Here is a 60,948-nt window from a genome sequence, read left to right as displayed (position 1 = left end):
TGGCCATTTTAATTACTAATTTGTAAGGAGTACTCATATTCTGATATACAGGGGTTTGGTTTTCTTTGTATCATTTGGTCAGCTATATTGGTTCATTCTTGCCGGATACAAAATGTTAGAGCCAGAAACGGTTGTGGAAATCACTGGGTACAGTGGCTTCCTGATGGATGTACCTCAGAATTTTGCAGGGTTCTTAGGAATACTGATTCCCTACTAAATCTTAATTTGGTGGCTGAGGACTGGGAATCTGCATTCTAATAAGCATCCTTGTGTTCAGATTCAGGTGGCGGGAAGGACCATAATTGGAAGTTACCGTTTGGGTAATAGACTATGCTAACTTTTTAGACTTGATGTTAGATTTTCATCATGTTCAGTCTTTTGCTTTTAAAACTAATTGAATCTTGAGATGACTTATTTCAGGAGGCAAATATTACAATCCCAATTATGTTCTGCAACAGGAAATAAGCTCTAAATGAATCTTAACATTTTACTTGACACATCACTCTGTTTAAGTGTATTAAAGATGTCATTGAAAGGTGCAGGGGAGGAAAATGAACTTGATTTGGCAGGTAGGTGTTCATGGTACTATTATCCACAACTGTCTGTGCTGATTGACAGCACACACATTACCTCCTCACACGCATTGTACTCAGTTGCATCAGATTTAAGTGTATGGCATTTTTACTGAATATTTGAAACTGTTTTAGTTAATAGTATTAATTGTGCATAGACCAACTTTCAGCCACTGCTTCAAAGTACTTAATAGACAATAAACCAGAAGGTTCTGTGGATCTCTGCTTAGAGTAAACTTAGGTCTACAATACCATTTGCTTAAGTATTATACATTTTGAGCAGGGCAAGTGTTTATAGTTCAGAGAAGGAAACTTCCCTGTATTAGATAGGGAAGTTGAGGGGCAGAAAGGTGAAACGCTCAAGGTCCCTTGACCGCAAGAAGCAGAGTCAGAATTGGGGCTCAGACCTCCTGGGTCCTTGTTCTCTGCTCTTTCTATTATACCACACTGCCCTTTTTGCATAGTTTCTATCTAATGAGAAACAGTCTAGCGGCTGGTAGAGATGCTATAATCCATATTTATATTGCAAAGAGCATCGAAGCAAGGAATTCTACTCAGCATTTTCTTTTGGAAAACCAAACATGCTTTATTTCATTTTTTTCACAATTTATTTAAACATCTCACATATACAAAATAGGTACAATTTAATCTTTCTGCTTGTCCGAGAAACAAGGCTTCTTTTTGGTACCATGGGAGAGGATGAAAATGAGACTGGCAAAGAACAAATGCTGAATTTAAAGAAGAGGACGAGGTTGGGCAAGCAATCTGCATACTTTTATTTGGGAAGAAGATGTAAAATACTGATGCTAAATCAAATGAAGAAAGAACACACACCGCAACCCATTACAGAGGAGTCTTTCTTCTCAGAGTCCTCTAGCACCATCAACAGTCTTCAAGTATCTGAAATACTGGTAGCACCTTTGTATTTGGAACAAAACAAAACAAGTACCTCAGCTCATCTCCGTCTAGGTCAGCACCTAATGGTGTGGATCACACTCATAGGAAAGTGTTTTGAGGTAGTTTTAAACCTTTGGAAGTCTGGGTTTTAAACTTCCCTCTGTGGAAGATATTCAAAAGCCACAAGTGGTGCAAATTGTTCATGGTTTTTATTTTATTTTTCAATTTTTATTTTGGTTTTCTTACAAAGGTTGACATTTTCCACAACAGGTGTAAGAGTGTTGAAAAAAGTTCCAAATCTTTGGGGGGAAGGGAGGGAATGAATGAAATCGTATTGCACTATGCTCTGATCAATCCTTCTCCTTCTCTTTTGCCCACAATTTAAGCAAATAGATGTGCAGGGGAAATGAAATGGAAGGACTCAGCTCTCAGTTAAAAAAGAAGAAAAAGAAATGGCAAAGAGAGAAAGTTTTTTTCGGACTTCTTTTGTTTTCTTTTTAATTTAGGTTGAGTTCATTTATTTGAAACAGACTGGGCCAACGTCCACCCTGATTTCTTGGTCAGCACCACCGATGTCCAAAGGTGCAATATCAAGGATAGGCAGGCGGGATGGCTTATTTGTTTTGTATTCGATGATTGTCTTTTTCCATTCATTTGTCTTTTTCTGTTTAAAAGAGGAAAAAAAGTACATATATGAAAAGCAGCACTATTTCTACATCTAGTATCGTCAGAACCTTAGATATTTAAGAACCACTTTTGGGCTTGTTCATTCCGAAGAAGTTTTCCCAAGGTCAACATGTTCTCTTTGTAACAGAAATATCAGGGGTGTCTTTAGGGAGAGCAGTTTCTTACCAGTCTAATTTTTTAAAAGAAAATTTCAATACGTATTCCACGTGGCTTACTGCTACATTATCGTTTTTGGGGTGTGCGTGTGTGGGTAAGGGAGAACCAGGTGGGTATTGCAGGCTGCTGCAAGTAAATTTTAATTTTTCTGCAATGTCTAGCATATTGTAGAGAAAAATCGCATGCACGCCATACTAATACGTAAAATAAAATACATATAGCCATAAGTGATAGCTTGGGACCTTTTAACCTCAAGTAATTTTAAATTGTGGGCAGACATCATCATTTAACAAACTCATGTTTAAAGAAAAACAGCTAGTGCATGGACACTGTATATATTTTAGCATTGCAGAGAATTTCAGAAGGCAAGGTCTGATAAGAACACTCAGAATTTAATTTAAATAAATACAGTTATGAAAATAGATTTAGTAAGTTAGGTCTCTTATTCATCCGTTTATGGTCTTATTCATTCATTACGGTCTAAGTTAAAACTCCATCTCCCCACCTCCAAAATACACTCCCCAAATAAGCATATCCCCACATTTCACTATTACTTACAGAGCAGCCGTCTACAAGAACAGTGTAAGTGAACCTGCTGTTGCCCTCGGCAACAAGTTCAACATCGTTGGAGCCTTGCAGAATGACAGCCTTTTTCAGGTTGCCAGTCTCTTCATCCATGTATGCAATGCTGTTCTTGCAGTGGTAGGTGATGTTTTGAGAGGCATGGTTGGCCAGCAGGCGCATGAAGGCAAGTTGAGTAGCCATTTCCTTGGTGGTGACTCCTTCAACATTATATTCAAACTACAGAAAATAAGATAGAAATTCTAGTTAAGTGGAGATGGCCTCAGGTACTAAGAGTCAAAAAAAAAAATGTCTGGTATAGGGAGGAATAATGGACTCAGAGCTGACCTTGGGAAAAAGGTACTTTTCCAGGAAACTCAATTCACTGGTCTTTGAAATATTAGTTACTTAGAAGGGACATAGGAACTACCAGGCTGAGGCAAGATCATCTCAAAAAGGTACCTGTTCTAGATAAGGTATTTTTAATGGGTATGTATCTTCTTTAGAATAAGAGAACAAGGAGACAGAGATTCAGACCTCTTTCTTTTTCTGTAATCCCCACCAGGAGGCATGAAATAAAGTTGGTGAAAAGATTTGATTAAAAATTCAGAAAAGCACATGTTCTGAAAATATACATTCATGGGTACAGGGATGCATATGCTGGCTAGTACTTCCTCACACTAAATGTCATTAGTCAGTTTCTCCAGGGATTATCAGTTGAGCCAAATTTGCAGAATAACTTTGAATTGTGTGGGTACGTTCAATCAATCCATCTTTAATGTACAATCCCAGGTTAGAACTGGAACCCAAGAAAAGAGCAGGTTCTTTTAACAATCCCATTTGGGTAAAGGACTAAAATGCAGATCATTAAAGAGCAAACAATCTTAATAATATTATTTAGTAGGAGAAGGAATGTTTGTAGGATTCCTCACCTGGGTACCACCATTGATAGTTTCTCCTAACCACACGTGCTTCTTGACCTTGGAATTTCTGTACCAGTTCTTGGCTAGGATGTTTTCAGGTTGAGCCCGGATACAGGTTTCACCAGTAGAGAAATCACAGTATACTTTGATAGCATCCATAGTGCATCCTTGGTTAGGGTCAATCCAGTAGTAACCTTTAAAAAAGACAAGACCCAGCTCATAAAACTTATTGAGTGGACTATAGGTTCTAATAATTACTAGACCAAGATTTTGATTCTTATAAGTAACATTGTCTACCCTACATTTAATAGGAAGAGGATGGCTACTTTCCAGATTAGACAGTTCCTTCTCCCCTCTCCTCCGTGAAACATCAAATCAGAGTATATGAAAAATACACATTAAGAGAAGCCTGAAACTGGATGCTGGTGAAGAAGAAAATGCTTCTAATTAGGCATGATTCTATATAATGCAATTTTTACCCAAAACCTTTTCATTCTACATGTCAGTGGGAACTGACTTTGCAAAGCCCAGCTTGTGAGAAGGGCCATTCTGGCTTGGATATCTTGACCTACCACTGCTCCACTCGGGGTGGCTAAGTCTCAAGTCACGGCATGTGCGAGCTGGGTTCTTCCTAGAGCCTTCAGGAGTAAGAAGGGTCTCAATCTGGTTGTTGAGAGATTTCAGAGTAGCATCAACTTCATAATCCTTGGGTCTGAGAGAAGGTGGTGAGCGAGGCTGGTCAGCCCTGTAGAAGTCCCCTTCGTAACCAAAATCATAACCACCACCACTTGGGCCAGGAGGTCCAGGAGGGCCAGGGGGACCAGGGGGGCCCTGCAAAGGTGAACATGAGAAAAAGGAGGTTTTGTATTTGGTCACAGTGAGAGACCTCAGTGACAGCAGATTTTCAGTCGAGCATCACACACAAGCATGTTCTAATAAGTAAAAAAGAACTAAGTCCATGTAAATAAACAACTTGATCTCAGACATACTTGCAGGGATGGGCCTAAACAACGTATCACATACAGATAATTTGTACACGTTTTAGAACTAACATGTGGCAGTGGGGGACAACTTTAATGTGTTGTCGTAACCATCTTGGTTTAGTCTGAAGAAGATATTCCTTAGGTCTGTGATGCTCTTTATTATTTCCCAAAACGATACTTACAGCAGGACCTTGGCTACCCTGAGAGCCACGAACGCCGGCAGGTCCGACTGAACCAGGATGTCCAGTGCGACCGTCTTTGCCCATAGGGCCAGAAGGACCAGCAGGGCCCTAGGGAAGAAGGACGCTGGGTCTGAGTGAGTCAGTAAAAACCCCACAAGGAAGCAGAGGCCTGGGCTCAGTGCCTGGCATAAACTCCATTTCAGAGATAAATGTCTCTTAGACTGACTTACCCTAGGACCAGCAGGACCCACAGAGCCAGGAGCACCTTGATCGCCATGTTGGCCCTTTAAAGAGAGAACAGGAAAAATCACACTTTCAGAACATGTGTCGACAAATAGGTTTTTTTAAATTGAATGGAAAACTTTAGTTTCAATGGACTCTGGATTGAGAAAATTGAAAATGTAAAATGGGGCTCTTTTCTCCCATTATGTCTATTATATTCAATTATATTTTTTTCTACAAGCTATTTCAGCAGTGCAATATTAGTCATTCCTCTAATTATATTTATTTTAAGTGGGGTTGAAGGACATTGTTGCCAAGAGATTTTAATATATGTATATTTCAATTTCCCTTAACCCTCACCTTTTTGTGTTGGGATGAAATGGCATTAATCTCTGCGAGATGGAGTGAGCCAGAGAATGGGAAATGAATATGATGTAGGACATTTCAGAACAACGGCAGCGAAAATTTGAGGAAAATCTTTTAAGATCCGTATACATGCATGATGTCCACATTTTACTTACAGCAAGACCAGGAAGACCTTGCAGTCCATTGTGTCCCTTTAAGCCAGGAAGACCTCTAGGCCCCTTGTCACCAGGCTCTCCTTTATCACCTCGAATACCTTGTGGGCCCTGTATAGAAAAAAGAAGGGCGGATAGGACATTTACTTCTTTAGAAAATGAGACTCCCGTGCCCACAAATACTGCTTAATCTGTTTACAAAGCAACTCAGGATGTGCAAAGGTTTAAAAGCCATGGGGGTGTTATCTATTCCCTTAATCTGCTTTAGTTGAGCTTCCTGTGAAGTGGCTAGATTTTTGTGAATATTTAAAACAAGCAGAAAGGATTTGAAATAGAAGAGACTTAGAAGCTATTTGTAGCAATTCTCAACATGGACTACATTTTTAAAAAAATATGAAGTCTAGCCTGTATATTATTTATTTCCTTCACAGACAGTCTGGACTGAGGCTCCTTAAATGTTAATTTGTAAAGAAATCATCACCATGTACATACAGTAGGACCTCTTGGACCAACAGCACCAACGGGACCAACAACACCAGCAGGACCCTGTGAGTTGAAAAAGAAAAACATAACTGATCAGCCAAGCCCAAAACTCTCCTCCCCAAGCCCCCACAGTTCCCAAGTGTGGGGAGGTCACAAGGGAAGCCTACAAAGATGGCAGCACAAAGGGACTGGTATTTACAAACTTACAGGTTCACCACGGTTTCCATGTTTTCCAGTGGGACCCACGGGGCCATGAGGACCAGGTGCGCCCACAGCGCCAACTGGACCAATGTTGCCAGGGTAACCGCGTTCTCCCTACCAAAGGCAAAGTGAAGTTTAGCATCAAACTGTCCTGTGTTTTAGTCACTTTTCAACTGGAGAAAGACAGAGAGGTATACTGACCTTGTGTCCAGGTTGACCGTCGCGGCCTGGGGGACCATCATTCCCAGGGTTGCCCTGTGAAGACACCACACCAATGAAGGCACTTAGTGAGGCTCTTTAACCCACCAGCCCCTATAGTTCAGCTCCTCCGTCTTCATCACTCCCAGTGCTCACTAGTGAACCCACTTTCAGACTGTTAAAAGACAGGAGCAAGAACTTGCCAACCTAGTTTCTTTTAGAGGTGTTTTGGATATTTTGGCCAACTTTGAAGCATGCTCTTCAAAGACCCATCCATCCCCCAGTCCAAGTAATTTTTCGTATTTTCAATACCAGGAGTGGTCAGTACATGCTGATTTAATGGAGAAACAGACCATCTTGTTCCAAAACTTGGAACAAGAGGAACTCAGCTCAGGATATGATGTTGCACATAATGAAACACAGATAGGTTTTCTAGCTATGTTTATGTAGTTAGTATGTAGTCTGGTATGACAAACCAAGCGTCATACTCACATCGCGACCAGCTTCACCAGGAGCACCATTGACTCCAGGTGCGCCCACAGCACCAGAGGGACCACGAGCCCCAGGTGGACCAGCGATGCCGAGAGGTCCAGGTTCACCCTAGAGGCAGAGAACACAAAACAACATTCTTCTTATTGGATTGAGAGCAAACCTCATCCTTCCTAAACAACCCTGGCGAGGAGATTCCAGTTTGCAAGGAGAAGGTACAGTGAGACTGAATGGGTCACAAAATGGTAAGAAGTGTCATCAGTGTTATCCTTGCCCTCATCCTACACACTCAGATGGTCAGCTTTACTGAATTTTGGAATGCTGTTCTGTACAGGTGAGCCTAGTTACGTCCGATATCCCAAATGAAATGAATTCATAAAGTTGCGAGAGTTTATGGAGGTGAGCTGAGCCCTAGCTGCTGTCATGTATAGGATTTAATGGAATGATTCAGAACTTCCAGAGCTTCATTCTTCCAACAGGATAAATGATGCCAGCATTTCACACTGCAGAGGAGTAAATGCAATTAGAGCTTATATAGTTCTTAAGCATGTAAAAAGAACAAAAATCATTCTGCATAATATTAAGCTGTATCTTTATAGCGTGTGTCTAAGTAAGGTGGTATTAAAGCTTCTTAGATAAGTGACATGTGATCTGTATAAAGAAAATGCCATGAATAAAAAATCTTAAGTGGAGTTATTCAGTGATCAATCTGTCACATCTGAAGTGGCAGCTTTTAAAATCTTTTATTATGTTAATGAGAATAAGAATGGTGTCAAACACTTACCACAGATCCAGAAACACCTGGTAGACCACGTTCACCTCTAGAGCCTGGGAGACCCAGAATACCAGGAGCACCAAGAAGACCTTGAGGACCAGGGGTTCCAGGGGGTCCCTGAACAAGAGGAAAAATACCATTACTAATAAGCCCCTCAGTGACAATACGGGTTGGCTTGAGGATTGTGAGAATGCGCTATCCTCGGTTTAGAAAAAAGCTAGTGACCTTCCATAAGTAGGATGTATCCTTGGATATCTTTTCTCTAGTGATGAGTTTCATGTTGGCAAGTATATTTCTTTGTACCCAGTTCCTCCCTGACACCAATAGAATGACATTAAAGAATATGTGGTTGTGATTAATGAAGCCATCTGGGGTAGTGAAATAGAGTTTTTATGGAATCTATGCCAAGATGCAGATTTTGACCTCGGCCTCTAACTGAACCAGGTCTAAGAAAGACACATTTCAGAGTAACAACGATACTGAACAATGCATGTTTAAGGAATTGGTAGCTTGCTGAGATTTGATAAATTTACAATAGGATGACCATGGCAATGGGATTCTGTTCAGTTCCCAGTACCAGTAAGGTGCCATTTTGATAAAAGAGTGAGTTCCCTCATTTATTGTCATCCCCATCTCATGCCTTCTGAGCAACTGCTGAAGCTATGACACCTCAGTATCTGTTGGACAGATTTCCTGGCTCAAATTGAGCTCTACTTGAAAGCCTGCAACACTCATCAACAAATATATGCCACTTGAAGATCTGTGTAAGGCTTTATTTTAATTCAACACAAGGTATTAAGAAAGAGAAGCTTGAAATCACTTACAGCAGTTCCAGGCTCTCCAGAGGGACCCTTCTCACCAGCAAAGCCAGGGGGACCAGATGCACCTGTTTCCCCTGTTCGGCCAACTGGACCTTGGTCACCCCGAGGCCCACGAAGTCCTTCTTTACCAGCAGCACCAGGGGGACCAGGAGGGCCAGTGATACCCTGTGAGCAAATGGCAAGGTTATTTATCCTCAGTTAATCATCACAGACCTGGGAGAGAGCAGCTGAGGTTCCAGATATTAAGATGCAAACAGTGTGAAGCAACAGGATGATACCCTGACCATTTGGGGGACATGTTTAGGGTTTGTAATAGTCTTTCTTATGGAGAGAAGCAGCTCCCATCCTTTCTCCGAAGGTTATGGCAAAATGAATAACTGAAGCAGAGGCTATGGCAAATGTTGGTGAGGAAAAGCAATGCTGTGCTACCAGGATCCTGGCATATTGGAATCAGAACTATGTAGAGTTCGAAGAGTTAGTCGTCAATGAATGGGACTTTGGGTTTTGGAGGACTCTGCTCATTTCTTTTTGAAGAAAGACAATACTGGAATTTTGTTCATAATTGAGGAATCACATATGCTCTCAACTAGGTTTAATTAAATGCCTACAGGGAATGAAGATTTTTCTGTTATGAACCTGTAAAAGGATTCCAAGAAATCAACATCTTTGTGATTTTTTTCCCTGAAACCTTAACCGGAAGACTTAATCCTTGGTAATTAATTAAATTCTCTTGAGTCCTGACAGGAGAGTCTGAATCAGAATTAAATTAGAGGCCAAACCACCTTTAAATTCTGGAACAATTATACCTTAACAACGGAGGCAGAATGTTGGCCATAAAGGGTAATTAGATATAGAAATATCTGATATGTGACTAAAACTGTTCTGTTTTTTTTTATTTTTAACGAAGAGACCGTGCCCCTAAAAAGGGACTTGTGTTCACATGAATAAAAGCCTCTTAAGCCGATATTATAAAATATAATTTGTGATGATTTTGCCTTAATGGTTCAGGAAAACTGATTTCAGACCAGGAAAGTAATAGCAAAATATTAGTAGCATGTTTCTAGAGAGTTTCTTACCAATTTCCTATTAGAGGCAAGGTTGTTTGGCTAAATGACACATTTTGAAGTGATTTACTTACAGAGGGTCCAGGAGGACCAGTCCGTCCAGCAGCACCAGGGAAACCAGTAGCACCCTAAGAACCAAGCACATTAAAATTCCACAATCAATGGCAGCTCTAGGGATGTAAGATGGAAACTTCTCCTCTGACAATTCCTCAATACACATGACCACAGATAGACCAAGGAGTAGGTGGTGGCACCCTCCTATAGGGTATTATTTAACAAGAACCCCCCAAAAAATTAAAAAAAAAAGAAAAAAGGGGGTGCCTGGGTGGCTCAGTCGGTTAAGCGTCCGACTTCAGCTCAGGTCACGATCTCGCGGTCTGTGAGTTCGAGCCCCGCGTCGGGCTCTGGGCTGATGGCTCAGAGCCTGGAGCCCGTTTCCGATTCTGTGTCTCCCTCTCTCTCTGCCCCTCCCCCGTTCATGCTCTGTCTCTCTCTGTCTCAAAAATAAATAAAAACGGTAAAAAAAAAATTAAAAAAAAAAAACAAGAACCCCAAAGACCTTCCATCTCTACACAGCTTTCCGACCAGCGTGCCCCAATTGCAACATCCATATTTTGCATTAAGGCTCTGATGGTCCTTTTTGAAATGCTGGTATGTAACCTGATGGTTTTAAGAACAAGAAGACACCATGCCATTATTACACACTGATGTGCATACGTTAATAAATGTCTTAACCACTTGGCTGGGTGCAAAAGAAGTGGACACTGGATAAGTAATTTTGTTTACACAGGAAGGTACAACAAAAGACCATGAGTATTAATTGCTGTCCAGCAAGAGCAGGAAGGAGTCAGTGCAGTTCATTCCTTGGGAGGTCTGGGTCTTTAAGGAGTCTGCATAACAGCACTGGGTGCCAAGAGAAAGGGCATGGTCAGGCAGGAGAAGGGGAGCATCGTCAAAAGGATAAAGAGAAATATTTTTACCCATTTCACAATTCAACAACCTGGCATTAACTTTGGTTATTGCCTCAGGTGAGGGGTAGCAACATACACTACACTGAGCTCCAGTTGGGATTAAGTTAATATCCCTTGGCCTGACTATCACTTCAACACCAGAATATCTTCAGATAAAGTTAACTTGAATTTCAAGAGTCTCCTTATTATAGTCCAAAATTAACCAAAAATCTCCAAAGTTTCAAGGTTTTCATAGATTCTAAAGAAAGAAATGTCCTCCATTATAAATACTCACAGGAGGGCCACCATCACCACGACTGCCAGCAGGACCAGGGGGACCATTTGGACCCTAAATGGAAATTGACAAAAAAAGATGGGGTCAAATCACAAACGAGTTCTTCTACATGTTGCTTTTTTATTCAAAGGTATCATTCCTATATCTATTAGAAGCAAATCCCGAAATCAAAAATGATAATCTGTGTCATAAGATAAATGTCCTTTTTTCAGTGTTACCACCCTCATGGGGTTACCAAAGAAGTAAGATGAGACAATATTTATGAAATTTCTATAAATTATAAAGCAGTATGCAAATGCTAACTCTTACATTCCTGGTGTAGTTACAGTAGGCACTTGATTGATATAGGTAGAATGATAAGATTTCAAGGGTAACTACACAGGCTGTGTTGACCGCCAATGAATTCAACTTACGGATGGGCCAGCAGATCCAACAGGGCCCGTGGGACCAACGGGGCCATTTTCACCCTTGGGCCCTTTGGTTCCTCTCTCTCCTTTAGCACCAGGTTGACCAGCAGCACCCTGTTAGAAAGAATAGTTGGGAGTTCAGGCATTCCAGCTCACTCTACTTGCCAGTTTGGGATGTTTTGGGGTTAACTGTCATTATGTGATACTCACAGCAGGACCAGCAAATCCGTTGGGGCCAGCGGGACCAACCTCACCACGTTCACCCTAGGTGGGAGAAGGGATTGAAGAATATCGTAGCAGTATTAGATTCGTTCATGTCTAAAGGCTATGAGTGTCCAAAATGACCCAGGTTTCTACTTACAGGGCTACCACGAGGACCAGCAGGACCAGCGGGACCGGCAGGACCGGCTTCACCCTTTAATGGAACCAAAGATGAGCTCGTTAATGTGCTCAAAGAGGAGGTGGGGGGGAGGGAACAGCGGTAGACAGTGGGCTCTTGTCAGGGTTTGCAGTCACATCAGAAGAGAAAACTAATGCTCATCTCAGACAGTAAAATAAAATGGATTCTTACTGTGCTTACTGTTGTATTCATTTTGGGGGCTGAAGTGGTATTGGTCATACACTTGCAAAAACACTATAAATCAGTGCCCACAATACTAGGAGGAGGACATTTTAATTTTTAGATGGACACTGAGCTGATCTATTTGCTGCAATCTGTGCAATACAATAAATAAGGTCTATTTTAAGTAGACTGTTCGATGTGAAATGGGCACACTATGTATTTTATTGATTTTTTACAATTGAAGGCTTTGAGAAGGCTCAGTGCATTAGGATATTGTTAATGGGCAACAGGGAAAGTCTTTAAAACAAATGATAGGGATTAAAGTATAGATCAGATAGCTAGCACATCTATACGAAGGGAAAGAGAACTTTAAACACACAGCATTTGTTTCCTGCTGCCCCATCACAACAGATAGGTTTTTAAATAAGTAGGCTTTATACCAAGTCATAAAAATGAATTGCTGGGGCTCCCTGGGGCTGGGGCAGGCAGGAAATTTTAGATACTGCTGTTGGCTCAGAGAGTTGCAACTCCGTGAAAATGTGTGCTTACCCGGTCACCAGTGGCTCCAGCAGGACCAGGGGCACCTACAGCACCAGGAGCACCCTAATACCAAAAGGAAATGAGTCTTATTAATAACACCCCCAGTTTCAAAAGTGACCCTTGCCATTCCCCCTTGCTGTGCTTATACAGTGACTGAACACTTTCACCGCACACTCTGGATGGACATCGAGAAGGCTTTTGATGCATTTCAGTTCTAATTATCAAAACTATTAGAAGCGGCCCTCAGGAGGAAAGTATCCCAGTGACAAAGGTTATAGAAATGTGTCAGTCAAGGGCAGGTTAGGAATTGGGGAGATCTGAACTCTCTGCTCTTGTCAAATTCCCTAGAGAGCAGCAAATGAGTAGCCTTGTTTGAGACCACTAGGACTGTGTGACTCAGAGAAAGGACAATTATCAATGTGCCAGAGTGAGTTATCAGCTCTGAGGGAGGTGAGAAGAAGGACCGAGGTAGCTGACGGCCTGGAAGAACCATGTTGCCAATGCTCTGGTAGGGTTATTATACCTTTACGGGATTATCTTTGGCATCACCAGGGCAGTAACAGGTAATCGTTGGGACTGCTCTTCAGGTGATAAATTCTTAGGACATACATTTGAATAAATGGGACCTTGTTAGAGGTTTTGGCTTTTTAAAATGTAAGAGTTATCGTTTTGTTTTGTTTTGTTTTTCTAAAGCCCTATAATAATTTGAACAGTCGCTTGAAATTCTATTTAACCTAGAGCTTTTGGTTTATAGTTTGTACTTCGTATAGTTAACACTAAGGAAGTTAAGAAATTCAGGTTTTGATTTTCAAAGGGATAAGTTCTGTTGAATCTTTCTTTTGGGACATGTAAAATGATATTACTATTCAGAGATCCAGGAAGGAAAGGAATACTCTTTCACTAAACCTGGATCCTTTTGTCAGTTCTATTTTGGAAAACTGCCGACCTCAAATCGAGTGAAATGTAAAAATAAAATAAAACAAAATACCAATCTAAGTACAAACAAACAAACAAACAAACAAAATTCTACTCACACGGGCACCATCTCTGCCTGGGTTACCAATTTCACCTCTGAGACCAGTTTCACCCTGAAAGTATAAAGCAAGAGTAGCTTTTCGTTTTCCAACCAAATTTTTGAAGCAAAATTAACCTGAAGTGTTTATACCTTCAGTCGCTTACATTTTTAGTAATGTCTTGATTCCCTACTATTCTATAGAATGTTGAATGAGGAAAAAAAAATTAAGGAAAAAATAATTCAAGGCCCTCTCCAGATTATTGTTAAATATTCTTTTCTAATTTCCATACACCCTCCTGAAGCATAATCAAGCAAGGTACAAATTCATGTGGACAGAATTATAAGGCAACATCACAATGGGCTTCAGTGTCTGATCACTCTTATGGCATAACTAATGCAGCAGCACGGTTGACAGCTGTTCAATATAGCTGCTTCCCATTAATTAGGGCAGGATGAGGCATTATTGTTAGTGGCATTAAAATGAGCCTCATGTATTACTCAACACCATCTGTTTGCGTGAAATTCCATGGTAGCAAGGAATTTTGCCAGATTAGTGAGTTTAGAAATGCGTAGGTGCTAGGTGGCAGAGGGAAATGCGTATTGATAGATATCAAAATGCTACCAGACCACCTACCAAGAATTGTAAAAAACTGGGCAACCCTGTGCAGCCTTCTCTGCTAGAGTTCATCAACAACATGTCTCAGGGTCCAACACTGAGAGGGTACCTTTTCTCCCTTGCCTCCAGGTATGCCGGCAGCACCCCTCTCTCCTGGGAGTCCACTGGGACCAGATGGACCAGCAGTGCCTGGAGCACCAAGCACACCAGGTTCACCCTTGAATCAAACACATGTGAAATCAATTATTTCAGTGGCAAAAGAAGAAAATGAAGACTCGAACTCTTGAAGGATTCCAATTTAAACATTTAATAGATAGCATTCTTGCCAGTTTAGAGACACAAAGGAGGGCTGTTGAAAGGAGGGAGAATCTAACAGAGGGAGATGCTATTAATGACACCGTGGCTAAAGAGAAGAGAAGTGGGAGTGGGTGGCTGTGATTTTTCTATAACCCGCTCCTAGTCCTCTTCAGGCAGGCAGGCATAGAGAAGAAGAGGGCAGGACAATAGGATGCAGAGAGTGAAAAATGTTTGCCCACAAACATTTTTCAAGGATAAGTCTCTTAGCCCACACAGGAAATAGGGAAAGAAACCTCATCAACTGCGGAGATGTTTACATTTTAATCTCCTTAAGAGCAGGAACTATAGCTTCCACTTTATATAAAAACCCTACAATTCCACATACTTAAAACCTATCGACTAACTTCTAAGATAAAAGTCTTTGGAAGTACTACCTCACCAAACCATATTTTCTTTCTTGTTTCCTCTCTCCCTCTTTCCTTTTTATTTTTTCCAATATCCTTCCACATACCAAAATAGCTTTTTGCAGCTAATCCTTACATTTTTTTCCCCTTAAAGGTAGAAATCAGGAGTAATATGAGTTGCCTTTCTTTATTGTGGTTCATCTGTTTTTCAGAAGTGTGTAATTCTATCTATTTTAAAATCTAAACCACAGATTCTGTTTTGAAATACAAGTTGCCAGGCTTATGTTTTGGGGATGAATATATTGGCCACTTAATTTTTACCTCTTCTGTTATTAAAATTTAGACTACCTTTTGAAATTTTACTCTCTGAAGTAGCATGGTAAGAAGGTGAAACTTTGTTCTCTAAAAATACTGTCCAAAATTATATGATGTTTCTAGATTAAAATCAAAGTATGGGGTGCCTGGGTGGCTCAGTCAGGTAAGTGTCTGACTCTTGATTTCGGCTCAGGTCATGATCTCATGGTTCGTGAGATAAAGCCCCACGTCAGGCTCTGCACTGACAGCAAGGAGCCTGCTTAGGATTCTCTCTCTCCAGTTTGCATGCGCACTCTCTCTCTCAAAATAAAACTAAAAAAAAAAAAAAAAAAAAAAAAACCCAAACAACCCAAAGTATAAACAGTTTGGTGAGACAAGAGTAAACCCATACTAATTCATTTACGTATGTAGAACACTGGGATTTCCCTTCTTTTGGAATAATTCAGGTCCGCTAGAATCAGATTGTCATTTACTGTGATGGAAATCAACACAGAATTGGAAATAAAAACTCTGAAAAACAATTCATTTACTATTGTGAATGATCTAGCTACTCTAGAATATAGTGGGCCCAAGCAGCAATATGGGACACAAAATTTTACCTTGTTTCCATCAGGCCCAGGGGGTCCAGAAGGACCTCGGCTTCCAATAGGACCAGAAGGACCAGCAGCACCACTTTCACCAGGGGGCCCACGCTCCCCCTGTTAAAAAAAAAAGAAAAGAAAAAAGAAAAGAAAAGAAAAGAAAAGAAAAGAAAAGACAAGACAGATATAAGTGTTGCACTGTTCAGCACTTTCAGAGATACCATTTTTCACATCAGAGTTCATAGATTTTTAGCTTTTGAATCCTGGTCCATTAACAAATTATAGTTATTTTTCCTTAATATCTCTGGTAGTAAAATGAACGAATGGGATGAGATAATCTCTAAAGTCTCATTCAGCTTTAGTGTTTTGTGGCTGTAACCCCGGAATGTTTTTCTTCTAGAGTACAACATTCAACCTCTGGAAGTCATTCTTTTTTTTTTTTTTTTTTTGTAATAGGTCCACAGATAAAAACAGACATCAGTTATGCTTGTTATTCATTGGGAAAGACTGTGCCATTTTAAATGAAGAGCAATGCTAGGTGTAAATAAGATGAGATATTGTCATGTCTATGCTCTCTTTTTATAACCTTATGCAATAGTGATGTAACAATTATAATATTAACAGGATGTATATGTATATATGTGTGTGTGTGTGCATGTGTCTACCTACCTTTCTAAATATCTCTCAATTGTATGTAAATATCACCATAACATGGTGGTATTCCATGGCCCAGAATATTTAACATGTACACAGTCCACATTGCGCCTGTTTCAAAGACCTTTTTTATAACTATGGTTTTATGATACTAAGTTTGGTAACTGACCATATAATAGGATACTTGTGGGGCAAAGTGATCATTCCAGTTTTTCCAATGACTACAGACAAACCAAATCTATTTATTTTTTTTTTATAAGAGCAGATTCATGATTTCGGCATTAGAGTTTGAGCATCGACATGCATTGCAAAAATTGACTTCAAATCTTAGCAAGACATTACTTTTTCTTGTTTGTCATAAATATATCATACTTGTATATATAAGTTACTGAATATAATACATATATTAGCTCATTTATGTTTCTTATAACTGTGGTTTTTGGCTAAGAAATACGAATAATTAAATTTAAATTTTTGATTTAATTTACACATCAAACATTCTCTACAGATTATGTTTAACTACAGAAGAGTCTCAGAACCTATTGCAAGGTCATCAATAGCTTTCAAAAGAAAGCACTACTTGTTTTACAAACACATCACCAGAAGTTTATGAAAGTTAATTAAATAACACTTACTCTTGGGCCAGCAGGACCAGGGAGACCAAATTCACCAGGGAGACCCTAGGCAAAACATGATAATAAATAAATCATGAAGTGTACGTATGTTCTTGAAATCCACTTATGATTATATTTAGGTAATTTCAACATAGCGGCATAAAGCCACGAAGGCTCTGCCTCCCTGAGTGTACAAGTACAGGGCTATTAGGAATAAGAGAAATTTGTTGTATACGGACAGGTACAAAAAGTGAGAATTCCATTGATATCAAAGATACTTCTATGCTAGAAGCTGGTACCAACAAATTTAAGCTTTCCATTACTTAGTTTATTGCTTTTTAAAAAATGACAAAACAGACTATCTCATTTGATATGATAAATAATGATGAACAGTATCAGACATTGCTTATTTTTAGTTATATAACAGACTGCTTTCTTAATAGAAATGATCATATTCTGCACATTACCTAGTTAATTGTATACCCAAGTGTATCTCCTTTATTACTGACCAGCTGTCTCCTTAATGTGCCCCACTGTTGACAAAGGAGACCAGGCCACAGAATGTAACTGAATTGAGGCACATTCATCACAATTACCAGAGAAAATGACTCAGAATTCATGCCCTGATTGTGGCTAGCAGTGTCATGTCTGAATGCCAAGAAAAATATTAAACGCAATTTTTCAGGGTCTAGTTTGATGGAAAATCAGCGCATTTGCTTGTTTGCTATGGGAAAGGAAATAATTTGCATGTTAACGTTACCATGAACAATACAAAAAGTAAGGCTATTAAATGGAATGTTCATTGGTACATTTTACTTCCATAATGCAGTGTTTCATTCAGTCTTTAAAACGAAGGATTCATTATTCCAACAAAAATGAGTAAGTTGGTTTAGTCTCTCCAAAGTACCCAGGTAGGCAGAACACTATCATTAACATGTGAAATAAGAAGGTTCTTTTTGCCTATTATAATCGCACTGCAGGAGGGCATTACAAGGGGGAAAAGTCCCAACTTCAGGTAAGTCTACTAGCACTTGTTTTACTCACCCTTTCTCCTGGTTTGCCAACTTCACCAGCTGTACCTGCAGGGCCAGGCAGACCCTAGGAAAAAACAAACAAGCCACAAATCTCAATCCTGCGGCACATTCACAGGATGCTAATAATTGGGTTTTTCTGGATACTGATAGCGACATGATCACCAACTATTGCGTGTTATTACAGCATTACACGAAAGTTTGCCTTGAAAAAGTGAATTTTCATTTAACTTTACAGTTCTGAAATCAGGTTCTGTGCGGTGGGGGGAGTGCTATGGTGATTTGTAGCTGGATAGTCTGACCAGAGGCAGTATTCTGTATGTTTTAATTGACTTACCTGGAAGCCTGGAGGACCAGCGGGACCCTGTTCACCTTTTCCACCTTGGACACCCTGAAAGTGATAGGCAAGATAGCATGAATAGAGGTGTATGCCACCACTGCTGTCTACCTATAGAACTCTTGGACTGGAAAAATGAGATGGTCATTTTGCAGGACTGGATTTGTTGTAGGGCAGCAAAGAACAAGAATGGAAGAAACACTCACTTGTGGTCCAGGGGGTCCCTGAGCACCATTGTTTCCGTCAGGACCTGGAGCACCCTAGAAAGTTTCACAGAGAGGCTCAGAATTACCAGTGAGACAGTTTAAGAAGCCTCAAAGCCTCATGCATTACTTCTTCAAAGCTTATGATCTTAGAATGACTCATTGTGGGTCCCCTGCCCAAGTACTAACTTTTGAAATGGCTTGTGGGAAGTCCACGGATGGAGGGCAATTTATGAAGGCCAGAGAACGCTACTAGCATATGCATAGCTCTTTAACCATAAAATAAATTAAAATCAAATGCATCCATAAGTATTTTTGACCTGGTATACATTCTGATTCGTTACAGCTCACTGCTTTGTAAGTGCAGTTAAAAAAAAAAAAGACATTTTTTGATGGTAAAAGGATCCTTGGGGATGCCATTTTGAAAAGAAAATGCCAGAATTATATCAGGTGGCCTCAAAGGCTGTGTGTTTCCTAAGCGGGTCCTATGTGGGCAGCTACAGGCAGAAGTTGGCACTTACCCGAGCACCAGCAAGACCAGCATGACCTTTATCACCATTTTTGCCTGGATCACCCTATAACAAACATTAAAAAAGTACACATTTAATGTCAAATTAACCATGAAAATTTTGAAATGCTAATTTCTTGCTTGATTGTTTTCTAAGGTTCCTAGTCTTTGAATTCTGTTCCACCTTCTTGCAAGTCCAAGTACAATAAGGTCCACCTGTGTTTGCAGAGGCATAGACTCAGGAGATAGGTTTCCATCAGGTGTGCAGTGACATACTGGAGATCAATTATTAATGTGGTAAGTGGCTTGCTGTTTTCTTGTGTTGAAAGGGACCTCCCCCTGGCCCCCTTGAGGTAGAGTGGACTGAGGGCAGGAGAGAAAATAGAGTTTTGGTGAAATGTGGCAAAGAAGTGCCGAGGGAGAAGAGAGTGTGGCATTCTTACAGTGGGGCCTTTGGGGCCAGGGAATCCGATGTTGCCAGGCTCTCCTCTTGCTCCAGCTGGGCCAATTGGTCCAGGCCGGCCATCAATGCCAGGGAGGCCCTGAAAGCAGAGTTTATTTAAAGTTCATTCGGCATCAACAGGGCCTCACAACCTCAAACTTGTGATGCTGCCATGGGATGCAACAGAATCATTTTCTGAATGCAAACAGCTTCCTGGTATAAAGTGTCAATAAATTATGAATCTATTTTCCTTTTCTAAATAGGATGTCAGTACACACACGGCCAAGTCAATCTCATATGTACACAATTCCTGCTTTCCCCTCCCTTCCCGTACCCCTGTCACCCTCTTCAATTTTCCCTGCCATGTTTTTCTCTTTCCTTCTCTCCTTTCAGTCCTGCGTTCATTTGGACTCCATAATTACAATCTATTACTTTGCATTCCCAGATGATGTATGTGGCTGATATTTATTTTCTGTGTGTTCATGTATAAAGAAGCCACAGAATAGACTTGATAAGGGTGCAATAAGTGTCCTTGAAAATATAATGGAAAATGAGCAGTTCTTACCATGGGACCTTCTTTGCCAGCTGGGCCAACATTTCCAGGGGCACCAGGAAAACCCTATAAAATAAATGAGGATGCTTTCATGTTGGCACTTTAACGCACACACTCAAGGCTCCAATTCATTAAAATCTCACAAAAGCATTTTCCCCCTGACTTCTTGTTTGTTGCCTAGGGTAAATCACTGGGAGGTATGGAAAGAGCTCTGAAATCTTTCTTCTTTCTATCTTTTATGCCTTTCCTTTTATTGGATTTTAGTGCAAGTGATTCATTTACAGATATCTCAAGAAAGTGTTAAGCACCATACTATAGGGGCAAAATGTATCATGTTATTTACCTCATAACAGAAAAACAAATACTTTTAGTCAGCAATTTTCAAAGTGGATTTTTTATTGCTATATTTGGTGTCTTTATTACTTGTTTATGGTACAATTACAGATGATATTCATCCATAAGAGATAATGGAGGCAAAAAAATCACTCTATTGCTATGGATTAGAGTGTCTACAAATCTAAAGGTCATTTCTCTGTGGCTAGTGTGATGCTGAATACATTACAGCATTTTGTGATTGCTGGAAAAATGATTTCACTTATGAATCTAATACACTGATAATGTATAGTCCTAATACGTTTCATGAACACCTTATATAAAACTCAGAAATTGAGATACAAGATTCATGCTGATAGGAGAACCAACCTAATTTGGATATATTAAAATCAATCTATTTTTCCAAAACCTCCTGGCCATTGTATCAAGCAGTAAATAAGAAATTTATGAACTAACCAAATTCATAAAAGTATCTCTGGGTGTTGATAAAGTTACGTTAAAAAGGCAACCATCAGCAAATCTACTAGCAGATTTACGTTTGATGATTTTTTTATTGTCGTCTTCTGATATTAATCATCCCTTTAAAAAAGGAAACGGTGCCAGGTGTGACTCACTCAGAATCTTTCTGAAACTTACTCGGGGTCCCATGAGGCCGGGCTCTCCAGGGCGACCAGCATCTCCATTGGGGCCTCGGACACCAGCAGGGCCAGTAGCACCACGGGGGCCAGGAGGGCCCTGTTCAACAGAAGAGGGAGAGAAGGGTGCTCAGGCGGGGGACACACCCACCGAATTCTCTCCCTGGGAGTGAGGAATGGACAGCTTACCATAACACCGGCTCTGCCATCAGCTCCAGGGAGACCACGAGAACCAGGACTTCCCTGTGAGAGAGTACATGAAACAGCAAGAGTCAGAGAAAATCCTAGAATCCAACAGGGCAGTGTTCACAGAAATATGGCATGCATGAGAGAAACCGTGATGCCCTTAAGGGTGAGAGACCAACACAGGCCAAGCCAAAAAATTTCACCCGAACCCCAGAGGGATGTGTGCAGGAGACATTCTACAACAGTAGGTCAATCCTGTTCCCAGACCAGACTGAGTCACTGATCTAGAAAAGCAGATGGAGAGCAGATGCTCCCTCAGTCATTCTGACCAATTTCCAATGAAAGGGTGTTCTAGCCCTCTGGTGTGCCTGGGTGTCAAGAGCATCTGGAACCTACTCTCAGCCCAGGAGGCCCAGAGGGGCCAGCAGATCCAGCTTCACCATTGGGGCCTCTCTTTCCTTCTTCACCACTGGGACCAGGAGGACCTTGAGGACCAGCAGAGCCCTGTTTCATGGAAAAAGCAAAAGAGGAGGGAGTAGAAAAAAAATCATTTTTATGTCAAATCCACCCAGAGAAAAAATAATAACTTTTTTTAAAAAGCAGAAGTATTACTTTTTGGATTGAAAAAGTAACAAACCCATCAAATTGTAATTATAGAACTACTTACGGGCTCACCCTTGTTGCCACTCTCTCCTTTGGAACCAGCTGGACCAGGTTCACCCTAGGGTTCATTACAAAACAGTGGTCAAATGACAAACATTTGTCACAACTCTTTTACAGACAAGCATCTTGGAACGTTCACGGATCAAGGTAAAGAGAAGTTCAGGTTCTGTAAGAAATGTGTCCAATTCATATTGGAAAAGCTTATAGGGGAATGGCTTAGTTGAAAGGACAAGGCTGATAACAGAAATGTACCTCACTGACCTTTGGGTAATGTTCTAGGATAGCGGGAGGGTGTGTGTGTGTGTGACAGAGAGAGAGAGAGAGACAGATGGACATACAGAACATACGTGTACATGCACTCATAGAAGAAATGCAAACTAAAAATGCTAAGAAAAGGAAACATAAAAACGATAAATCCACAAGAGGAAGTCTAGATGGCGACAAGATGATGGCAGAGCTGGTATTTCAGGATGATGGAAGCTGTGGCCACGATCACTTACAACGAGTCCCCTGGCACCAGTAGCGCCAGCAGCACCAACAGGGCCGGGAATACCACGGGGTCCAGGGAGGCCAGGTGCCCCAGCAACACCGGGCAAGCCCTGTGAAGAGAATGCAGGGTGACCCATCATAAGATGATTGGCAGATGAGGTGGTGCTCTTTAAAGTGCCTTTAAAAGCAGAGCAGCACGTAATAGCCATTTACTCACAGCAGCACCCTTCGCACCAGTCAGGCCGTTGGCTCCAGGGTTACCCTACAAAGAAAAAGAAGGGAGAAGGATATCAGTGAATAGGAGTACTTCCATTCTTCTCTGACCCCACCTTCACTCTTTTGGCTTTCTTCCACTCCCTGAGGTTAATGACAATGACTACTTACAGGAGGTCCAACAGGGCCAGAAACACCTGGAAGACCCATTTCACCACGGGGACCCGCGGGACCAGCAGGACCAGGATTACCGACCGGTCCAAGTTCACCCTAAAAGAAGGAATTACACTGAGGCATTAGTCTGCGAATAATGAAACAGCGGATCTCCATTTTTAGGACACCAAGTTTCATGAACTTTCTTCAGAACCGCAATCATTTCCCTTACCTGGTTTGGTACCACAGATTTGGATTTGGGTTCCTATTTTCCTGGTCTAGTTCTCCCATCTTGGCTATCATCTTCACCTACCTCTGTCTCTCTGCGGTGGAGACTGTTTCTCAGCTAGTCAGTCCTGACTAGTTTGGGAGTCTATTTCAGAGGGGTCCCATAAAATAAACCTCCATGTTGGCTTTTATATCTATGTTCTTGGGCTCAAGTATAGAGACATGATCTATTTCATGCTTGGAGTGAGAAAAGTAGCCATTCTATATCCATTTGGAAAGGGCGACTCATTAAGTTACCTGTTCTGTAATTACCTATCTGCAAACACAGTCTGTGTCTTTCACATCACAGTAAGAAGTTTATCAAGGTAATGACAATGGTCACCAGTGTTCTTACCTTGGGGCCAGGAGCACCTGGGAAGCCTGGAGGGCCAGCAGACCCAATGGGACCCTGAAATCAAAGTAGAATATGGTAAGAAACTTCCTCCCAGTAAATTAACAATCCAATGAGGCTAGAAGATTGAAGTGGCTCAGAGGGGCTGGTTCCTACCGGCAAAGAGAAAAGTGACAGCTGGTCTGTTGTCATTAATATCAAAGGGAAGACATTCAAGGTATCCAAGGTGAGGTAGATTTTACTTTGTGCATCAATGAAAAGCCCTAGGGATACTAGTACTTATAAAGAGAACTTCCAAAAGACCTCCTAGAACATTTGGTAAGGGGTCTAAAATGGTGTCATTTTACAAATTAATAAAGAAGATAGTTCCCATCCCACACTCTCAACCCCTTCCAAATTCTTCGGTGTCAAAACTTACAGCAGGACCCACAGGACCCACACTTCCATCACTTCCACGGGCACCCTATGAAGAAAATAAGGAGAAAAAGTCAAGAGGAAAAGTTAAAGAGCAGTTGTTAGAAGACTATTTAAAAGGATAAAAAGGGACAAAATTGGAAATACTCACAGCTGGGCCAGGGGCACCGACACGTCCTCTCTCACCAGGAAGCCCACGAGCTCCCTAGAAGCAGAAATACTGTCAATGAAATCCAGAATGCTAATTTGAAAAATGTCACAGGCATAATTTGCTTCGTCCGATTTCCAACATGCGTAAGAATCCACTAGAAATAACTAGGTCTTGTTCTAATTCCAACTAAAAGGTAATGGATTTCAATTAAGTATGCAGAAAGTTATTAGAAAAATATCAAAGAATACAATGCCGAGGGAAATGGTAATTAGCAAAAACATTAAAGAAGTTCCAGCTTGCAAAGAGTGTACACATTTAGATTTACAATCAAGTAATCAATAACTTACTGTTTGACCTGGAGTTCCATTTTCACCAGGGGCGCCAGGTTCACCCTACATGGAAAAGGATTGGGATTTTGTTCATTACAGGTATTTATTATTTTTTTTTTTCTGATCGGGTAATTTTTACCCTCTTATTTTAATTTGAACCATTTATATATTTTGAAACATGTAGACTGCTTCTCAATTATGCCGATCACATACATTTTTTTTAAATTTCTAAAATTTATGTTTTTATTTAGATAATACCAAATATCACAGTACTAGGGACATGTGGTTACTTGAGGGTTATTTACCCTAGCTCTAATATTTCTCCTTAGACTTTGGATATCATTTCGACTAGGCCTATTTACCAGGAATAGTATCATAAAAAGAGATGGCAGAGGATAAACTGCTTTCAATAGAATCATATTTACCCTCTTTAAAGTTATTTTTTAAATTTAATTTTATTTATTTACTTTGGTGGGGGAGGGGAGGGCAGATAGAGGGAGAGAGAGAATCCCAAGCAGGTTCCACAGTGTCAGTGTAGAGCCCGACATGGGGCTCAAACCCATAAACCACAGGATCATGACCTAAGCTGAAATCAAGAGTCGGACGCTTAACTGACTGAACCACCCAGGCGTCCCTAAAGTTATTTTAAACACTGAATATTTTCCTTTTTGTAAAATATGCATGGAAATTTAAAGCTTCATAATATTTTTCAGAGCTATCTTATTTATTTCCAACCTATATTCTTGAGTAAAAAGCACGGTGGGAGGGGGAGCAGTAATTTAATAAAATGGTACATGTAAAGAAACTTTCTTTCTAAATAATCTGATGAAGATATAGAACACACAGGTTTGAGCAACCCTTTAAGGACCCTTCATTTCTAGGATTCTAGGTGAAGTGTATTCTTTGGGAATAAGCGCAAATGAGAGGTAAGGATTTTAGCCTAAGGCCTTCTAACTACTGGATGTGTGACTCTGGGTGAGCCATTCATTCTCTCTAAGCCTCAGTTTCCTTCATCTGCAAAGTGAGGGGGTCTCCAAAGCTCGCTGTGGCTCTAACATTTGATGATGCTGAGACTAGTAGTCTGAGCTATTACATTAGACCCTAGGGAGAATGAGTTTGACCTTATCCATTTGTGTGGCAGCTGGAAAGTTAGAGCAGACTCTCCATATTCACATTCATTTCTGGTCCCGCTAGTATTCGTCACTCATTAATTTGTAATTACGTTGGTATTCACTTTAATATCACATTATCTCCTTAATAGGAGAGAGAACATTTTATAGTTGAAAGCGCTGTCAGAGAAGAGCCTAGCCAAGAGATAACACACTTCTGAGACTTTAATTACCTAATTAAAAATTTTTTGAGTGTGCACAGATAAATCACAGGAAAGAGGTTGAAAAGTGGATTGTGACATGAATGTACCTATCTAATTTGTGCATGGCAAAGGAGAATTTACAGTTTAAAATAACACGGCGTTCTAATATCTGATTTTATGTTTATTTACTTTTATTTTGGCTGCAGAGGTCGGGTGAAATTACAGGAGGAGAGGAAATGGAGGAAGAAACTATTGACATTTTTATCTCAACTGTTTAATAGCCATTAAATTAAATAAATATTATTAATAATTGGCCTTTTGTCACAGAATCCTGTATCCTCACCATTAAGGGCTCTGAAGTACTGAGGGGGAAATAAGATACTCTTTGGAATATGAGTAGTCTTCAGTAAAAATATACTTTCTGATGGTGATGGGGAATTACAGTCAATTGTTTTAAAAACAATGCTTCTGGTTTGGTACTTACCTTCACACCTGGAGCACCAGGCTGTCCCTTCAATCCATCCAGACCATTGTGTCCCTGAAATGCAAATTCTTATGATTAAAATTCCGTTTCATTATAGTGCTTGGTCAAATCCAAACCTCCTGGGTGAATCTGGTGACCGCTTCAGTACAATGTGTCCAGGGCCCAGCAAACTTGCTCTGTTTCCCCAGGTAAGTCGCTAAACCTCCCTGTGCTTGAAAGGGAAGGATATAGAACTAGATGATCTCTCACATTCTTTCCATCTTTAATCATTTTACGATCTTCAGATGGTTATAAACACCTCTTAAGTCATATGCCTTTTACACAATTTTCTCTGTAGGGATCCTCATTTCTTGGAAGCTGCGGACAGACTGAAAAAACTATACCCCACTGTACTTCCCAGCCATCCGACCTCTTCTCTCACTCTCTTCACTCTGGTGAATTCCAGGAATTTGGAAGCAAGTATGTGTCACCCAGGAGTTTAAATATAGTTGAGGTTTTTCCTAAAAATAATCAACATTTTCTTTCCTCCGGGTCAAGAATGTGCTCACCCTAATGCCCTTGAAGCCGGGAAGTCCAGGAGTCCCAGGGAAACCACGAGCACCCTTAAAAAGAAACACAGAAGAAGGTAAATGTTTCGTTCTCAATTAAAAAACAATGATTTCTTCCCTCCAAAGTACTTCTTCTCATGGAAGTTCAAGCTTGGAATCAATGGCCGGGATATTTTTAAAGCACAGATCAGCAAATTAACTTGCTCTAATTTGAGTAACTAATACTATGGTATTTGTACAAAACATGATTCAGTTTATAGTATGCTTGCTATCATTAAGATGACATTATTTGCATTAATAAAAACTGTATGCATCCTTAACTAGGCTCCTTGATTTGTCAGATGCCTTCAGTGAGTGGTGCATGCGTTCAAACATCTATGTGGCCATTTAGACTGATTCCAGTTTTGCCAACTGTCTTATATGTGAGATGCTTCTGATGTCTGGACTGTATACACTGGGCTAATAAATCTTACCTGTGGTCCAACAACTCCTCTCTCACCAGGTCGTCCAGGTTTTCCAGGGTGACCCTAAAACATGAAAACATCATAGTTAGGTTAGCTGCTTTTCTTGCTAAGCCATCAGATGGAAGTTGGAACATCTTGGTTTTTAAAATAGGTGGAAAAGGCATCATATAAAAATGTGGGTCCAAATATATATTTAATTAACAACTAATTCCCTTAAATACAAACAAATTAAGATTTCATTAAAGTAATGTTTTCCAGATGGGGAGAGTTATATCAGGCATATTCAGCTTTTGGCAAAATACTTCATTTGAATCCAGAAATTCTTGTTGAGGCAGTATTTAAATGGCATTTTGCAAGTGCTCATGAGTAAATACTTACATCCTCACCAGCCTTGCCAGGAGGCCCAGGTGGACCACGAGCACCCGCAGGACCCTAAGAAGAGACCAATCATTTCGTCAAGGTTACATCAATAAACTTCTTGAAAAAAAAAATCTTTACCACAAAGGGGGAAAATGTACTCACAGTTTGACCAGGCTCACCAGGCTCACCAGCAGGTCCTTGGAAACCTTGAGGACCCTAAAAGAAAACAGAGATGTCATGCTCCGCACCTTTGTTTAATTCTGTCTTTTTGCCCAAGAGAGATTACTAGCTTCCAGTACTTACAGGAGCTCCAGATGCACCAGGAGGCCCTCTAGGTCCCATCAAACCCTGTAAAGAGGAAAAACATAGTTAGCACTGATAAGTTCTCATGGCTTTGGTTTGGGTTAGATAGGATAGTACAGTATTGCCATAGACATTTTGTGATGGACAGATGAAGAGAACTATCCTGGTTTTATTTCATAGTTTTTGTTTCTCCCAAAGAAGCTCTTAAGGACCCACGTTTCCTCCACGATTTCTCTGCCTTTGCTCTCACTACTTCTCCTAACCCAGATCATCAGAACCCAGTTGGATGGGTGACCACCGGTTCCTGACAGTCGCACACAATTGGGCATATTGAGGTGGTTCTAATGCCATGAAGCGGATCCGTCTCTGCACAGTATAGAATACACGACCGCCTTCTATGCGGCTGGCAAAGCCTTTCCATTTGGATTCCCTCGATCATATGTCACTTCTGCATGTCATATCCAGCTAGGAAATTGATATGCTTATTGGCACAAGAGGCATAAATTGAAAAGGATTAAAAGTCCTTCTTAATGATTAGAGGGAGGTTCCTTATAGAGCCTTATAGCTCCTTTAAGGGCTGTTGGTGACCGATGAAAACGTCAAACAAAAGGGGATGTAGTGAGGGGTGAAGGAAAAAGAAAATATTACTGAAACATCCTCCTGGAAGGATCTAATATTATTCCTGAAACTGTGGCCCACAATAATGGCAGATTGTTGTTTTTGTTCTTCATTCTGCAGCACACAAGTAGAGTCAAGCAGCATTACTAGTTTGGGAGCTAGCTCCACATTCTTGACTCCCCGGTGCAGTAATGAATGCCTGGGCAAGCTCTCCTGTAGGGGCCAGCTCCTTCACGCTGAAAATATTGCATAGACAAGTCTAGGGCAATTTATTCGTGACACATCAACGATGGGGGCTCTACAGGAAAGTCTGCCCCACTGCATGAATGCCTAGGGTGAAATAATACGGATTTTATTAAAAAGCACATCATCTTAATTATAAGAATTGTTTGCTTTTAGAAATTGCTTCTACATTAAAAGAAACTGTCACTTTTCAATCGAAATGATTGTTTAGGTATACGTTAAAAATAATTTTTTTTTGACGCCATGAATTTTTAATTATATTTATTCATTTTTCTGCGTATTTGCAACAATTTCATTTACATAAAAGGTAGTTTATTTTGTGGGGGCTGTGAGACAGACCATGATTACTCATTAATTCAGAGAAGAACCCTGTGGGGTTTTATAGTTATTGATTTCCAACATGGAAAATTATTTTAATACTTTATTGCTGCCTATCTTCTTATTTGTGAGCCACATATCTGTTGATTACATATGTCTGTGACTGTGTGGATATGAAAGCTTAAATTATATTTCACTGATATTTAAAAGTAAAACACACTGTTTTATGCCCCCCAGAGAAGGTTCCAAAGTCAGGGGAATCTGAAATCCATATTAATTTTCTCGGCTTATGCAGGCTTTTTTTTTATTAGTGTTTTACTTTTTTCCCCTTTAGATTCTTCTTGAGACATAGGTACTGCTTTAAAACTGACTAATGTCCAGCATTAGCTAAAATGGCTAATTTCAAATATCCAATATAAACAAAGCCAAAGAAAATCTCTACTTCTTCATTTCACATATGGATGTTTTAAATTACCAGGACAAAGCAGGAAATTGGAAATCATCAATTAAAGGCACATTACTTCTCAAGTGAGAGTTTTAATTTACAGAAAATATTATCTTGCCCTTATAGTGTATTAGCTTATTACGGACCATTAGGTCCAGCCAAACATCTTCTTTTGAAGATAGAGCACCGAATGCATCGTCCAGGTAAAATTTATATTTTAAAGACCATGTTAACTTTAAGCTGCAGTGTTTAATCAACTTAATATTTTTAGTTCCAGCAATTTTTTCCTTTATTTTATACATACTAGTATATATTTTGCATGCTCATATCATCCTTTTGCTAACACATCTCACTAATGCTTGTTGGAAGGTTCACTTGTTAGAGATAGACCATCATCATAATCATATAGACGCTTTTCTAGATGTTACTCAAATTATGGATATGTTGCTAACTATGTGTGCTGAGTGATATGAATGCTAAATTGCACTCAAATTCTCTTCTATATTGGTTTATAGTTAATAGACTAAAAAGGGTATTTTTATTGAAAGGTATAAAAAGAAACATTTCCTGTATTGTTAACTCCTTGAGGGAGGGAGAGATTCTGTCATATTCATTGTTGCATCCCTAGTGCATAATACAGTTTGGGGCTCATTGAAGGCATCTGATAAATATTGTTGAATAAATTGATGTTTCATTCAAGTACTAGATACATGAGACATGACGTCGTTGATTATCAGACATTCTAATTCTGCCATTAACCACTTCCATGGCCTTAAAGGGAAAGGGCTTAAACTCTCTTGCTATAGAACAAACAGGATGGACTAGAACTTGTTGCTCCTTTCCAGCAAGTTTATAGAACTTAATAGGTCCGTGCCTCTACGGGTTGCTTAAAATTCTGAGCAAGGTCAAAGGATGTAAAAAAATTAATCAGAATGATCACTCTTTTGAATTAAATTGATTTATCTAAGTTATGGTTACTATGTCCAGAGATTATTTACACATTGGAAACATGTTTGTAGAGAAAAGTGAACCCTGAATCTAGGCTCAGATTATTATACATTTGAATACAAAAGGAATTGCTGCTTTTATCTGATCTAAGTATGAAGTGTTAACCTTGGGAGCTAAGGAAATGGCAATGTGAAATTTTTAACATGAAAAACAAACTCTTTTTGTTTTGGTTAAGATAAAAAGAGATAAGCATACCATTGGTCCAGGGCCAAGGCCAACTCCTTTTCCAGGGTCATACTGAGCCGCAAAGTTCTAGAGAGGAAAAAAAAAAATTATATACATTATAAATACCGGCCCTATAGTTCACTTTCTCATTCTACTTGTGAATATTTTTACATTATTGTTTAAAAGGGAGCAATATTTTTATATAGTTGTTAGTTTATAATTCCATATTGAATGAAGTTCCTAAAAAGTGAGGAAAAAAAATACAAGTTTAAAAAAATTTAGTCCACACCTGGTTTGAAGTGGGAAGCTTCCCTACCTTATTTTCCAAACCCTTTCCCTCCCTGTCCATCACCCCTCCCCTGTTCCCACCCCCTAAAACCTCTACACTGATAAAGGGGAGCCTTCTACACTTTAAGCCACTGGGGATCCCTGATAAATTACACAGAGAACAAGAGGTCACCTTTGTATTTTCACCTGTTTGCCAGCTCCTCCAGAACTACCCAAAGTGACTAAGAGACCTTTTTCATGCTTGAGTTTCAAAAACGAGTTTTCAAGTTTAGAGGAAAATTAAATTAAAATGCCCCTTGGAAGATTAAACTTTTAAAAAATAGTTCACAGTAATAACTTTACTGTTAAAGATCTCTCTTATAGTAGTAGATCTATTAAAGAAGGTGCTTTTTAATGCACTCAGTAGATAAGCAATCATAATAAGATCTTTTGGGGGAGAAAGGTCTTATTTTACTGGCATACAGTTGGGTATTAGAATCAGGCCTCTGATTCATAGTGCTAACCAATTAAGCAAATATGTTTTCCTTCCTGCAGTGAGGCCATTTGGCACTCATACCATTGTTAAAGACATAAAGCTAAAGGAAGATATTAATGAAAAAGGGAAATGTACTTTTCTTAAATTAGTTTCAAGCAAATTAAACCTAAAACTACTTTGAATGTTGGTTCAGCAGACTTCAAGCCAAGGAGAATAAAAAGAGTAGGATGTTTGTGAAATTGCTGAAGATCAGGGATTTCACTTATAATTCAATCTAATCAAACTCTTTAATAATGCAACACCTCTTATTTGTGCCCTACTGATGAAAGATATTAAATCCCCAAATTAAATAATAGTTGTGAGGACTGCAGCTACCTTCAGTGAACACAAAGACCAGTCCTGTAATTGACAAGGGCTCACAAAGAGAACAGGCAAAGCAAAATCTTGAATGAACAAACCAAAGAAATGAAATAAAATGTACCAATATTCAAATAGTAGACTCTCCCTTAACTGCTAAAAAATAACTTCCACAATGGACCTTCTTCCAATAGAGGTATAACAAAACTAAAGTTAGCTAAAAGTTAGCAGTGCTTAAGACACCTTACCCCGCCAAGACCAGGGGGGCCAGGAGGACCAGGTGGGCCAGGAGGGCCTGGGATACCGTCGTCACCATCTCTGCCTGGTGGGCCTGGCGGACCCTGTTTTGTAAAAAGTGAATTAGGTCAGGGTTAGACAGATCCCTTAGAAATCTATACATATAAAAGAAGACCTAAGAACACATGTGGTAAGATCAGTTGTTCAGCTCTTTCAACGTGCAAGTGGTAAGGAAATGTAATACACCATATTTGTTTGTCACTAATTGGAATTCACTTATGACATGGGTCTTTCTTAGAAGGAGGTTTACTGACTGGCACACAAAGAAGACACAAGACAGAGTAGTTCCTCTGGAAGAGGGCTATCTCAGGATTTGAATATTAATTCATAATGGAGCTCCAGTATTCAAATAAAGATGGAAATTACAGCTACAATTTAGTATTCTATAAACTTCATATAGAAAAGAGTGCACAGCGATGTACCATGTATACTGATTGTCAGTTTCAGACTGATGAACTTATTCAATTGTTTTGATATATTATGTATGAACAGTAGATTAATTGATATCACAATTAATAAAGTCACTTTATCACAGGATAGAAAATCCTGCAGATTTCTTACCATTAACACTATTTACATTGTTAAGATAATTTACCGACATATTGCTACTTCTAACACATTGTTTGAGTGGAATACATTTTAGTCTGTACTTCCCAACACATATAAGATGTAGGTATTTATACACTGGCAAACGTGTTATATAATGCAAAAGCATGTAGTTATACATGCCAAATAAGTATAGCAGGGAGATCTAAGAATATCATGAATAAATCGTAAGCCTAAGTTGCACATTTATGAATTTACACAGAAACATGTTGTTGACTGATGTTTCACTTCTATTACCAGACTACGTAAGAGATCTTACTTGAAAAGCAAACAAAACATGTGAAAAGAGAGGATGTATGGTGGTAGGTAGATACATTTCCATTATACAGGACTTGGACAGGTCAACTGAAAACAAAGAAAGACAGACCATGCAAAGAATATGGCTGCTTATAATAGTTTTGCTTTCTAAAAGGATAGTCTTGATCTAAAAAAAATTATTGATATATATACAATAATGCTCATTCACCTTTTCTGTAGGACATTATCTGCTTAAAAGGTGGTGCAAATATCTGGATGCCCCACCAGATATAAGAAATATAGTGTTCTTATAAACTGTGAAAGTTTCCTGTAGTTTCTAACATGTAGTTATTCAAATATGGTTCAAAGCTTTTTAATAGTTCAAAAATTACACACCCTTTCTCCACGTGGTCCTCTATCTCCAGTTGGGCCCTACAAGGAAGATACAAACAGCACAATAATAAATGTCTAAGCAATTAACAGTGAACGAGCAAGCATTCTTGACAATAATTAGTCAGTAAGACTGATCTAAACACAATATTATTAGAAAGTAGCTATAAAAGTGGCATAATACAATAGAAAAAGTATTTTGTTTTTATTATTATAATGACATGGGATGTTTTTAAACTGAGAGACTACAGGCTATAGTCTCCAGTCACTACGCCAATATTATAACTACTATTTTTAGAAATATGATTTCTGTGGATAAAATTACCATTTTGTTACATCGTTAACAGTATATTTATATAGTCAAAGCCCTTTAAAATAAACTTGCATTTACTACCTATAATTAACATAATACTCATTCCATCTCCAGAATTAAAACAAGTCTTTTTTTCCTTTAGTATGTAAATCACCAGTTTGTATAATATCAGTGTAATTAGAGATAATTCTGGAAGATAATAAAGCTTGGTTATCTTTAACATCAAAGATACTTTATTTTATGGTTCAGCTAATGCATATTCATGTGGGCAAAATCTTGACAAAGTATTTTCCTTCTGTAGTCTACTATAAATTTAGTTAAATTAGAAGTTCTTTCTGATCATTTCAGATATTATGGAAAATATGAGACTCTTACCTTTCTTGCAGTTGCCTAGAAAAGAATAAGTAAGAAATTATTAGGGGGAAAACTGCATTAGTGTTTTTAAAAATGGCTCCCAGTTCTGTGTAGTATACAAATATATCTACAGAGTATATACACTGTGCGTACCATTATTTAAATATTTCAAAGTTTGATTTTAAATTTTACCAATAAATTAAATAAAATATGTTCAGAACCAAAATTTATACTTATCTGTAATTATGCCTCAAATTCAATTCACGAGCTAAGAATTTGTTCGTAATAGTCTTGCAAATGATTCCAAGGGAATAACAAAGATTCTTTAGTTCTGTGAAGTCTCCTGCTTTGTAGTAGAGGATGCTTAAAACCCAAACTTCCACTAGATTATTTATTCTGTTTCTTAGGAGTGTTCTTATAAGGGTGGTCTTATTCAGTAGCACCGCCCATTTTGGACATTGGGGTGGATGCCTTCGAGGCAGCCAGAAAAGTTTGACTACCACAACTCTTGATGATTTTCTTGGGAATCCAGGTTATTCAACACCAATGTAGCTTCCTCTTCCTTCCCCAGAGAAGACATTAGTGTGACCACAGTAATCTCAGTATGTGTGTGTGTGTGTGTGTGTGTGTGTGTGTGTGTGTGTATATATATATACATATATATATGTATATATATATGTATGTGTGTGTATATATATGTGTGTGTATATATATATATGTATATATATATGTGTGTATATATATATATGTATATATATGTATGTGTGTGTATATATATACATATTTATATATATATAAAACAAATTCTAAAAATTATTTTACTCACCTCTTCTAAAGCTGTAGAGAAAAGAGAAAAAGAGGGACATAATTATTAGAATCATTTCATCGATCCATAGCAGTGCTTAACAAATAGGTATATTAGTCTATAAAATTGACTAATCCAATTAAAGGATCAAGTGTTTTTTCTTTTTTAGTAAGAATATTCTAATGCCTTGGAAATTATGCAAGTCAAAAGTATGGCAGGGGTCAGCAGTGTGATTTGTTTGCAATATTAATATGTAAATATATTTCGAATTAAATTGTTAATTATTTACTATTTTATAAATGCTGTTAAATATTAATGTGTCTGAAGGATATTTATAATGAGTAGTAATTAAGTTAGTAAACTGCATAGGTAAATCACTGAATGTGAGTAAGACGGGTACATTGATGAGGAAATAATTTATGGTTTAGATAGTTTTTGATATGTAAAAATCTAAAAAAGGGAAAATTTAGGGAACTATGTTATCGAAACGGACTTTTTTTAAAACAAAATTTACTTAGTATTTCACTGAATTTATACCATTCTTAAGGTCCTTTTTCAAAAGGTCTATTTGCAAATTAGTCACTATGAAAATGGAGTCATTTGGACATCTGAAATTTTGCTTTAAATTGGTTCACTTAAATTAGGTAAGGTCATTTTGCCAATATGTATCACTTTTGTCCCTGGGAAGGAATTGCTCTGTATAAATGGAAAAACTGTGGATTAAAGATCTTGAGAAATAATGGGAAAAACATACTAAAGTAATATCCCCCCCTTTGCCATAATTGCTATAAGTCCTTAAAGACTGAATTCCTCTCCTATGGTATAAAAATTATAGGTTAACACAGGATGTAAGGGTGGCCAAGCTGGCAACAAGATGAATCACCCCTAAAAATTGCTTTAATTAGGTGGCCAAGAAGTGTGTCATTTGGAGTGAGAACATCTGTTACAACAGTCACAATTCAGGAGGGTGGACCACATCCAGCACTGACATTTAAGGGCAATTTATAAGAATTACTTTTAAATTAGGAAAATGATATGTTTACTTCATTGTATCCATCAGTAGGAAGAATAATTAGGCCTAAACTTGATTAACAGAAGTCCTTATGATTTTGGAAATTTGCCTTTTAATTACTCAGACTGAGCCATTTTGAAGAAATGTGTGTTTGGTAACTTTTATTCCAGACTGTAGTTGGCTGTTGGTCAGAGATGAGTTGCCTTTTGTACCTTCAAACTTTCCTAGGTCTGTTTTCATCATTTCTTTAGGAGCCAACTCTTTCCCCCATCCTCAGATCTCATAAAAAAAAATTGGTAATATGAATTTCTTCAATACAATTATTCCTTAGTGTGTATACTAAAAGTGTACAAAGGGAGAAAACACACATACAAAAATGAACCAACAATGATGCAATGGTAGACACCGTGGCATGTGGGTGGAGCAAACTTTCTGGAGTGTTGGGTGTGGCCAGACACCCCTCATACCCCATCAAGTCAGTATCTTTGTCTGCTATCTAGACAGCCATTTTCAAGACAAAAACAGATTGCTTTTCTCCATTCTATCTTGACATAGAAGTCTGGTCATAAAACCTATGTCTGGAAGGTGGCCTTGGAGTCCATCTAATCTCCATTCTGCATTTTAGAGAAGGCTCAGTTTGACTTGCCTGAGGTCACGTGGTAAATTAGTGGCAAAGTCATTGGAAAAAACGCGTTCTCCTGAGTTTCAGCTCAGTGTTGATATTTCTCAACTTGCTATGGTCAGAGTGTCTGATGATCACTGAGGACACGTTAAAGAGGTAACTCTCAGGCTCAACAAAATGTAGAACATATTTTAATTAAATAAAGTTACCATTTCCATGACCAGATAATACGTGGAGAAGCTAATCTTACTCTTCAGAGTGTATCCATTCCAAGGAACATCCATTTTCCTTCCCAGGATACACTGACTAGCTACTGGGAATGGCTTCAATCAGAAACGCAGGTCACCTCTATATGTAAACCCATAGAGTCTCTCATGGGGATGCCATTAGCATAATGCCTGGTCCTCTGTGCTTTCCTTGTCCTCCCTCCAGAGGGCGCCTCATAGTTATCATCCTCATCCAGGCAAGCCTTAAACCGCCCGGAAGAGAAAAGCCCAAAGTCCAGATTTACATAGTGGGGTGAGTTTTATATTACGAAATTAAAGGGCTTTCTAAAGCAGGCCTCAGATTTTACATGGTGGGCATCAGTGCAGTTATGGGGCCTGTTAATGTCTCATCCTAAGGAAAAAGACTTTCTGCTTTTTGAGCTTCACTAATCAGAGGACCCAGATCAAATTAAGACTCACTTTCAGTTGAGAGAAAAGTTCCCTAACTTTTGGAGAGAGTTGAGCCTTTTATGTTTTCATTTTCTAAAATAATTTCCATGTTTTCATCCATGCCGGTGGTTCTCCACATGCCAGGGAGCCTTGCCTCCAAGCTGTACCAGGTTTTCTTTCTTCCTACCAGGGTGCCCACCCATCTAACCTTTCTTCCCCGTTTGCCCCAAGCAAGCCGAAGGCACTTACATTGGCATGTTGCTAGGCACGAAGTTACTGCAAGCAGCAACAAAGTCCGCGTATCCACAAAGCTGAGCATGTCTACCACTTAGACATGCAGACTCCTTGTGTCGCAGAGCCCCTGGGTCACCGGAGGAGGTATCACCTGGCGGGCGCAGGCATGCAGTCGTGGCCAGTACCTCCAACTTAGCTGTAACCTCCTGCCGCCTTGGTGCTAAAATAATAAAGCCCGGATCTGCCCTATTTATACGGCCAAAGTTTCCCTGGCCCGAGGGTGCCTCCAAAAGCGCCTCCACCAATCGGAAGGCTGGGGCTGGGGGCCCGGGCAGCCACAGCTGGGAGGAGACTGCGGGGGCGCAGAGGAGGGAGCGAAGGGGGGAGGGACGTGGCCACTGGGCTGGCTTCTTAAATTGGTTCCATTCTTTTTGAGGACGTGGACACTTTTGAGGCTTTCAAGGGGGAAACTCTGACTCGCTGTCTGCATACCTCCGCCTTCCCCATCCCCCCTCCCTTCCCCGCCCTTTCCAAGTTTGGAAACACTTTTGGACACGTCGGAGCGTTCTGCAGAAACCGACGTGGGCACATTTGCTGATCTCCGGGCACCGGGCAGCTGTAGAGGGGACCGGAGCCCGGAGATCAAAGTAGGAGCTGTCCAGCCCTGCTTCACCTTGTGCCCTGAGGGCCACCCGCAGGGTGGAGGGGGCCGGTCGGGCGCGGAGGAAGTTAGGGGGGAGGGAGTGGGGATTCGACAGCGTGGCGCAGGCGGAGGCCGCCCGCCCCCGCCCCCGCCCCCTCCTCCTGCTCCCTCCCGCAACCCCCTCTCCAGTTTTGGGGCGTGTGTGCGCCCGCTTTTTCATCAGTAACGCTCTCTCTCTCTTCTGGCCCCGGGATAGGGTGAGAAGGGGTTTCTGTCTGTGCAGGGTTGGGTTGGAGTCCCAGGACGCCTGGTGTCCGGAAGGTGGGGGGAGCACGCTAGGGGCAGCGTGGCAACGAGTGATGGGGGAGGATGTGCTCTGCGCACGCTAGACTAGAAGGCTATTGGGGAAATCCTTCGACCTCCTCGCTTCCCTCTGCTGAGGCCGATTCTCGGCTGAGGCTTCAGAGATCATCTGGCCCTGCAAAATGACTGCAATGGACGACCTGGATGACTGTCTTATGGGGTCTCTCGTTTCTGAGGTTGCAGTGAGTGGAGAATTTGTCCCCTCCGCTTCAGGTTTCCATTCTCCACCTCCTCTTCTCCACAGACATCTTGTCCAGATTTACCAGCTCCAGGGGGAGCCTGGACTCGGATAACTCTCCACTGAGTCCACCAATGCCTCTGGACCCTGATGGGCGTTCACTGACCCTACTTACAGGCAATGCCTAAGCACCTTCGTGCCTTCCTCCCCTCCCCTCCACACCTTGGGGAAAATGCCTAGCCCATCTAGAGAGGCTTCCAATTTGACTTCGGGATAGGGCAGTCTTTTCTGGTAACATTCCAAGTTGCGCTCTCATCAATGTGGATATTAACTCTCTCCTCAACACCCAACCTCCTTCTCCCCTTTTGGCCCCATCCCACTCACTCTCTGCTCTCCAGCAGTGGGAGGAGGAGTTGCAACCTTGACCCTGAAGCAAGGAGGGTGAAAGGCCTCATTGAGAAGTCTGAGATTGTGGAATACTGATTGGGTGCAGTCAGCTTCAGTGGATGGCCCTTTTCCCAACCCTCCTGAGATGTCATTGCGGGCCCAGAGGAAAGGCCATAGGTCTGGGACTGTACTGTGCTTGCCCCGCACCCCCATGAGGCCGTCTGGTGCCACTCAGAGTGTCTTGGGCTCCCAGAAGTCAACTGGAAAGAGCCATCTTTAGGTCAATTTCATTGGCGCCAAACAGAAGTGAGTGGGCAGCAATTCCTTTCTCTCCACACCCCGCCCCCCTGCCCCCTTCTTTCCCCTAACTCGTCTCTCTCTTTTTTTTTTTTTTTTTTTTTTTTTTGGCTGTGCTTTACGGAAGAATTCCTCCTAAGTTAACTCCATCAGCAACCTCTATAAACAAAAGGAATTGAATGTTCTTAAACTGGTTGCAGCCTGGAAACTTAAAAACCAACAGGTTAATGGAAATACAAGAGAACAACCAAAGCTGTAATAGACCCTTTCTTTTATTCTAATTAAAGGCATTGACTGGGAAGATAACTTTGAATTTTTGAAGTAACTTGGAGTGAAGGAATTTGAAAGGGTGTCTGGTCAGTTTTAGGAGGGTGTTTACAAGGAGGACTCCCACAGTCAAATCGAATAGTTCAAATCGGAAAACCTTTTTTGGAAGTGCCACCATAATTTCTCTTTTAGCAAAAAAAATGCTCAGCTAGTTTTGAAGAACTAGAGAAATATAATTTCAGTCACACGTTTATAAACTGAAAAGAAAAACATCTCTGCAGAGTAAACTGATAACTTGAAACACATTCCTAGAAACTGATGCAAATAGCAAATGCTGCCCGGCTCCTTCCCTGCTGATGTGGCAGGGGTTGAAGCCGGCAGTCAGTCGTCAGCATTTGGTGGGAGGCCCTGGAAGTAGATGGAACAATGAAAATGGTGAAAACTGAAGGGGAATTTTTCTTTTATAAGCGGGAGACTGATTCCAGTCCCAGCCATTTTTATACATTTTTTTTTTTTACTCTTTCTTACTCATTGCTCAATGGGGAACATAGTGTTTACATTTAGATCTCTGTTAAATATTTTGTACCTCAAACAGAGACAAACTTTTGGTGTGGATAGGGGTGGGGCTGGGAGGAGAGCTGACCCGAAGCCTAAACGAGTGTCCTGGTGATAGCTGCCGTGGTGTGTGAGTGTAGGGGGGCCTGGCACCTGATGATGGTGGGTTGGGGACTGAGCCTGAAGAGAGAGGAGGGAGGGAGTGGATGAGGGAGACGTTGAGAGCCAAGGGATGGAGGGGTGGAACAAGGAAGGCAGAGATCAGTCTCTGCTTGACAGTTAACACCTGGGTTCCCATTCCTAAAGTATTCTCTGTCGCAAACAGATGGCCTCTTCAGCTCTGTACCCTCCACAGATTTCGAACCGGGTCACACCTTAAAGTATGATGTGAGAGTCAGCCTGATACAGGGACGTGAACAGGCTTATGAAGCCACATTGTCTTACATTTGTATTCCTCTCTTTGATCAAAGTAAGCATCTGACTGATGTCTCCTTTCAAACATTTGTTGAGGATCTGCTCTGTGGAAAGCCCCAATATTACCCTATCACATTCTAGTTTGAGTTTGAGTTGAGTTGGTTGTCAAACAGTTGTAAGAAGGTATTAGCTGATAATTAAGGTGGTAGCTGACAAGGTTTGATTGCTGACTTCTTTCCGTGATATGTTTGGGAAGGCATGGAGATTCCTGCCCTACATCATATCAGTTGCATTATTCAGCTCCCACTGATTATTTAAATGAGACCAGATGTGTATTCATTCAAGTAACATTTAGTGTTGTGCCAGGCACTGTACTAGTTGGTGGCTTGAAACAGAATGACATGCTCATTGCCCTCAGGCAGCTGATGGTCTGCTGAAGGACAGAGAAGAGTGTGGGGAATACTACCCTGGGGGAGGACACGATGCTTTTGGTGGGGGGGAGGTTTTAAGATGGACACCTAATCTAAACTTAGGTAGGTGGAATCAAGGAGGGCTTCCTGGAAGATGCAACTAGCTCAAGCCCTAAATATGAATAGGATTTATAAGAGATGGGGGAGAGATTGGGCACAGACGCATTAGAATATGTGGCAGTTCTGGGGCACCTGGGTGGCTCAGTCAGTTAAGTTTTCAACTCTTGATCTCAGCTCAGGTCATTTTCTCATAGTTCATGAGTTCAAACTTCATGTCTCTCTCTCTCTCTCTCTCTCTCTCTCTCTCTCTCTTTCTCTGACCCTTTCCTGCTTGTGTTTTCTCTCTCTTTCTCTCTCAAAATACATATATAAACTTAAAGAAAAAAAAAGACAATGTGGCAGTTCTGAGCAATGGAAGCATTTCAGCATGGTTGAATTGTGGAGTGGGGATGGGCAGAGGGGAGGACAGAGGACAGAGCTAGAGATGAGATTGGTGGATTTGGCAGGAACCAGATCAAAAAAGCACCTTTAAGCTGTATTCTGGTGTTTATGTTTTTTAAACTGTGCCATGGGGAGTGTTTGGATGATTTTTAAACAGAGAAATTATGTAATGAGAGAGTGCTTCTAAAAAGATGGTTCCGGCTGCATTGCAGAGAAAATGATTAGGGGGGAACCAGTGGAGACAGAGGAGCTAGTAAGGAGGCTTCAACAGTAATTCTGCCAGAAAATGGTGGTTAGTACCAAGGTGCCGTTAGAGTTGGAAGTAGTCTGATGCTTGGAGGGGGGAGCATTGCCAGGTGTCTGGCCTCAGCAACTGACTGCCTGGAGGCATAGTCCATCGAGCTGGGAAACATTTGAGGGGAAGACTTGAGGTGAAGGAGGGGAGGCTACAGAGGCCAAATCTGGGCATGTCAGTGTTGGGTGATTATGGACTACCCAAATGGATAGTTTTCATAGATGATTAGGTGGATAGGCCTGGAGTCCAAAACTTATACTTGGCCAGGGTTTATGGACAAAGGAGTCAAAGACATTAGATTACTAATGTCATGGGAGTGGGTGAAATCCCCCAGGTTGTATGTGTGTGTGGAAGTGGACAATAGTAAAAGCCAGAACAAAACCCTGAAGAGGTCCAGCCTGTGAGCAATGGACAGAAGGGGAAAATGGATAAAGGTGACTGAGAAGGAACAGTCACATAAATGATGGAGGAAAACCACAGTGTCTCCATCACAGAAGGCAAGGAAACAGGTTGCTTGGGAGAGAAGAGTATAGATTTTTGGGTGTTGAAGTTTCATATGTTACTGAGAGGTCAAGTAAAAGCTAAAAAGATTACATAGATTAGCAACTTGGAGGTCACCGGTGATCTTGGTGAGGTGGTTTCAATGGAATGGAATCCAGCTATGAGAAGGTGGAAGAATGAGGTGAGAAACACATCTAGGGTAGAATTTAAGATATATAGGGAGTATAATATGAATTGGGAGAGAGTTGGAGTATAGTTTAAGGATGATGTTAAGATTCATATGGAAGAGAATTATGTATGTTAGAATAAGACCATCTGAATGTTTAATCTTAACAGATGTTTTAACTTAAACCCCACTTTAAAGACTTCCACTGAAATGCTCTTCTCCTCCTTTAGATTTCCTACATTATACCCCTCCTCATTTGCATTTTGCATTAAGTGCTTATAGATTTTTTTTACCTTCATAGTGAATGAGCATTCTTTTTTTGGGGAGTTCTCTTTAAAATGTGTAGACAGGGGCGCCTGGGTGGCACAGTTGGTTAAGCGTCCGACTTCAGCCAGGTCACGATCTCGCACTCCGTGAGTTCGAGCCCCGCGTCAGGCTCTGGGCTGATGGCTCAGAGCCTGGAGCCTGTTTCCGATTCTGTGTCTCCCTCTCTCTCTGCCCCTCCCCGGTTCATGCTCTGTCTCTCTCTGTCCCAAAAATAAATAAACGTTGATAAAATGTGTAGACAGAGTCAATTTATCTCAGTTTATGAATCCTAATTTAATCTGGGGAATTAATCTGGGACTCAGTACCCCATTTTTCAAGTTTAGAAATATGAAGTAGATACTCATTTCTTTACTTCTGCATGACTCTGAGTGTCCTTGTGTACAGGTTGTATGGACAGGTTTGTTTTGTGGTATCTTGTTATTGTCTGTTCTAAGGGTGATAATTCCAGAGACTCTATTAGGGCATACAAATCTCAGCTTTCAATTAAGTCCACCTCTTTCTTTGAGAAGATGCTGATTACATTTCTTCAGCTAGTTCCAAATTCATCCTTAGATTGAAAAGCACCAGAATGCTGATGCATTCCAAAAGTCCACTCTGGCTTATTAGAACTTTGGTTGACTTGGTTTCCAGGCTCATATTTTCCAATTCTTTTCAAGTAGCTGGACAAAATGAGGAGACTTTTACTTTAGTTGCAAGAAAGATTCCGGGTGTTGGTAATTGATCGATTCACCCATTAAGTTGAATCAAGATACATTCTCTTTGGTTCCTACATTGCATATAGAAAAAGAGTTATAAAGACTTACTTATACATGATACCATATTTAGAATTTATGTAATTTATATTTCATCTTTTAAAAATAACTAGTGAATTAGGTTAATGGTATTACTGACGAATTCTTTAGAATTTAAAATTTGATCTTGACCTTTGAAATTCTCTATTTGCATGGATAATCTTGCAGTTAGTTAATGAGCCATCATAACTACCTATTATATTGTGTGCTAAGTACTATGCTAGGAATTTGACATAAATTATCTCAAACCTCCAATAATCATTATCTAAATCTCAGTAGGGTATATTCTATTATTCCTGATTTTACAAGTAAAAAACCTGAGGATTAGAGAAGTGAAGTGACTTGTCTAAGGCTTCCTGGATATCCTAGAATGAGTCAAGTCTCTGTACATTTTCTTTTCTTTTTAAAAAAATATTCTAGCGTAGTTAACATACAGTGTTCTATTAGTTTCAGGTGTATAATACAGTGATTCAACACTTCTATACATTACTCAGTGCTGGTCAAAATGAAGGACTCTTAATCCCCTTCACCTAGTTTACCCATCTCCTCTTCTTCCCTCACTCCATTCACCTCCCCTCTGGTAATCATCAGTTTATTCTCTATAGTTAAGAGTCTGTGGTTTTTGTTTGTTTGTTTGTTTTTTATCTTTTTTTCTCTTTGTTCTTGTGTTTTGCTTCTTAAATTCCACTTATGAGTGAAATCATATGGTATTTGTCTTTCTCTGCCTGGCTTATTTCATTTAGCATTGTACTCTCTAGATTCATCCATGTTGTTGCAAATGGCCAGATTTCCTTTTTTTTTTTATAGCTGAGTAATATTCCAGTGTGTGTGTGTGTGTGTGTGTGTACATACCACATCTTATCTGTCCATCTATCGATGAGCTCTTGGGCTGCTTCATAATTTAGCTATTATAAATAGTGCTTCAGTAAATGTAGGAGTGCATATATCTTTATGAATTATGCTTTTGTATTCTTTGGGTAAATATCCAGTAGTGGATCATATGGTAATTCTATTTTTAATTTTTTGAGGAGCCTCCATACTGTTTTTCACAGTGGCTGCACCAGTTTGCATTCTCACCAATAGTGCATAAGGGTTCCTTTTTCTCTACATCCTCACCAACACCTATTGTTTCTTGTGTTTTTTATATTAGCCATTCAGACAGGTGTGAGGTGATATCTCACTGTAGTTTTGATTTGCACTTTTCTGATGATTAGTGATGTAGAGCATCTTTCCTTGTATTTTTTCTAATGCCTTGTAGATCTAATATCTAGTGGCTCTCACAATGACAATTGATTAATTAATGAAAGGAATTAACTTTTCATTGACTGACCTCACTTGGATGTGAGGTCATTAATAGCAGAGACAATGCCTATTTTATTCACACTTCCAACCCTTTATTGTAGCATAGTGCTTGCTAAATAATAGATGCTCAACAAATATTTACTCAATAAACAAAGATAGAGTTGGCATGACATCATTGGCGAATATGGGTCTTAGATGTCAGTTCTGGTTATTGTCTTCATTGTTGGTTTTACCACTTAGTCCACACACTTAAGCTTTTCTTTTTATTGATAGGTAAGACTGACAGTCAATACATGAAATTACTTGAATAATACGTGAATGTGTTTTAGCCTACTCACCCAATAGTAGCACCTAACTTTTCCTTGGTATCTCATAAACATTTCAAGTCCAATTATTGAAGAACAAAGTGATTGAAGATTAGGAAAAAGCCAATTTTACTATTATAAAGTCACAAAATTTTAGAGCTGGAAGACAACTGAGGGATCATCCAAAACATAATCATAATTCTAAATGTGTGGAATCAGGCTTTGTTTTCTACCATACTTTTAATACCTGGCAAATGTCAGGTATACATCAGGCATTCAATATGTTTTAGTTGCATGAATTAATACATTTTATAAATGAGAAAACATGCCTACTGAGGTTATATGATTAGCTTCCTTCTGGTAGATCTGTGACCAGGGGGTTTCCTGATTCCCGGTCTCTTGCTTTTTCCTTTAAATTAAAATAACAACTAGCACTTGCCTAGAATATTTTGCAGTATTTACAACAATCTGGAAATTGGTTATTATTTTACAAAGGATTAAACTGAGGCTTCACAAAATTAAAGTTTTTCTCCAGGTCAGTGGTTCTCAAAGTATGGTTCTGGACCAGTAATATTAGCATCAGCTTAGAATTTGTTAGAGACACAAATCACATTCCCCATCCCAGACCTGGCAAATCAGGAACTCTGGACATGGGTTAGCAGTTGTCTGTGTTTTAACAGCTCTCCAGGTGATTTAGTACTGAGGAATGTGACCGTCATGGTTAAACTTGAATTAGATCTAATTCATCTAATTCACATCAAAGAGAATAGATGTGAACATGTCAAGATGGAAAAGTGGGAGAGTCCAGTTAAGAAAATGTTAACTCCTTTTTTCTATGCTCTTTCACTCCAGAAAGTCCCCTTCACATCTATTTTTGCTCTCTTTCTAATATATCTGTTGACTTACTGTTTCTTTTCTTAATTTTTCTTGGTTCAAGGGGATGGGTAGCTAAACATTTTGGAAGGCTATTGGTTATTTCTTATTTACAGAATATGCAACATCAAAGGAAGACCGTTTCAATCCTGTTTTGCTGATCCAAACTCTACTTAAGGTTATTTGGATAAATAGCATTTATAGTAGAAAAATGTGTGTTGAAGGATATATATGAACTCTTTAAGAAATCTGAGTATGGTCAGCCTAATGGTTAGAACTTGGTGCTAATAAAGTCTAGGGAGTCCCTCTGTGGACCAATTAACTTCCCCCTGCTACGGTACCTTGGAATTCACCACTCTGTGGTCCTGGGTCTAATTCCCTGGGTAATTAGTTCAGGTGAGGCAGGAAAGATTCATGGTTTACTGCAAATCCATGACTCATTCTGGACAGTGCCCCCCAAAGGCCCAGATGATGTTTTGAAACATTTTATGTATATATCGACATCACAGACATACGCTTCTATTCCCTGTGGTTCCCATGTCACGTTTGATACTTGAATTGGAATGGTACTCGAGAGCCTTAAAAAATGGACTTGCCTTCTGAAGCACCCAAGAGAGTAAGTGAGCAAATAAATCTTCCTGTTCAGAACTTCAGAATGTGCAAGATGCTAGACTAAAACAATCGCAGAAGTCATTGTTTCTGCCTGTGAGTTCCTGCTCGGCTTCCTGACAGGTCCTGATTTTACAACTGTGGCCACTGATGTACACCTTCAGACCCAGTTCTGCCCAGACTCTGGAAATCTGCCCTGTCCTTGTATAAGATGAAATTAGGAAGCTCCAGTTTTAGCATTTTCTGTCACTCATTGGATTTGACTCTATAGCATTGTTCTTTTGTCTGGGCTTCATATATCTAAAGCCCAGTGTAAATTGTATGCTCATTCTTATATTTTCCATCTCTTCTTGCACTCAAGTTCCTCTTTTGATAATATGTTTATTTCCTCTATGACTGGATTTATTCACCCCATTCATTCATTCATTCATTCACTCAACGAATCTGCTACTGTTTATGCAAGTAAAATGTTGGAAACTGGGTGTGAGACATGCTCTTGGCAACCGTCCCTTTACCCCCTTTTCCTGACATCCTGAACACTGGAGTCCTGCCCTTAACTTCAGCACTATGACTCTATGTTCATGTCTGTTACTGTTGTAGACCTGTCTGACTGGGTCTGCAATAGTGCTTCCCCAGGGCTCTATCTTCCAGCACCTGTTGCAACACCTGCATTTCTTCTTGCAGGACCTCACTGATAGCAGTCCTGGCTTGGCCCAACACATGCTAGTCATCTCCGTGCTTTCCCTGCTTCTGACTTCCAGCTATTGCCTGCAGCTGAGTCCATTTCTGTTGTGCCTGCTCCCAATCTCCACTTTTCTCTCAGAATCTCCATCTGAGAGAAAAGAATGGGTTTTGCCAGTTCCTCTAGCAACATCTTGTTTTGGACTGTGTGCTTGACAAACAATGTTGGAGTTCCAATTATGTGCCAGGTGCAGATGTGGGGATAGACAGAGGGATAAGGTATAGATTCCAATCTCAGACGATGTCACAAATACAATAGATTCTCCCTAAAAGTGAGGATAAGGATATATTTCAGTTTGAAGTACTTAGGATGTAAGGGGAAAAATAAGGTTATGGACAGACTAGATGCAAACCCTTATAAACCTCTGTATCATCTCTCTAAAACAGAACCATTAAGACAACATGCTAAATAAGGAGAGTATCAGTAACATTTTTCACGTCTTAAATTACTAATAATGGTTATGGTACAATTGGTTTCCATTTACCATCTTTTGCTCAAAAGAAATTTCTCAGGGTCTTCCTCCCCTGCCATTTCAATGAAATGCCCATAAATTTGCTTTGCTTTGCTGAAGATAATATGCATATGAAAGGATTTCCCCCCCTGTATCTGGTTCTCCATCCAAATGCGTAATGCCTTTCTGATTTCATGATTTGGAATTGTTGACTCCTGCATCCTCAGTCCCAGAGATAACTCCCCAAAGCGCATGCCATCAGGCCCCTCTTACACAAATATCACTTTCCTGCTTCCTTGCAGCTGCGGGAGTGCCATTTTAAGGTCCTGGTTTATGTCTCCTCAGATTCCCTTATTTCCGAAAGCCTCAAGGCAAAAACCTCTGTTACTGCCATGCCATCTGCTTTACTTTACTTTTTTATTCCCGACACCCAATTTCCTCTTTTCCCCCAATTATCCTCAACAGGAGTGACTTATAATCCCTATATACTGGAACTAAAATTTTGTGGTTGGGAAAAAGTATACAAAACTAAATCTGCATATACTCAAATCCCTTGCTTACTAAAATCTGAAGTAGGGGCAATTTACTCACAGGGAGAGATTACCTTACATAACTGGAGAAAATAACACATTAGCTCATTAAAACAGAGATATTTTGCATTTGTTTAGTGAACAGTGTATTAACAAGATCTAAGGGAGTCCACAGGAGGATCAAAGAAGTAACTGATTCTGCTGGGGAAGGTGACCAGGGGAAGGAAACGCTGAAACTGATTCTTAGAGAAATTTATCAAGCAAAAGGGAAAGGAAAACCTTTTTTTTTTTTTTTTTTTGGAAAACCTTTTGTAGGGAGGCGGTCCAACATGCATGGAGGCAGATGAAATTTATTGTAATTTGTACTTAAAAAATAATTAATGTTATAACAATTTCCCTCTAGAATAATGGTTCTCAACCCAGGGCGATTTGGGCCCTGGGAGACATTTGGCAATATCTGGAGACATTTTTTACTGTCACAGGCGGAGGGGGGTGGTGTGCTACTGGCGTCTAGTGGATAGAAGCCAGAGGTGCTGCTAAGTATAATCCAATACACAGGACAGACTCCATAACACATAATTATCCACCTCAGATGTCAATATTGCCTAACCTGTCTTACTCAGTCCTGTGTCAACAGGCAGAGTTGATACTGATTTAACATTTGTTGAGTGAATGTAGACATGAAAGAGAAGGGGAAGTATTTGGGGAGGGGAAATACATATGCAGAGTTAAAAGTTAGGGTATAATTAAAGAGGAGTGGAAAAACAAGGCCATTTTTAAGTTAAAGAAAAACTATATAGGGCACCTTGTGCCATATTAAGTCCTTTAATACACAGTTTATAGAGAAACATGGAAGGTTTTCAGCAGGAAAATGATACCATCTGATTTGTGCCCTACCAAGCAGCAGTAGAAAGAACCAGGAATTTGGGAAGTCATTGAGAAAGGCGTGGTAATAGTGCAGGGATGATGAAGGCCTAATCTAAGGCTGAAGTAGTTAAGATAGAAGAGGCAGATCTGAGAGCTATTTGAGACTTAAAATTGTTAAGACTTGATAATTAAATGTGGAAAATGGAGAAGTTTCTGCCTTGGGTTATTAAGTGGACATTGGTATCATTACTAGAGATATGGAAGATAGGAGTAGAAGCAGGATTTGTGTGTGTGTGTGTGTGTGTGTGTATGTATGTATGAGCTTGTCTTTGAATATTCATTAAAAATATTAACTTTATATTGTATTATTACATTATATCATTATACTCAACAGACTTTGATTAACCGATTATTTAGGCACTGAGAATATCAAAATAAATAATTACAGTCCTTCAGAAACTGACATGTTTATAGGCACTCTAGTCACATTAGCCAAGAAGTGGAAACAACCCAAATGTCCATTAATGGGTGAATGGATAAACAAAATGTGGTATATCCATACAATGGAATTTTATTCATCTGTAGAAAGGAATAATGTACTGATATATGCTTCAACATGGATGAACCTCAAAAATATTATGCCAAGTGAAGGAAGCCAGACTCAAAAAGGTCACATGATATATGATTTCATTTATTTGAAATATTCAGAACAGAGAAATCCACAGAGGCATATTAGTGGTGGCCAAAGGGCTAGGGGAAAAGGGCAACAGAGAATGACTACTTAAAGGGTATGGGTCTCTTTTGATGATGATGAGAATGTTCTGGAACTATATAGTCGTATGGTTTCACAACACTGTGGATCTACTAAGTGCCACTGGGTTTACAGTTTAAGGTGGTTAATTTTATTTTATGCAAATTTGCCTCAAGTAGTTCTTAATTTTAAGGTTATGTGTTTAGAGAGAGAGCAAACAGAAGAAGGGCAGAGAGAGGGAAAGAGAGAATCCCAAGTTGGCTCTGCACTGTCCAGTCCAAAGCAGGGCTTGAATTCACAGACCCTGAGTTCATGACCTGAGACACTTAACTGACTGAGTCATCCAGGTGCCCCTCAAGCAGTTTTTTTTAAAGGAAGCTCACATTATTGTGAGAAAAAAAGACTAGTAAAAAATATGGCAAAACAATGTGAACCATCTATTATTGTCTCAAACAATACAAAATGTTCTTCAAGCCGAGGAAACTTTCCAGATAAAGCTTCAGCAGATATGAAAGCCCATGTCACGAGTGGGGAGCAAAAAGGGATTGAAGAGACCATTTGCTCTATTTTTACAATCCTGGTTACCACACTTCATGTAAAGCACAATGGAGATATTCCAGAGACATAAATTGGTTCCATCAACGTCTTGTGATCATACAATGGGAAAGGTCTGAAATAGTACGGTTCACCGTTCTTTGGAACTCAAGTCTCCTATAGACTTCATCTCCAAAAGATTTGTAGAAAGTGAAGTCAGAGAATGACAATGATAATTAAAAGAATTACAAATAGAAAAATAATTGTTTAAGAAAGAATAGTGGAAACTTATAACACAACTTACAATCATGTGGCCTTTAAAGCTTTATATGGATTTCTCAAAGAACATTAAGGAATTTCCACTACTTCAGTTGTTTTTAAAAATAAAGAATGGGCTAAAAAATGTAGTGAACAATAAGGAATTGGTGGAATAGTCTCACAATTAACTGAAGATATTTTCCTGATGTAAAATGAGATAAGGAAGATATGATTATTATTTTCTATACCTTAAACAATAGACTATTGTTTCTTTTATGTTTATAATGCCTTTCAAATACAGTAATGAAGAACTGGAATCACTGAATAGTTAGGATAGCTCCATCCCTCCATATTGGAAGAAATATTACTTAACCTACCTCTTTCTCAAGCGAATCATTTATCCACTTATTCAGCAAACATGTACTGAATCATAGGCTCTGAAGAGAAACGGATGCTTAAGATGATAATTGCCTTCAAGTTGCTCATAATTTAGTGAGGATGTGTGAGAGAGACACAATACAATATGATAGAGGTCTTTCTGTAGGAAAACAAATGAGGTATCTAACTTTGCCTGAGAATATTAAGGTGGATCCCCAAGAGGAGAAGATGATTATTGATGGGTAGGGTTTTGTGAGGTTGGCACTGCAGGAAATAAACAAGAATATGTAAAAGCATAGCAGCATGGTGCAATCAAGTTATTTTTTCATTTATTTATCAAATACTTACTTTATGCCAACTATATCTCAGGCACTGTGACAGACACTAATAATCTAAGGCTGGAGGGTTCCTGCTCTCATGATCTTATGGTCTAGCAGAGAAGACAGGCACTAAACAAGTGTGCACAGTAAACTGAGATGAATCATCTGACAGGAAATATGTAGGGTGCTACTGGAGTACATGGCAGGGACCCTGATCTAGCCATGGGATATAGGGAAGGATCTGGGGGAATGTAAAACTCAGAATGAGCATGATGTCTTAGCTTGGGCTGCCATAATAAAATACAATAGGCTGAGTGGCTAAAACAACAGACATTTATTTCTCACTCTTCTGGAAGCTGGGAAATCCAAGGTCAAGGTACCTACAGATTTGGTTCCTGGTAAGAACCCTCTTTTTGTCTTGTAAATGATTGCCTTCTTGTTTTATCTTTACATGGAAGACAGGGAGCAAGGGCTCTGGTTTCTCTTCCTCTACATAATAGGATACTAACCCCTTCATGGGGGGTCTCCCCCTCATCACCTCATCTAAATCTAATAACCTCTCAAAAGCCTCATATCCAAATACGTTGGGGGTTAGGGCTTCAACATTATAATGTGGTGGGGACACAAACATTCAGTCCATAATAAATGAGTGGCATTTAGCTAAAGGAAGGGAGATGGGTGAGTAGAGGTTGAGTCCATAGCGGTATGTTCCAGGTTACCCAAAGGACAATCAGGGAAGGCCTTAAAAGGCATATTAAGGAATTTATCCTAGCAGCAATGAGAAGTCACTGAAGAGTATTAAGCCCGGACCCAAATGTTAACTCTAACCTTCTCTCTAACTCTAACTCCAATCAGATTTGTTTAGAAAGACAACTGTCTGTGATCTTGAGAATGGATTAGAAAGGGGTGAGTGGAACAAGAGTCTTTAAGAGAACTTTAAGAGATTCTTCCACATGAGAGATGACTGGTAGCGGGGTCTGGGGTGATAATATTGGGGATGAAGAGAATTAAGTGGATTTAGGATATGAGAATCAGGAAAAGAGAAAATCAAATGTGACTATCAGTTTTCTGCCTTGTTGTGATGACATTTCTGAGACAGAAAATCCTGGCAGAAGAGTGGATTTGAGCTTGAGAAAATGATAAACTCCCTTTCAGGCATGTTGTTTTTGAAATACCTGTGTATAATTTCCCAAGTATGGAACATGGGAACTGTTTGTGGTAAAAAAAAAAATCAAATCAGAAGAGAAGTGTAGAGGTAGTCAGCATCCATGTCACGGAAGGCAAAGGTACATCTTGTAGGAAATGGAGAATTATTAAGGGGTTCTCAGTAGCGCAAATCTGTGGTTTGATTTGTCTTTTAGAACAATAATTCTGGCAGTGGGAAGAATGGATCTCGGGGAGTTGACACTGGAGGCAAGCAGTTAAAAAGCAATTGTATCACATAACTTAGTGTGGGGGGTTGGACAGAAGGAGGAAGAGAATCATGTTTCAAGGACAGGTTCATAGAATTTGCTGAAAGAATATCAGGATTAGGGGAAGAATTGTGAATGATTTCAAAATGTCCTTGGATGACTGAGTGGATGATGGTGTCATTAATAAATACAGGGAAAGTAGGGGGAATTTAACTTAGATTTGCACATGGTATATTTGAGATGGCTGCAGGACATTATTTGCTGCTGACTGGCAGGCAACCGCTACTGGCTTCTGTGACATCACCATTGCTAGTCTTATTAATATTGACCCATTTAAGTTTCCATCTATAACTTCTTTCCTTCTCTTGGTTCCTAAAGATGGGTCTCCTCTCTCTGTACAGTACTCCTCTGAAAAGATTTTTTAACAGGGAGGTCACCAAATATCATCACTCTGATGTAAGCACCACCACTAAAGGCTGACTTTTGTTCTATGAACTCAATGTTAGCTTTATATATACAAATAATTCCAGATATTTCTATTTGGATGTTTTGCCATTTTCTCAATTTAACATATTCACATCTAAGCCTTCCAAAATTCTTCCACTATGTCCAAAATCCTTATCATTTTCCTGAGTTTCTTTGTACAATAATGTTCTCCTAGTTGTACATCTGAAACCTGAGTGTCACCTCTGATTCTTCCATAGTCTTTGTTCTTCAAATTCAATCAGTCATAATGTCTTATTTTTTTTCCTTTAAGATGCCACTTGTTTCAACTTTCTTATATTACTATCCCTAATGGTCTAGTTAATACAAAAAGAAAAAAAGAAAAGAAAAACGTTTATTAAGCCCCATACTGTGTGTCAGATAGTCAAAGGTGCTCAGAGGGTAGCACCACTGGAAATACAAATAAATAAACCAACAAATGCCTCTTAATATGATGTGTTATTATTGTGTAGTACAATGTATAGTGGAGGCCACAATGAGAGAGCTGTTAGTTCAGGCTATGAAATATCAAGGAAACATCTGTAAGACAAACAAAACCCTCAATGAGTCTTGAAAGATGAAAAGGATGGCATGATAGATAAGAAGAGAAAGACAAGACATAGAGGTAGGAAGTCCAGTATGAACCAGAATGGTAAGCCACCTTCCATGGTTGATGTGGCTAGGGTACAAATTATGTAGCAAAAAGTGTTGGGAAATAAGGCTAGAGAAAGGCCAAATCACTTATCCTAAATAAGCAATGCATCACCCTACCTGCAGATTACTGTTCTAACTTTGTAGTCAGCTTTGATGCCTCCAGTCCCTCCTTCATCTGACTAACAAGAATTTATTTTATATGGTATTTAGAATGAGCTTTCAAAGTACTGTCATGATGAATGGATAAAGAAGATGTGGTTTATATATACAATGGAATAGTACTTGGCAATGAGAAAGAATGAATCTGGCAATTTGTAGCAACGTGGATGGAACTGGAGGGTATTATGCTAGGTGAAATAAGTCAGGCAGAGAAAGACACATACCACATGTTTTCACTCCTATGTGGATCCTGAGAAACTTAATAGAAGACCATGGGGGAGGGGAAGGGGGAAAAAAGTTACAGAGAGGGAGGGAGGCAAACCATAAGAGACTCTTAAATACTGAGAACAAACTGAGGGTTGATGGGGGGTGGGGGAGAGTGGGTGATGGACATTGAGGAGGGCACCTGTTGGAATGAGCACTGGGTGTTGCATGGAAACCAATTTGACAACAAATTATATTTAATAAAAAGAAGTACTGTCATGAATATGACCCATTTAGCCACCACAACATTCCTTGAGGTAGTAGCAAGCTCAAGTTAATAACTTTTTCGATATCGACAAAACCAAGTTTAGACTATAGATCTTTTATATCAGATTGTCAAATGCTTGCCATTCATGTATGCATTTTGTGTGTTTCTGCCAAACTACCTCTCCCACAAGGCTATGATTATCATTCTATTGCTCAGAACTTTCATTTACTCCCTATTATCCTGTATCAGCAAAAAGAGCCTCTCTGCTTGATGTTTTCAAGGCTCTTCATAATTTGGAACCATCATACATATTTAATCTTATTTTTTACTACTCAACACAATTTGTCTTTGTGCTCTGGTTATCTATTGCTGCCTAACAAGCTAGTCTGAATCTTAGTGTCTTTAAACAGCAAATTTTTGATTTATGGATCAGGAATTCAAGTGGGGCTTAGTTGGGTAATTATTATGTTTTATTTTGTATTGGCTGAGGTCATTCAGGGTTCAGCCAGCTGCTCTGGTCCAAAAAGGTCCAAGGTGGCTTTGTTCGTATATGTGTGGCCTTCACAGAGATGACTGAGAGTCTGGGCTCAATGGGGACTATTAACGGAAGTGCCTACATGTGGCATCTCCAGCACAGCAGTTGGTTTTCCTATTTGGCTGCCACAGAGAGTGTTCTAGGAGACTAAAACAGAAGCTGCAAGCTTTCTTCTGTCTTAGCCATAGAATGGAAGTTATGCAGTGCCACTTGCACTACATTCTATAATCACAAAGAGAGCCTCGTTGCCAACTGAGATTCAAGAGGACAGGATTACATAAGGTCATGATTACCTAGAAGCATGGTTTATTAGGGAGTAACTTTTGGAGACTAATAAGCACACTTGGCTTCAAACAAATCCTCAGTATGCATGCACACGCCAGGCTTATTCCTACATGTGAACCTTTACCCCTGTTGATCTTTCCACTAGATTCCATTCCATTACTCCTTTGACTTCTTGAAATCCTGTCTTTCAAGGAGTGTTCAAGTCTTGAGCATTTTGAGTCTTTCTCTGAATACTCTCGTTCTCAAAAAAATCTTCCCCATATTTAATGGGGAATCATCCCCATATTTAATATTTAATGCAACAGCATTTATAGTCTGGCAGTAGGACTAGAGAGAATGAGACTGAGTTGGAGACATCTGGGTGGAAGAACCAACAGGGCTAGATCCATATTTGAATGCTGTGGGCTAGTGGTAGGAATCAGTCAGAGATGATGTTGCAGCTTAGAGCCCCAACAGATGAGAGGATTGAGCTACTATTTACAAAAGCAGGAAATACCATATGAGCAGTGGGGTTGGGAGAAGAGATTAATTCCCTTTTGACTCTATTGCTCTGGAGGTGTAGAAGAGCCAGCTGAGGGAGTCTTGCAAACAATTAAGTGAGAAGAATGGAGATGGGAGAGAGGTCAGCAGTAGAGAGATGGATCCGGGGAGCTCCTGCTGAGGAGGTGCTGTTGAAGCTGTGGGACTGAAGGGCACATTAGTGGATCAGTCTGTTAAACCTCCAACTTTGGCCTAGGTCACGATCTCATGATTTGTTGGTTTGAGCCCCAGGTCGGGCTCTGTGCTGACAGCTCAGAGCCTGGAACCTGCTTTGGATTCTGTGTCTCCCTCTCTCTCTGCCACTCCCCCACTTGAACTCTCTCTCTCTCTCTCTGTCAAAAATAAATAAACATTTAAAAAAGTACTGAAGCTGTGGGGTTGAATAAGCTTGCCAGAGGAGAATTTGTGGAGATGGAAAATAAAACAGCGAATGGCAGATTTGGTGGGGGGGGGGGCGGGGGGAAAGGGGGGTTGTAGCAGAAAGAACATGAGGATCCAGAGAAAGAGTAAAGAAAAGATAAGAAGACATCTGAATGAGTGCACAACTCCTAATGCAAAGGAGTAGTGGGCTTCAAGAAGCTGAAGATGGTCAAGTATTAAGGCTGAAAATATGCTTAAGAAGCAAGGGACTAAAGAAGAGTATTGAACTTTATGATTAAAAGATCACTGATCATGATCTAGGAATCATTAGGAGGAAAGCTAGATTGTACCCAGTGTAAGTGGGCAGCGGGATTAGGAAGTCATGAGTCAGACTGGCCACTTTTTCAAGAAGCTTAGCATAAAGAAAAAATAGGATATCCTCTGCAGTAGAATTCCAAATAGAACTCTTAAAAATGACTGTTCTTCTCTGATGGTAATCATTAAGTGGGAGTAGTGTGTGTGTGTGTGTGTGTGTGTGTGTGTGTGCGTGTGTGTGTGTGTGTGTGTGTGTGTGTGTGTGTGTAGGGATACGCTATATAGCAGTGTTTTCTAAGCCATGCTCTGCATTAAAATCACTGGAAGGTGAATTACACTTTTTAAGGTTCCAAATCAGACTTACTGAATGAGAATTTTTAGGTGAACCCTTGGCATCTGCAAGTTAAAAAAAGCTTACAGACACTGACTTAAGGGTTTTGGTATATCCAGGGATCTTGGACTTCACAAAATAGTTGTCTTCATGGGAGTAGGGTTAAAATGAAATTAAGCTGTTGAAATGGAAAACTGAAAAAATGAAAACTACAGGAAGAATTTAAGATATGAAAAAGAAGGCAAATATCTCTAAATTGAAGACAAATATTTTGGCAACTACAGAAATGCTGTACTTTAGATTTATTATTATTATTATTATTATTATTATTATTACTTATATTATTATTTGCCTCAGCAAGCAATATGGACAATTTTATGAGAGTCTATCATCAGAATTCCAAGCCATTTCCCCTTAAAACTGGGCTGGGGGAGGAGGGCAAAAAGAATGTGGTTTGTGAGGCAAGCTAAACCTCAGGAATTATTTCAAACCAAACACTTTTTTCTAACTATTTGAAGCCTGGAAGCCTGAAGTCTAGATATTGGGGGCCAGGGAGTGAGCAAAACTCGGGCTGTGGAAACATTTGTCATTTCCTGGGAGGTGCCCTGGACTTAACCCTTGAACACACTTCTGAAATGTGACCAAGGTGAAGTCCAACTCTAGCCTTTTTCTTTATACTTTGCAGATCGGTGTGTTCTTTATCTACATCTCAGTGGGAAAGAGTGGCTTTCCTGGAGAAAAAAGCAAATAGTGGTGCCATTTGGGGACGTCAGTGATACAAACACTATTTAGTGCCTCTTATGTTCTCACACTTTTTTGCAGTAATCCAAAACACAGACACAGTACCACGTTTTAGTAATTGTATTTAAATATGAATTAATTCATGGTGTCATGTTGTGTATATGTTTTCCTGGGAAAATCTTTATCAACACTGAGCGTCTGGCTTTTTTTTTTTTGCACTAGCATGCCAGGAAGGGGTTACAGAAGGCCTGTCTTCTTGATGTATAACAGCTGGTAAGAAAGCTCTGGGTTGTGCTAACTCACCACCCCCCACTGTCTCTTTCTACTTAGTAAAATTCCTTGCAAAGTTGAAATCCAGTGGTAAAAGCAAAGGAAGCAGCTTTGGTTCATTAGTTTCGAGAGGGACTAAGGATGAGATTGTTGTAGTTAAAAAGGAAGTTTTAAATGCAACAACTGGGATGCAATCTCCAGAATTCATGGTTAGAGTTGTTCCTGAAAAGGAATAATTCAGGATAAAGAGTAGTCTTGGACTTAGTGAGAGCCTGAGCTAGAATTGGAAGCCCCAAACCAAAATCACAATCAAGTCTGAAAGTTCGGCATCTTCAATTATGTGAACACTGCCTGGCAGCTTTTTGCTGTATGCAACTTACAGTAGATAACAACTTCCACTGCCTCTCTAATCAGTGTCTTACAGAACTGGGCTTACTCGCTACAAATAAACAGGGACACAAAGATGAAGTGTCCACAAAATGGCACACCCTTGGGTCAGCATAATAGCCACTTAGGTTGTGGAGAAATCCACATGATTCATGAGGTCCTTAACTAAACACATTAAGGAACTATATATTACATTTTCTCCAAGTCAGAATAAGTGCTTTAAATAGCAATCAGGAAGGAGAGGTCGAAACGTCGATCTCAGAAAGGCCCCTTTCTCTCTTTCTCTGTGTCTTGTGTCTCTCTCTCTCTCTCTCGCCTTCTCTCATGAAGATAAAGTGTCAGTGTGTAACCCTCATCTATTGAGTAAAATTAAGTCCCCAAGGAAATAAAAACAACTCATTTCTCATTTAAATCCAAGGATAGTCTGGATGGACCCAACACACTACAATGCTCACATGAGAACCATGAAACTGATTTAAAGGACAGGAGTTGGGAAAGGAAAGAGAGAGAGAAGGTAAAGTTTTCTAAATGCATAAATGCTGCTACAGAGAAGGATGGCTGGTTTCTTGGATGGAAGTTGAGGGCAAACGCCCTCTGTCAGAGCACCTCTGTTGAGCCACGCTGGCTTCTCTCTGGAAGGGCGGGCTGTGGGGCCGCAGCTGGGCTGGGCTCCAGCTGGTCAGCTATGTGGCACTGCTGCTATTGTTGAACAAAATTCTTTCCTCATTACACATCTCTCTTCTTGATTTAATAGAAAGTACAGTTCTCAGGATTTTTCTCTTTGTGAACTTGAAGAAAATCAGAAACAAGAGGCTGATTTTCCCCTCACTTAACAAGGGACGATTTGCTGGATCTGTAGCTTGACGCCACTTTATATAAAATTAATTCTAAGAAGACAGAGGAAACAGAAATTTGATCAATGTGATCGGATGAATATTCAAGCAGAATCCATAATTTACGAATGGAGAAGTCCGTTAGGGCTGATTGGCTGGTTTTAATGGAATTTAATTCTGTGGTGATTTGCTTTAAATTGCTTGTGTGAATTTAACAATCAGTCCAATATTGTTTCTATTATATATGTTAAGAGAAACTTCTGGAGCTGGGACATTAATCTTTTTTGGAAAATTATTAAAATCTGGAAGGAATAAAAATGAAAGAGGGGCATTTTTTAATCGAGTCTCATTTTTTAATCTGTAAATTGGGGGTAATACTTTCTCAGCTTATATATATATATATATACATATATATATGTATATATATGTATATATGTATATATGTATATATATGTATATATATGTATATATATGTATATATACACACACACATATATACACACATATATATGTATATGTATATATAACATATGTATATGTATATATACATATATATATACACACACACATATATATGTAGTATACATATATATATAGTATGATGAACAGAACCGTTATGTGTGAATTTGCCAGTGCTTTTGATAATCAAATGGAAAGGCTCTGCAGATTGTAAATCAGTGATTCTCAACTGGGATAGGAAAGCTGGAGGAATAGAATTCGTAGTCACCTGGGTTTTTAAATTAAAGAAGGCCTTAGCCAGATTTGAGGACACCAGTTCATGATCTTTCCCCCTCAGTTTTAGATTTTGAGGCCTCTAATTGCTGGTTAATGTGGCCCCACCTCAGGCAGAATTTTGCATGATCAATTATCATTCAGTTGGCACTCTTGTGTATTTAACAGCTTGGATGATTCAGGCCAAAAACAAAATCGAAAGCATAAATAAACCCTGTTTTTGCCAAAAGCCAAACTTGAAAAAAAAATTATTTTTTTTCAACGTTTTTTTTTTTAATTTATTTTTGGGACAGAGAGAGACAGAGCATGAACGGGGAAGGGGCAGAGAGAGAGGGAGACACAGAATCAGAAGCAGGCTCCAGGCTCTGAGCCATCAGCCCAGAGCCTGACGCGGGGCTCGAACTCACGGACCGCGAGATCGTGACCTGGCTGAAGTCGGACGCTTAACGACTGCGCCACCCAGGTGCCCCCCCCAAAAAATTATTTAAGCTAGAACTTGGAGCCCAAATTCTCTAGAGTGTCATGGCTGTGACAGTCTAACCCAGTGATTCCAAGTGCTGTCCCTTAAACAGTAGAATCAGCATCACTTGGGAAACCTGTTAGAAATAGAAATTCTGGTCTTTTCCCCCAGACTCAAATTTGAGAATCACTTATTGATCTAATCTAATCCCACTGACCATTTGGTCACATCACCTATTTGAACAATTATGATTGTTGTCACTCAACCTCTACTTCTCTCTCCTTCTAACCCCTCCTTTGCATTGTTGGTACTGATCTTCCTAAAGCACCTTTTAATTACATCATTTATCTTCTCAAATTGCTTCAGTGGCTCTATCGCCTGCCACATATGCAGTTATCGTAGCTAAATGGGGTTCTCACTATCAAATCCTACCAACTAGTTTTACAAAGGAGACCATTGTGGCACAGGGAATGAAGATGGAGAAGCCTGGGCAAATCAGACAAATCCTTGACATCAATCACATCAGCATATTTAGATCTGGTTTAAAATGTGCCCGTTGGCAGCTTTGGGGAGTGGGAGACACTGGAGAAGTTGTGCCATGAGGGGGAAACATGCAAATTGGGGTGTGTGGTTAGATGGGGCAAGAGGTCTAGGATCCAAGCCTATTGCTTTGTTTTTGCTTTTGGATAGTCAGAACCCTTTTTGTTTTCTTGGAACTAGCTCATGGGGTATATTAGTTTGCTAGGGCTGCCTTAACAAAGTGTCACAAACGGCACGGCTTAAAGAGCAGAACTTTATTGTCTCCCAGT

At 39.8% G+C, this 60,948-nt stretch overlaps 1 protein-coding gene across 1 annotated transcript; it reads right to left on the bottom strand.

Moving 5' to 3' along the window:
* Window positions 1-1,659: 1,659 nt before the first annotated feature.
* On the bottom strand, window positions 1,660-37,414 carry COL1A2 (collagen type I alpha 2 chain). Its single transcript, XM_047850789.1, has 52 exons — window positions 37,171-37,414; window positions 34,653-34,663; window positions 33,848-33,862; window positions 33,166-33,201; window positions 31,878-31,970; window positions 30,540-30,596; window positions 27,713-27,757; window positions 27,572-27,625; window positions 27,428-27,481; window positions 27,059-27,112; window positions 26,586-26,639; window positions 26,038-26,091; window positions 24,260-24,304; window positions 23,913-23,966; window positions 23,766-23,810; window positions 23,351-23,404; window positions 22,747-22,845; window positions 22,580-22,624; window positions 22,374-22,472; window positions 21,878-21,931; window positions 21,607-21,714; window positions 21,214-21,267; window positions 21,026-21,124; window positions 20,069-20,122; window positions 19,505-19,603; window positions 19,075-19,128; window positions 18,557-18,610; window positions 18,351-18,404; window positions 18,027-18,080; window positions 17,004-17,048; window positions 15,733-15,831; window positions 14,227-14,334; window positions 13,521-13,574; window positions 12,496-12,549; window positions 11,746-11,799; window positions 11,595-11,648; window positions 11,391-11,498; window positions 10,978-11,031; window positions 9,807-9,860; window positions 8,672-8,833; window positions 7,857-7,964; window positions 7,076-7,183; window positions 6,587-6,640; window positions 6,392-6,499; window positions 6,194-6,247; window positions 5,705-5,812; window positions 5,192-5,245; window positions 4,962-5,069; window positions 4,369-4,627; window positions 3,806-3,990; window positions 2,871-3,113; window positions 1,660-2,133 (listed from the first exon to the last, which is right to left on the bottom strand). Exons 1-52 carry the CDS (start codon window positions 37,238-37,240, stop codon window positions 1,987-1,989), a joined length of 4,104 nt encoding a protein of 1,367 aa, XP_047706745.1. The 5' UTR covers window positions 37,241-37,414; the 3' UTR covers window positions 1,660-1,986.
* Between the last annotated feature and the right edge of the window lie 23,534 nt (window positions 37,415-60,948).

The sequence above is a fragment of the Prionailurus viverrinus genome, chromosome A2 (assembly GCF_022837055.1).
Source record: "Prionailurus viverrinus isolate Anna chromosome A2, UM_Priviv_1.0, whole genome shotgun sequence".
Taxonomy (NCBI): Eukaryota; Metazoa; Chordata; class Mammalia; order Carnivora; family Felidae; genus Prionailurus; species Prionailurus viverrinus.
Note: the sequence above shows the minus strand (reverse complement) of the source record. Positions and strands in the feature narration are given on the sequence as shown.

Coding starts and splice junctions, on each gene's coding strand:
- COL1A2 (XM_047850789.1), bottom strand. CDS start 37,240: ATGCTCAGCTTTGTGGATACGCGGACTTTGTTGCTGCTTGCAGTAACT. Junction 24,305..26,037: donor CTGGTGCTCCAGGTGTGAAG/GTAAGTACCAAA, acceptor TTTTCCATGTAG/GGTGAACCTGGCGCCCCTGG. Junction 23,967..24,259: donor ATGGAACTCCAGGTCAAACA/GTAAGTTATTGA, acceptor TTCTGCTTCTAG/GGAGCTCGTGGGCTTCCTGG.